The sequence below is a fragment of the Lucilia sericata genome, unplaced genomic scaffold (assembly GCF_015586225.1).
Source record: "Lucilia sericata isolate MDLA Ls3-8-SP2 unplaced genomic scaffold, ASM1558622v1 Contig000559F_arrow, whole genome shotgun sequence".
Taxonomy (NCBI): Eukaryota; Metazoa; Arthropoda; class Insecta; order Diptera; family Calliphoridae; genus Lucilia; species Lucilia sericata.
This window is the reverse complement of record NW_023994569.1, coordinates 153,952-226,040: the sequence shown is the minus strand read 5'-3', so window position 1 is coordinate 226,040 and position 72,089 is coordinate 153,952. Positions and strand designations below refer to the sequence as shown.

The following is a 72,089-nucleotide window of genomic DNA, read 5'->3' as shown; positions in this document are numbered from 1 at the left end:
ATGTTTGACTCTAACCCCATATAAAGCCCCATTCAGAATGTTACTTTAAATTATATAATTCTCTTAAAAATATAAGTGTCTCCATTAAAATCGGAATGAATAAGTTTTATATGGACCAAAATCGCCTATATATGTCCCTCGGCCATAAAAAATTCTGTATTGCGTATTGCAGTAATTTTTTTATATTGTTTTAAAATAATCGACAACCAATAAATGTGTTGACACTAAAAAAATTTACCAAAAAAAAAATCGGACAGACGGACATGACAAAATAATCTTAGAATATAAATTTTGGGCGACAATGACCAACATTTCGATGTATTACAAACGGAATGTCAAAATCAATATATCCCCAACTGATAGCGGTAATATAAATTGCCAATTACATAATATTTTCTAATACAAACCAGTTGCAACATTTTGCATTAAATGTATTATTTAAATAATATAATTTTTCCTACAATCACTTTCATTGACTCACTTAGCTAAAATCTTTAATTAAAAATAACTTATGACGTCAAAATATAAATTGTCTTTCCACAGGGATCATGTTTAAAATTATTTAATTTAATATTTCTTTTAACCGCTTTAGTACATCGTAATGAAATTTGAGATTTTTATCAGTCCCACTGTGCCAAGTTATATAAAAATGGTGAGTAGGGTTATTTCACGTGAAAGTGTTTAAGGATATACGATTTAGTTTGTGTATATGTTGGTGTGTGCTATGTACCTACATACATATGTACATATGTACAAGTGTAAATTTAAATTCACATTACAATAATGCGTGAGTGTGGTCAACATTTTTGAGGCATTACGGCTTATATCACTATCGTACTCGTAAAAATCCCACCAAACCAAAGCTACTACATAAGAGTATTAATTCAATTTAATTTTTGGTTTTCACTCGTACTATGTATTAATTCCAACTCTTGTGGGTAAATGCGTAGAATTATTTTTGGAGAATTTTTTGATAATGAACCAAATTTTTGTGGCTTTTTTCGAAAAGCACTATTATGTAAAAGCAGTGATGTTATAGATAGCTATATGTAAGTACTTATTGTAAAGTTTTAAAATTAATCTTTATTACATGTACTTTTAGCATGCAATTTTGAATAACTAGTGGAAATGAGTTGAATAATAAAAGTTAAATTAAATGCCTGATTAAAGAAATAAAAGATTTTACACGCTACACAATAGCAAATGGGTAGCTAGACAAAATGAGAACCTAAAATCTGTTGCAGCCACATTTCCATAGCCTTGCTTGACGTAGTGATGGCTTAACATTTTTTCATTCTACATGTCTGCATGGTGGTGGTGTAAACGAAGGTGTCAATTTTTATGTACAAGCACTTTGCTCGAATATTTGAGCTATATAATCTCTGATCATTGCTGCTCCATTATTTAACTTCCGATTTGCAAAAACATCACTTTCGTCTAGCCACTCAGATTTTGGGTATACAGCAGGCGACATGTGCACCCTGAAGGGGCGTCTCCAATAACCGGAAGAAGACAAAGTCTGAAACTCTGCCCTGTGGTCTACCGATTCCCCTGATACCGACTCCAGATCCAATCATTCCATGGAAGGTCTAGACATACTAGTAGCTCCTTTTTACCAATATTGAGAAAGATCATCAAGTTAAAATGCACCGGGGTGATCCCAAGTTTATACATCAGTCTTAACTAGTTTATAGTCTTAGCAGACTAGAGGTATTGGTAACACGCAGATGGTAATTTTTTACATTATTTTGCCGTCCACGTACAAGCACTTTGTTCAAGTACTCGAGGTATATAATTTCTTGCCATAGTAGCCCCGTTGAGGAATGACAGGTATCATGAGTCAAGCTCAATCAAACCCCGACAAGGAAACGGCAATTACTATTTTAGAGCCGATTGAAAGGGCAGATCCAACATTAGGTGAAAACATCCTATTTATGTAATGAGAAATACTCTGTCCCTACGACATTTTCATCATCTAGAGACTCACCCCAATGCATTGCTTGACCTCATAAGTCTCCCAACCGTACTACTGTGATGGCTCTGTTGTTTTGGTAACAGCAACTAGGAACAGCAAATTGGTAGTCCGAAGCACTGATCCATTTTTTAATCAAGAAGAACTATTTCAGTGGCCACAAGGACCTACTGTGATAAGTCAACCATTAAGAAAAATTTCTGATAAATTGAAGATTAAGGTATTAACAACTCCGCCAACATCTCACCCAGTTTCGCCGAACATCTCACTCCATCCGCCACTCCTCAGAATCCCTCTTACCCTTCAGATACAAGTACCCGATGGCACATCACACACTAACTCATACCCAATCTTCTCCAACATTTTATTAATTTTATTAACAAGATGTCGAAATGCTTTACGTGAACACCTGCTGTGTCGGCCTTACTTCACGGTGGTCTTCTTCATCCACAGTGTGAGCTTCTTTGACGACTCACCACCGCGCCTTTGTGTATCTTATACGGTCCATGTCCAAGCACTTTGCTCAAGTATTCGGTAGACCGAAATACGAATCAATGAAATAAGCCGTTACTCACAGTTACACATCTGGAATGAACAGAGTTTTCCCTGAATATACATGGACAAGGAAGGAAAATCCATCACCATTCAACCAGGCATACTTCTAATACATTCGACACATCCATAGAGAACAGCATCCAACAAACTCACTCTAGGAGTACGGTCGGGCAGGATCCGTATACTCCTTAGTTCATCCTGTATCATATACACTTAACACCAAATCATTCCAAGGAAAGGCCGACGATACATTTGATCATCACCAGTTTATAGACCCGGAAGGATAGAGCTATTGGTAGCACCAAGTTGGGGTCTTTCATCGAGAAAGGCAAAAGAAGACTTGAGTAGAATTATTTTTTATACAAGAGTAAACTTCGACATTTGATTTTAATATTTGGGTCACATCCCAATAAGCAAAAACCTTTGAAATGATGTAAATGTGTATTTGAAAACCTATTCAAATTTCATACATAGCCTTTGAGAACAAATTTGAAAATTTTTGTTTTCAAATGGAAAATTATGGCCTTCTCAAACAAAAAGGCAGTTAGAAATCAAACATATTTTTCAAATGTATTTAAAATTTAAAAAAAGGCTAGAGGTAAGCTTGAAACTAAAAAAATTTTCAAACGTATTTCCAGTATTCTTTATTATTATTTTCATACATATTTCAAACCCTAATATAATGCTAACTATTGCAAAATTCATATATTTTTTTACATCACCTGAAAATAAAACATTCATACATTTATTTTAGCATATTTTTCTTTTATATCTCCGATTATTTCTCCTATATTTAACGTTTTTTCGCTCCCTTGCTGTAGAAAAAATGTTCTGTTTTTATTTTTCTAAAATAATTTATTTTTTGAAAGAAACTTTTCTAAGTTCAATTAAAACAAAACTTTGAAAATTTTATAAATATCACACATTATATTTTTTTAAGCGTTTTTTAAAATTATCATGTTTATTTCAAAGGCTAAACTTTAAAATTTGAAAACAATTTGGAAAATACATTATTTAGTTAAGAAAATTTTCAAAAATATTCACAGGTTTGAATCGATGTTTATTGGGATGTTTTAAAATTTATTAGTATTGTTACAACAACAAGATAATTCTATAATGACAGGGAATCTAATACTTAAGTGTTTACTTGCCTTGACGACTTGACATCACAGTTGTCGTTTTCACATACAGGATGGACTTTATCGAATATATTTACACGGGTACATATCTTGTCTCTATACCCCTGAAGTGCCGCTACGTTAATAACAAAATATGCAATCATTGAAATTAACGGTACACAGTCCACCACCACTAGTCCGAAAATTTACTAAGCTATTCATTCATGAACTCTTTTAACACCAATGAGTTCCTTAACCGAATTCCAACAGCTACAATACTGACGCCGGTTTACAACGCAACATTGCAACAATTCGTTGTCGAAATCTAAATTTTATACAAATCCGTTGTCTAAAAGTTAACAAACGTGGTAAGCTCAATATTGACAACGGATGTATATAAAATTTAGATTGCGACAACGCATTGTTGCAACGTTGTCAACATTACATAGTGCTGTCGTACATATTTATATACTTGACAACGGATGTTATTGAAAAATTTGGTGTCAATTTTGTACCACGCGTGTATATTATTTCCCATCTGTGTAAGAAAGGGTGAAACAACCTGCTTAAAGTTCCCAGTCATTGCCGATGAAACTTCTAAGTAGTCCTTTCTTTAGACTTTCCTTCCTGATAGCTTACTATTAAGAAGAAAAAGAAATGAAAGATATATCTCAATGAAGATATGTCGGATCTTAAGCCTTTAATTTTAAAGTGGACACAATGAACATTGAAGTGGCATGCAACATTTTATAAATAAAGTTATCTTAAAGCTGTCATAACGTCTAATAAGAGTCCAAAATGGCGTTTTTTTCAAATTTCAGGACACTATATCTCAAATTCCAGATGTGATCGAAAAAATCTGATATTCCAGATTCGGAAACTCAATAATTCGGCATATAATTTGTCCGCCCGGGAAATATTTGCATTCAGATTCGGATTATAAAAGTATAACGAGTGCTCAGGATTTCGACTTTTTTTTAAATTTGTCAACCTGCGTTATCTGATGACATAGTAAACTTCGACAGAAAATTTAAGTTTGAATTAGGAATATCTTTTTCTAAAGTTCTTAAGACTTTTCCATATAATTTGCAATTTCTCTATGATTATTCTGCAAATTATAAAAATGATTTTTTCTTATTTGTTATTTGAATATAATGACTTTATAACATTTGATTGGAACGTTTTAACACCTAATCAATTTTACCTTGTTACAACAGCCACACCATCACTACCCCATATATTCGACTATTATTATATGTATTGGCTTTAATCACGTATGCATACATATCAGCCATTAACCCAGTTTCAGACAACATGCATTCTCTTCCAAATACACCCACATTGGCCACCAAATGTCTTTATTTATTCGCAGCGAGACTTTTAGTTCGTTCTACAACGGATGGTCATTTATTAAGATTTATTTTTACCAATTTGGGTCAATTTTTTTTAATGTTTATATTTGTATTTTCTTCTTTTATTATTGTTTTTTGATATTGTTGTGTATTGAATTTGTAGACAACAACACTTTTATGACAAATATTTCGCACCTTTTTTTTGGAGCGGATAAGAGGGTTTTTATAAAAATAAAATTTAAAGGACTCCCACACTTACGAATCCTTAATGGCGGTTGAGTAAATATTTTTACACATGTGAAATTCCGAAAAATACTTTGTTATTAAGGTGTTACCATAATAAAATTTTATAAAAAAAAAATAATATTTAGGCAACACCCAAACATGTAAATTTACTTTGAAAATTTTAAAATTTTTTCTGGGAAATTTTAGAGATAAAAAACTTTTGACTTTAATTTGTTATTGTGATTAATCAAGACAAATAGTCAAAAACAATTATAAAGTGTAATGGATGAAAAGGTAGATGACGATTTGCCTCAGGGCTTGTCCAGTGAGTTTTTAAATGAAATTAAGAAAATCCAAAGAAATGCTCCAAAACAGACATTAATAACTCGCAGCATGTATGACGGCATTTGGTTGGACTCACTGCAGTGTATGGATGGACATGGCATCTACACCTTTCCTGATGGCAGTGAATATCGTGGTTACTTTCTTAGAGGACATTTTCATGGTTATGGTACTTTACATCTGGTTGCTCCTTACGGGTTTACCTTTAAAGGCACCTTTATAAATGGCCAACTAGATGAAATAGATGACATGTGGTTTGATGATGGTCTATGTGTTACTGCTGCCGTAGATGATTGTTCTATGGATTTTAGTTCTTGGAAATATTGCACTAAAGATCGTCGTTATGCTGAAGAACAACGTGAAGGTCTACAGCCAGTAGGACCATTTTCTAGACTCACACCACAACAGCCAGCACGTAACTTAAGAAGAAATCATTACGATACCGAGGAAGGTATATTTAATCCCTTTAGTGGTTTATTAACCCAACGCCCAGCACCCTTTCCCAGCATGTATTTTGTAGCCTGTAAAAAAGAAATTGATTGGATTTTAAAAAATTGTCGCCACGGTCCCTTAGCGAATAGTAAAGTTGATGCCGAAGTCTGTCATAAAATCATACGCAATAATCTGAATAGTGAAATTGAAATTGCTGAACATGTACCCAATTGCAACTATGATCAAGATAAGAATCGTAAGCGTTATTTTGCCCACCTATGTCAAGAAGCAAATGTGGGACAGTTGTCAAAAGATGCTGAGGACTCGGAAGATTCAATTGGCAGTCGTTTGCGCAATAGCTCTACCACCTGCACCAGTTTTTCCACCACTTCTATGGATGTTGATGTACAAGAGGTCTTGTTTCTAGCTGATGAATATGATCGTTATAAGTTGGGTCGCAATCCTAGTCAAGAGGGTCCAGTAATGATAAAGGATCGAATTTTGACTAAGATTTCCGAAATATAGTTTATTATATAAAAATTCTTTATTAATATATTCATTTATCTAAATTTCATTGTGAATACCTTGAGATATAAAAACAAGACAAAATTGTATGTTCGGCTAAAACAAATCTTGTATACTTACCATAAACAACATGTCTTAAATTTTTTTATACCAACCATCAAAAGAGATGGGGGGTATATTGTTTTTGTCATTCCGTTTGTAACACATCGAAATATTGGTCATAGACCCACAAAAGTATATATATTCTGGGTCCTTATTAAATTCTAAGACGATCTAGCCATGTCCGTCCGTCTGTCTGTTGAAAACACTATAGAGTCCGAACGGCAACATTGAGAAATTTTCCACAAATCTATATATATAAAGGAGTAGCGTTACTGACAGACTGATTCAATAATGAAATTATGACAGTAGATGTGTTTTTGGTTATGTAGATCCACTAAGGAGGGATTTTTGGATTTTTAGGGATAAAAAGCGGGAAAAAGGGGTAAAACAGGTTTTCTTAATTATCTTACCTAATATTAGTGATACAAGAAAAAATTTAAATGTACCTATATCTACTCTTAAAATAAGCAGATGGGTGTGTGGTACTTTTTTTAAATTCGTACTCTTAAGGGGTGAAAATGTGTAACAAAGGTGATTTTGGTACCTTTTTTAGCACTTTATAACTTTTTAACTAATAAACAAAATATAGTTTTTGTAAATATTTTGAATATATCTCCCAAAATTAGGAGACACATGTTTCGTACTTTTTCAGTCCTTTTTGGGTGTAAAAGGGAGAAAACTGTATTTTTGGTACTTTTCTTTACATTAAGAAAACTTTTTCGATTTATTAAAGTATTCCTATTAAATTACGGGCTAACTCTGTTATATTTGTTGAAACAAAATTTTTGCTATTTCACTGGGGAAAAATTACCAAAAAAAGGGAAAAACGGGAAATTTAATTTTATTCAAACTCAATGAGCCAATCACACAAAATAAGCTATTGATATATTATTTTGGAATTCGAGTACTAAGGCCTATATAGAACCAAATTCGAGTAAATTGAATTTTGAAAGCACAATTTTTCTGGAACAAATTAAGGCAGATTTGAGTTATCTGTGAGATTTTTATACGGAACATTAAAAAAGTATATTTCTAAGCGAAAAGGGAAACATTTTACTATTTTTATTAGTACTATCCACTAAAGTTGAATTTATTCCACTTTTGGTACTTTTTCTTTCTTTAAATTATACTCTTTGTATGTTCTATAATATGAATTCAACACATGATTATGTTTAATACACAGTCCTCATTGAATAAGATTATTTAAGAGAGAATTTTTTGGTACTTTTTATCTCATAAATGGTACTTTTTGAATTTTCTTAAATATTCAACCTAGGAACATAAATTTTAACATACATAGTCTTGACTGAGTAATATTCTGTAAGTGTGAACTCTTTGGTATTATTCCATTCTTCAAATGGTACCTTTTGGATTCTCTATAATGGTTAACCGGAACACATGACAGACGGACTTTAATGAATGCGAATCTACTGGAAGGGACTTTTGGTACTTTTTCATTAATCAAATTATATTTTTAATTAAATGAGAATCTATAAGAGGTATTTTATAGTACTTTTTTTTCAAATAGTACTTTCAAAATTTCTATAATACTGAAGTTAAACGAATGAAACTAAAAATACAAGCTTTTTACTAAATGCAAATTTATTCACATGAACGTTATAAACTGAAACATTATTAATTTTCTATAAAAGTAAACAAAATTTTGTATGTATTTAATTTCGTTTAGGGTAGCGAGGCTAGCATACCCTGAGTATGATAGTATTCTCTATAGGTAAGGTTTGTTTGTCATAGCTGGTTTAAAACAAAAAAAAGCAGTATGTCAATTAAATTCCACATAAACAAGTTTTATATGAACCAAAATCTCCGTACCAAATTTTATGAGAATCGGTCCATAATTGACCCTACCGCCCATACAAGATCCCTCTCAGAAAACGACTATAACTCTTAACTTGCTTCAAAATGATAACAATGCCACGAAATTCGACATAAACAAGTTTTAAGGGAACCAAAGTCTCCCTGCCAAATATTAAGAGGATCGGTCCATAGTTGATTCTACCCCCCATATAAGGCCCCCCTCATAAAATGGCTTTAACGCTCATAATTGACATTATCCCCTATCATAGAATGTCATTCGTCATGAACTAGTTTTATGGGATCTAAAATCTTTTTGTCAAATTTATGACCATCGAGCCATAGTAGATTAAAGCATTCATATAAGGCTTACAAAGCATTGATATTCGACAAAACAAGTTTTATTGAATGCAAAATCTTTGTAGAATTTTAGGAGGATCCAAAATTTATCATAAGTAAATTTACTGGAAATCAAAACCTTAAAAATTTATTAAACTAACTATATTACTATTTATATATGATAAATCAGTTTAGAAAAAATCCAATAAATTATTAAATTGTAGTAGCAAAAACATCGGTAAGTCCACTTTCCGCACTCTTACTTGTTATATATAAAATTATATATAACATTTTGTGGAGCTTGGAGTAATTATGAACCGAATTCTACAGAATTTGAGAAAATGTTTTCTTAAGGTACATTCACACCTTTCAAATATTTGATCCCAAAACAATCGACATTTTGATTTCCTTTAGATATATATTTACTAGCTATACCCAGCATGCTTGGCTACCCGAATTTTGAAGTTGCTATCTCTAACAGTTTCCCATATACGAATTTTTGTATTTAATTCATATGGGAGGTGCCAAGACAATACTGAAAGTCCCCCAATTGATTTCCCAAATAAACAAAATCGATCGGAATAATAATACGGAAATGAAACCATTCCGATCGAAATGTGTGACAGACCTTTATATCATAATTCTAAAATGAACGAGGTGTTATGAAGGACTGAGTTAATTATGAATCGAATCATTTTCTGCAGTGGCTTATGTAGGGGTTTGGATCCTAAATGCACCAATTCTTATTAAATTTTCTATAGAGATTTAGGCTGATGTCAGAGTGGGCGCTACAAGCGATGCGAAGCTTTGCGCTACAAACCTTTCCTTGTGTTTTCCTATGTGTCATGTCAGAGTGAAAGAGAAGCTTGATGCGAGTAAACACAGGCAAAAGTTTGTAGCACAAAGCTTTGCATTGCTTCTAGCTCACACTCTGACATCAGCCTAAGGTTCCTATAAAACTTGTTTAGGTCATATTTGATTGCATTACTGGTATAAATAGTTATGAGCGTTAAATGCATTTTGTGAGAGGACCTTATATATATTATCGATCGATCCTTATAAAATTAATTTCATTGTTATACTTTTAAATTAGTTATGGACTTTAAAATGGGATCTTATATGTATGAGAGATATGATAAAATGTATATAAAACTGGTATGGTCCGAACTCCAGAATATGAGGTATTTAGATATACTTATGTCAAATTTTGTTGCTATACGAGTATGAGGGCTATGCGAAATCGTGAACCCAACTCTTTCCTTTAAACTATCATGCAGTGTCAATATAAGTTCAATAGTAAAGATACTTGTTCGTTATGCTCGCTATAATGACACGTCGGTTTAAAAGTCAATAATTGTTTAATTTTTTGAATTGAGCACAAATTCTACGCATTAGATCAAAATTGTCATAATTTGAAATGAAATATTGAAGCTTAAGAAGAATATAATTAAATTTCTTGTTGAACGATTAGGGTTAGTGAACTCTATTGCTTTTATTTGACGTCAACTGGTTCATATTTATTGGAATATTTCAAGTTTCGTATAGATGGATGTATTTAATACTGGACAGGGGATTCAAGAAACCTCTAAGTTTTGGTAGAGAATATTATTAATGCTTTAAATGTTTACTTCATTCCTCACCATGAAGTTTGTTCCAGTAATAGGATATAAGAAAAATCATTTCACCCATCATTGAAACCATTTTAAACATTTTCATCTAAATTATATCTGGTAAATTATATAGCCTATTTTTGTCCCTATTGGGATTTCAACGGAGCAATAGCTAGAATCTTACATAATGGGTCTACTATACCAATATGGATTATGAATTTTCAAATAAATTTCATATTTCTATCTGAGTCAAAAGTATACTTTCAACAAGTCTAATATTATTATAACATAAAATTTAATACTTCTTCAAGATATCATTATCATAACACACTCATACATAAAGATACTCTCAAATACAAACACACTTAACATGAATTTATTAACAATTTCATGCATACACAAACGAACGTGTATAAGAATCACTTGGGGAATATTTATTGTATGAAAAATATAGTAACTTTATATTGTATCTATAGAATAAGTTTACAGTATTGAGTAAAATAATAGAAATAATTTTTAACAAGATTTTTTTAAACACCATCACTTTCAATACATTTGTAAGACTATAAAATATTGGCTAAAATATAGTCTGTCCGTCAATCTCTTAAAAACACGTTATTGAAAGGGAGAAGGTAAAGTTAATTTTCCATAAATATTTTATATTGTCTGGTATTGGCATAGAATCCATACATTAGGGTCAATCAGAAAAACAGTTTAAACAATAAAATCTGGAATAAACAAGCAAGAGTGTTATATTCGGCTATGAAGAGTCTTATATGACCACCATCAAACCGTATGCCAGTAATGAGCATTTAAGTCATTTCCTGAAGGGAACCTTATATGAAGGGTAGGGTAAATTATTGACCGATCCTCATAAAAGACCGTACAGAGATTTTTGCTCGTATGAAACTTACTTAGGTCGAATTTAAGCGCTATACTCGTATTCTCTAGCCAGTAATGAGCGTTAAAGTCATTTTCTGAGGGGGACCTTATATGGGGAGTCGAGTTAATTGTGGATCTATCCTTATAAAATTTGGTAGAGATAGTTTGGTTATTATGAAACTTATTTATCAAAGTTCATTATTATAATCGAATTTTTAAAACAGTTATGACTGTTAATGCTCTTTTCGGGGGGCCACTTGTATGGGGGCTATGAGAAAACGTGGACAATTGTGGAAAATTTCAAATCTTTAGCTCTTCCCTTTCGGGCTCTATCGTGCTTTCAACCGACAGACATACAGACGGACGGACAGACATGGCCAATATTTCGATGTGTTACAAACGGAATGACAAAATAAATATACTCCCATCTTTTTTGATAATGGATACAAAAATATCAATACAGCTATTAAATTTTAACCTATCAAATTTTATGAAAATCGGTCTGCAATGCTATTATTCTACACATCACTGCTAATGTACATATGGGTGCTTATATTACAAGTTACCTACTCATTGTTGAAAAAGTTACAATATTTTCTATAGTACACATCTGTGTGTTTGAGTTTTGGCATGTGTATTTTAAAACTTTTTTTCCTATAACAAGTAATTCAGACAATAAGGAAATGATATGCAAAATTTTAAGTAGCAGTATTATATAAAATAATAAAAAATATGCAAAAAAAAAGTAAACGTATTCTAACAGCAACAAAGGAAAAATTTAAATAAACAGGGATTTCTGTTTATGAAAATCATATGATTTTCTTTGGTACTTATAACGTGTATAAGTAATGTTTCCTATATGATTTTACATTTTATTATAACACAACCATATGATTTTGTGTATTTTTATTTTTTGTTAAGAATTTCTTTTATTCATATTGTTACATGTAGATATTTTATTATAATTCGAATATGATAAAGCATTTCATCATTTTGTGGGATTCCTTAGTGTCTGTCATTTCTTTGAAATTACAAAAGTTGTCAGTAAGATATATTGTATTACATGTTTTGTTAAGGACTTAACGTTTGAGTTAAATTAATAAATATTATTTAGAACATACATATGTATTGAATCCCTATAACTCAAGGATTATTAATGACAAAGAAGGTATGTTTTATGTACACTGTTTAATATGTATTACAAAATTATTAAATTTTAAAATTGATGTACATAGGGTTAGTAGTATCCATGAAAAAGTGTAATCGATTATCCAGTAAAAACTTACATTTAAAAGTAATAAATGCTTTTGACTACTTATTTGTTAGCATTTTAACTCATTAATTTAAAACTGTGGTGCCTTTGGAGGCAAATACTAACCAAGCTCGTTTACAAATAACTAATTAAATAAGCACTTACAAATAGGGAGTTAAAAAGTAGTTTACCTTTTTTCTTAGTTAGTTCGCTGTTCTGCTCACAATGCCACTGCTTACTTACATACATATGTACACAGAGGGAAAAGGAAATATACACGCCTGGTAGCAAATTGACATCAAAGAGTTTATAACTTTTCAATAACATCCGTTGTCAAAGTATATACATACGTACGATAACACTATGTAATGTTGACATCGCAACGTTGTCAACATTGCAACAATTCGTTGTCGAAATCTCACTATTGGCAACGGATTGTTTGTCAATAGTGAGCTTACCACGTTTGTTAACATTTAGATAACGGGTGTGTATAAAATTTAGATTTCGACAACGAATTGTTTCAATGTTGTCAACATTACATAGTGTTGTCGTACGTATGTATATATTTTGACTACGGATGGTATTGAAAAATTATACACAGTTTGGTGTCAATTTGGTACCAGGCGTGTATATTTCTTTTTCCCTCTGTGTATCTGTTTATATGTAAATCATGATAAGAGTATCTAAAATAAATGCAGACGGTATGTAGCAGTAATTGAAAAGTAGGTAGTTGTAAAAGTACAAGTCTTTAGCGAGTTTTTGTTGGGAGGTTTTTAAATACAGAATTTTTACAATAATAGGGAAGTGAATATATGATTTCATATTGTATTGTACAAGTTTCTTGTCCATTTTCGATAGATCATTTTTAAGAATGTTGGGAAATATGTAAAACCTTTTGACCATTCGTTTAAAGTGCAAAGGATAAATTTCTACACTTTTTGAGTACGACCTCTCGTACTCGTGAACCGGTGGATAAAAAGAACCTCTTAGCTGAGTTATTAGCAAGTAATTCTTGTTTGCAAGTAATCCTTGTTTGCGGCAATCCATCAACCACTGTCGTAACTCGAAAGGATATCATTAATTATGAAAAATATATTATTGCGAATGAGTTCCGTTAAAAAAGTGGATCTCAAAAAAAAATAAAAAAAATAAGTCTACTGGATCAGATAGAATACCAACACTTGAAGCAGTTCTCTTCGACGCTTGCTTGTCCATTAAAATGCCGGCAAATTTCTAGCTTGTTGAAAGGTACCCTCAATTCCAGATCATGACAAGTATCATATTGGTGTATGACAGGTACCAACAATACTACCCCAACAGGCGGAGAAGTGCCGGTCGAATCAGAAAAGAGGGGTAACGAAACCACAACTGACGCACCCGATAAATCCATAATCTCGATGTATCACCGAGGTATAAGCGTTGTCATGAGCGACGTCTTAGCGTAAACATCCTTTCACGATCCGCTCAGGCAGATTTCTCGTCCCTCAGTCGCACAATTACATTACAAGGCTCAGCACCTAGAGAACTTTCCTGAAGTTCTCTAGACCATTAGGAACGATCTACGGAATGACAGGCAACTACTATGGCGCCTTACTTCGCCAACAGTACACTCAACGGGTTCAGGAATCCAACATAAGTTTCTCTGTCACATCACCTAGTGACATCTGCTGAGATAAAAACAGCACCGGAGAGAGAATACAGACTTATATCGTACTAGTTATATCCAGTGTGCTTTGCTACACTAAAAGCAATATGTATAAATAAAAAACCCACTTCACGATTTTGAAAATTCTAACTACAATAGTTTTCCAGATTTACAATATGTTACATATGAGAGAAATTATTGCAAGTTCGCCTGTTTTTATCCATCGCCAATTTCTATCTATCTATGAAAAATTTGAAGAATATAAGAGTTTCCAAGATACACGACATTTTGTAACTAATTCATATATGTGGTGCCAAGCCACCCATTGAAAGTCCGCCCGTTATTCTCTAATGCCCGTTATTCTCTAATGAATGTCAAAGTTCTTCATGTAAAATTTGAAGATTCTAGCTCTAATAGTTTCTCAGTGGGAGCTTCAAGCTTCCCAGATGAAAGCCCGCACTTTATCCCCAAAATGTTCAGATGAATATTAAAATAATTTGAGCAAAATTTTAAGAATCAATTTCCATTAGTTTCCCAGATAAACGAAATTTTATATTTAATTCATATGGGAGGTGCAAAGTTCCCCATTAAAAGTCCGCCCGTTATACTCTAAATGTTTAGATGAATGTCAAAATTCTTCAAGTAAAATTTGAAGATTCTAGCTCTAATATTTTCTCAGATATACGAATTTTTCTACTTAATTCATATGGGGGCTTCAAGCCCCCCTAGATGAAAGTCCGTTTTTTTTTCAACAAAATGTTCAGATGAATATTTAAGTTCTTCGTGCAAAATTTGAAGAATTTAGTTCCATTAGTTTCCCAGATAAACGAATTTTTGTATTAAATTAATGTGGGAGGTGCCGCTCCCCTCATGGGTAGTCCGCCAATGTATTACCCAAAATGTATAAATGGATGTTAATGTTATTCATGTAAAATTTTAAGATTCTAACTGTAATAGTTTCCAAGATAAACGAATTTTTGTATGTAATTTATATGGGAAGTGCCGCGCCCCCTAATGCTAGTCCGCCTACTTTTTGTCCTAAATAATCATGTAAAGTGGCTCCGACAAAATTTGTGGACTCTAACTGTTATATTATCTCAAATATACGGATTTAATATTTTCTTAATATGAGCGTGGCTCCCCGCCCACTTGGAATTTGAAAATAAAAAGTAGCCCATTACCTATTCCAGACATGCAGGAATACGCTGTAAAAATTTCAAGAAAATCGGTTCAGCCGTTTAGTAGTCTATAACGTTCAAACATATAAACGTACAAACAAACACACAAGTAATCAGCCAGCATAAAGTTCTGCGGGCAACTGTCCAGCCGTAGTACTAAATTATCTGGTGCTCTGGTTCGACCTCATGTCAAATCATTCTAAGGAGAGTCCGAGGATACATTTAATTATCAACAGTTTATAGTCCCGGCAGACTAGAGGTGTTGGTAGCACCTCTTTTCCCCGAGAATTGCAATAACACCAATATGGAGATTTCACCAAGGCAACATGCCCCCGGGGGGTAAACATTTTTGGGAAGGTAAGTGGTGGCTCTAGATATTTCCGAGGCGTTCGATAGATTGTTTCATTGTGCGATGTGCAAGTACCAGGACTCAACACAGTTTTCAACATTAAGCATTCGGGTGTCACGGGTTTTTAAAACGGTGTGAGACATACTTCACCACACAACACATTATAGGAAACATTCAGTCTTTAGCCGTACTATATGTGTGAACAGACTTCCAGCAGAAATATTTCCCGTCACTTTTGATGTCTCTCCCATAATATATTTTTTTATTTTCAACACAATGCACTGTGCGAATAAGAGTTATTCCGCTGATTATTGCTCCAAAAAAAGTATAGCCAACAAATCTTATTAACCGAGAATATTAATAAAAATGTTCAGTTCGTTATCTTAATACCGATCCTCCCCCTACTGTTTATACTGAGACCAGATTTTTAAGAATTTGAGTACTGGCGAATTTTATATCAAGATTTGGATCCTCGTACGGAATACATGATCGTAAAAAGGGTGGCTATAAGTCACGCTATTTGTTAAATATTTCATATTACTCATTTTGTTAACAATGTATTTGTTTAAGGACCAAACACATCTAACATCGTTAAAGCTATGATTAATTTCACAAATATAAAAATATGTTGCTTTTATGAGCCATGTGCTAAGCCATGGAAAACATGATACCAACGAAAGGCTAGCAAGGAAAAACTATATAATAAAAATTTTAACATTTTTCAACGTAAGGTCAAGTTGACAATCAGATTTAATGAACAAACTGATTTTTCATATAAAATAAATTTACGAAAATGTATATAAATGAACGAATGAACAAACGAATGTTTGAATAAATGTATAATTAAAATAATATTTTTCATAAAATAACATAAAAAAATAATGAAAAATGGCCAACACGTTTTGCCATAGCACGCATACAAATACATTGACTTTCGATTCACCAAGGATGTTAAAACATGAAGAGACACAGCGAAAGTCAAAACTTTTCATTTCACTTTCATTTCTTCTTTTTTCTTAAATACAATATACGAGGCAGGAGTGCCTCAATAGGATTGTATGTATTTATGTGTGTGTTTGTGTGCGGGTGTATGTATGTCCATCGGACTGTCTGTAAACGTATGGAAAAGGATAAACATTATTCGAAAAGAAAAAGAAACTAATGACTTTAAATGAAAATATGAATGAGTTTAAATAAGTATGAATGTGCGAGACTTTAATAAATGAATAAAAATATGTGAATTCTATTTATCATACAGTAAAGGGCATAAAAATAAGTTTAAATAGTGGAATTCCATAACGGATCGAATTTTGGTACAACATATACTTTTCGATCCCTTTTATTTGGTTCAAGAAGGGTTGATTTGATTAATCCACTTTAAGCGCAGACATATTCTTGCCTACTATAATATACATATCTTTAACTCTACAAACAGAGAGTTCAGAGATACTCTAATATTTCTGACCCTAAATAGAAGTCGAGGAATTACACTATTTAAATCAGATAACACGAGATCCAGGGTTTATCAAACTTATGAAAATATTTAAAGTTGTTCTTCTTTCCTCTCCTTCCGACGCACGCTAACAAGATGCATCACCATATTCATTATTGTTATTGGAAAATACGCCTCAAACACCAATACATTCTCCTCCTTACGAATAGGTGAATAAGATGCAAGATGTACGATATATAACCGATGAAGAATATAGGTTTCGATTTGACAGGTAGCTGGGTCCAATATTGATCCCTTTGTAAAAAACCTGTAAGAAGAGAAGAATAGGGATAGCAGAAAGAGAGACAATAGAGGAAGAAAGAGAGAAATTTGTGAAGAATGTCCTAAATATAGGGACGTAGTATCAATGTTTACGCCCAACCTAGTGGGAATTTGTAGTTTGCCCTCACTTAGACAAGTTCAAGAATGCCAGATTACCTGAGGTCTTTGGAGACCAAGAAGATAGACGGTTCTGGTCCATAAACAGCTCACTCAGCATGATTTCAGCGCTTGCCCATATACGTATATAAGGCTATTATTCAAATGTCTCGCCATCTCGTTTAGAGACATCCGGCATTCATAGACAAGTTGTGATGAAGAGAAAACTCCAGTCAGGAACTTAATAGTAGCTTGACTATCAATATAAATTCTGATATCCCTGTTAAATATCCGATAGTACCTCAGCCAATTTGATGCCTTCTTGATCGCTGATATTTCAGCTTGGAGGATACTACAATCGTCATTGAATCTAACTGAGATTTTAGTCCTAAATTTTTTAATAAAGCTGCCGGCATAATCTCCTTTCATTGTCTTGGGTTCAGCTACATCTGCATGGACGCAATTTGTAAACGGAAGGAGCAATTCTTGAGACTCCGAGATGTGATATTAGAACTCTCTCGAAAGAGACGGGATAAAGATGATTTTGAACCTTACCGCTTGAACCATAAACTGCACTCATTGTCTTGGATTCATCTGTATCCACATGGAAGCAATTTGTAAACGAAAGTAAAGATTCTTGAGACTCCAAATGATATTGGAACTCTCTCGAAAGCTCATTTTGAATCAGCAGGGTCTGCTCTGATGGCTTCAGACTGGCAGCGTTACCTTGCCGCTTGCAATTTTACCCACAGCCGAAGGCTTAGTGGGCAATACTGGTTTACAAATCGACAGCTTGGGAGGTTGTTGTCATTGCTTCAGAAGCTTGTGGAGTAGTCAAGCCTACCTTACTAGTCCGGACGGCAACATTGGATTCATCACAGTCCGCTGTGGGAATAGAGTCTCCTACTGCCAGGACAAATAAACTGTCGTCTTTCTGGTAGCAAAAAGGAAATCAAGCCTTGATGGGTTTCGGACTTGCACATTTAAGAGCCGGAATCTATAGGGGATTCTGCCGGACTGCTCTTTTGATTGATCTGTCTCAGTGTCAAGAGAAGCGATCGTCCTATGACCACTTTGATAAGGGTGACCCCCTTGCACTTAATAACTTACATCGCGTCAAGATGACTACCTTTCGTGAATGATTTAGAACAGTATGAGATGTCCTAATTGCGTCATTAGACTATGATTAATCTGAATGTTAAAGAATGCGGAAATGCGTATTTTCGCCAAATAAAAACGACAGTTCCAACCTTTACTAAACCCCAGTTCTTAGATTTAACTTGATAGAAAACTAAAATAGAGTAGGGCTCTATTTAGGAGAAAGTGGGAAAAAATAAATTTTTAAAAATAAAAAATAAATTTTAGATTCAATCGTTTGGCAGAAATCCATTATCCAGTTTTACTAGTCACTATAGATATTTTTTAAATTTGGTGTGTGTGTGTGATTTTTTATCAAATGAAACAAAGTTTGCATGTTTGATTTTAATTTCAAAAGAATAAAGACTTTGAAATACACATAGATACGTACACACATATACAAACCTTAAATATCTATACACCTGTTTTAAGCTGTCTAGAAAAATCGCGTTCTTTAACCCATAAATGTCAAATGAGAGAGAGTGAGAGTATAACAAGCTTTTAAGGTCGACGACTACAACAAATAAATGTTCGAACTTTAAAACAGAAAACAACAATAGGAAATTTCGAATCGGTTATTACTACAACAACAAAAACTATGAGTGATTTTTGTTTTTCTTACCAAAGACTTTAATCAACGTGTTCTAATCCTTGTTGGTTGTTTTTTTTTTCTTCTCCCAACAACAGGACATTGCTATGTATGAAAATTTGTATTTTGCATTAGTATTAGTTAGTAATTTTAATACACACATGAGTTATGTATGTATGGTTAAGTGTGTGTATATGTGTGTCTATAATGTATTTGGGCTTGTTTTAACAATATTTTATTCTTGTTTTCTATCTTCAGTTATTGTATCGTCCTGGTTTTCTTGGTGTGGTCTATGATGGTATTAGTAAATTTGTTAGTATCTTGGCTAGATTAACACACACCACTACTCACACATTAAAAGATATTTTACATACTACATGCTTGTTTGGCCACATTTATATACTCATTCATTATTAGAAAATATAATGAAAAAGAAATTTATATAAATGAAAACGAAAACAAATTAGAATAAATTCTAAAACGAAAAGAACAACAAATACAAAAAAAAAACATACAAAAAAATATATAACCATATAATTCGAATATTGTCCTTTGGCTAATACTAACCCTTAGACAAAGAATTTAGTCTTCGTAATCAGCTCTAGCGACGAGCATCTTTAAGAAAATTTCCTAAACTACTAAATAATAGGAACGGAAACGGTTATAAAGACTTGATTTTTTATACCTATAAAATAAATACATTAATAAAATAATAATTAAGAGTTTTAGCATTTTAGAAAAATAATATTAAATAATAAAATTAATTTAAGAAAAAAATTTAAAAAAATCAATTAATTAATTAAAAAAATAAAAATCAAAATATTTAAAAAACAAATTTACAATAAAAGTATTATTAGAAAGTGTTATGTTTTGGAAATAATAACTTAAACTAAAAATTAGTGATAAAATTTTGTAGCAAAAAAATGTGATTTATATAATAATATTTTATACTAAAAAACAAAAATTTAACTTAAACAGTAAAATATTTTCAAAAACTTAAAAAAAAAACAATAAAAACTTTAACATATTTAATTAAAATATTCATAAAGTAAAAAACCAAAAAAAATTGTTAAAACTTTTGTAGAGTTTGATTTTATAAGAGGCAAGTCATTTCAAAAACTACAACATTTCAGCTTTTATAAATCTATGCTAATAATTGCTAATTCCCAAGGACTTAAAAGGTCACTCACGGTCATAAATAAGCCTTATATACTTTTAAACTTAAGTATATAAAACTATACGTATGTACATGAATGTTTAGGGGGTTAAAAAAGGTTGTGGCAAATACATTAGAACGTGGATATATGAATTTATAATGAACCCTGTTAATTTTTACGTGAATATAAATTTATTCATAAATGCTGTGATACTTCCTTTAATTTAGCAAAAGGACATTAAAGGACATTTCTAACATAAATTAAGTTACATCTGGAAATAAAATGTTAAGTCTGAAATCCATTTAGTTAACCTTTTACAATAGTAAAAGTAATCCGTTATCAGGCCTGAAATAGAATTTCATTCCGAACGAAAGTGGAATAAAATTTTAAACTATTGTCAATTCCACATTTCATTTAGAAAAAGTGATCGTTTTCATTTTTTGAAGAAGAAAATTTGGAAAAATAATTCCGCTTTCGATCGGAATGGAATTCTGTGACAGGCCCTATCCGAAATCAAATTCTTTGATTAATAATATTTCAAATTATGTTGAGATTTAAATCTCTAAATGCATTTCGGAATTTAATAGAGTTTAACAAAGAACCGTTAAATAATAACTCACTTAGGTTAAATCCGAAGAAATACACCTAGGCAACTATCGGGCCTGTCGATAGCTCTTTCACATTGAAAATGTTGCTGGGAAAAATTTTATATAGGTACTATCGTCCGACGTTAATAAACTTATTTTCCTCGATCAAAATTCGACGAAAATGTTCCACAGTTTCACTGTCCCCTTCCATGGATATTTGTGGTTCTACTTTCAATTTCACTGTCCTTTTCACATGCTCTTTTCACAGTTTATTTACAGTTGTGTCCGTAATACTGTGTGTCCATCATACTAACCTCGAACTTACTATTCTATGGAAAGTTCTTGTACCCCATGGATCTTTGTGATTCCACTTTCAGTTTCATTATTTCAAGTGGCCTTATGGGATTCTCTAACCCATATTTTTAATTCAACCCTTGTTGCTTTGACTTACATACATCAGGTTAATTTCCTCAAGTTATTTTAGCTAGTTCATTTGGTCTTTCGTTTCCGATTATTCCCCAGTGGACTCGTGATATCGCCTTAATTGCTCTCTGGCTGAGAGTAAATATGTATGTTGGCACCATATTTATTCAAATCCAGTTTACACGTTCCATATAGCACGACTTGTGATGTGATTAGTTAGACGGTATTATATGTCTATTTCTAGTTTTTCAATGCAAAGCACCGGGTCTGTTTTATCCCCCAGGCATCTAGATTAACCTACTCTAATATTCCGCTTATCCATGATATTCTATCTGGGATCAGTGTTTCAAAGTTTTTAACCCAAGCAACATGTATGCTGAACTCCCTGTAGAGGTGTTATATTAAAGGTTTTGTTCAAAAAAAATCCAACAGATTATTGAACCATATTGAACAACTATATTAGAAGAGAGTCGGGCATACTGAAACAAATTCGTATAAATCATGGCATCATTCTACAAAAAATAAACATATCGCTTTCGAAGAAAGAGTAATCCGACAACTTAAACATACATCTACGTAGGCAATCTTTAATTTTTCAAGATTCTCAAATAAAAAGTAGTTAAGTCGAAATGTTTTTTCAATTGTATTCGCTTCATATCCTAGCCGAAACTCCCAGCGGATGTGCAATTAACGGATTGTCCTTAGACGGAACTTTTTCACAAAGGGAAAATTCCGCGATAGAAAACCAGGAATATAAAATATCCAACAATCCCTGTTTCCGACTTTTAAATAAAAGGATCTTGACTATCGTGGTACTATGATTTTGTAATTCAGTCTCCTGTATTAATCCATAGGATTTTTTATCAGCTTTAGTTTATGTTCATGGTTCTAAGAAATGCGTGGATGTTGTCTAGATCGGCTTCTGACAGACAGGAATTGTTTATGGACCTTCGATGACCAAACTCTTTTTGTTGTTTTATCTTCTTCTCTTTGTTGCAGCTTCTACAAAAATCGTTTTAGTTTTCCCCTTTTGGGGTGTTAACCAACGTTCCCGGTATAAAATCTACTACGTCCTTTTCATGCCCATGATAGGCTAAATATTTTTTATTGCAGGTCAAGTGGGTTATTTCTCCCATATTCTATTAGTTATCAAGGAATCTAGTTGCAGCTTTACTGTCAGTAAGTAAATAGGTATATGTAACTGCCCAATATCTTTCACTTTAGGGCAATGTTACATTCATGAACTTACCCCATCTTGGCTTGATTGCAATTCGGGGAAAAGAGGTGCCACCAGGATCTCCAGTCTACCTTGTGATGTAAAATGTATCCTCAGCCTTTCATTGGAATGACTTGACTTGGGGGTCGAACCAGAGAGCCATATAATGTAGTACCACAGGAAACCGGTAACATACTGGGCAGAGTTTCGGTCTTTGTCTTACCGGTTATTGGAGAGGTGCCTTCCTGCTTTCTCTTGAAAGTGTCGGATAAATGAAAAGTGTGCTGGATTGAATAATGATGGTTGTTCGGATGACACCATATTATTTCCATTTTTGGCCAGGTATGTTCAGTTCGGCTCTGTTCATACCTGATTTACAACAGTGTGTTCTCTAAGAACTTGTCTTTGGCTGTTTGATGGATTTGTATTTCATTCTACCGATTATGTCACTAGATACTGTTGTCTAATCAAAAGGCTCCATCCCAACAGCGTTGTTGTAAAAGGATGTGATGTTTTTGCATCTCGGAAATTACGCAACGAGGCAGCAATGGTCAAGAGATTAGAATGCTCGAATACTTGAGTAAAGTGATTGTACATGTACCGGCGGAACCTTGTATAAAAATTAATATCTGCATGTAAGAAACACAAAAGGACTGTGGTGAGTTGTCTAACAGCTCACCTAATGTTGGTAAGAGTTCCACTATGAAATAAAGCAGGTATTCCTGAATCGGCCTGGATTGATCTGGCAGCCTGATTGACAGATGATAGCCGACTCTGAAGGTAAATGGTGTTGTCATAATGTGCCTAACAGTATAACAACACTCCCAATGTGTTTGAATCCAATTTCGAAAACGTCCGTAGCAATGTAAGAAAAAGTGTTTCACTATTGTTTTGCTCTCGTCTAATTTGGTGAAGTTTTGCCCTTATTCAGGAAGGAAGACGTGACTACCGAAAAATATGTAGAATATAAACTTTTTTAATTCGCCTAGATATAGGATTAGCTCTACTGTTATAGAGGCCTCATATATATACATATTATATGCGTTTCAATCGAAGTATTATCCAGTAATGTTTCTAGAGTACTCATATATTGCAACTTATACCCATTATAAGTTTTATGTTACACTTTTAATCCAAGAAGTCCATTAGATTATGGAGACATGAGTAAGTAGTGATAAAAATACGCCTTTATAAAGGCAGTGTATCATAGTTCGTTTTCGGCACCGATTACGAAACTGAGCCACATTTCGGACCCTTTTTTTATTTATCACCAAACATCGATGTGCTGTTGGTTCTACCCCTATCTATCTAACCCTCATATTTGATTCCAAATGAAAGATTTTCTTTAAATCTTAAAAAGGAAACAATTTTACAAAATCTAAATAATTCATGCAAAATACGCCTAATCTACATATTTATTATTATTTGTTGAAATAGGCTAATTTTAACTTAATAATAATTATAATATCAACACACTTCAGTAGCAAAATTAGTAAACTTTGCCTCTAAAATTATATAAAATAAATTTTGTTAATTTAGCGGAAAAACATAAAATCATCCAAACGATTAACACAAACTTTAAATAATTTATGCCAAATTAAATTATTTGTCAATCTTTTGACAGTAATAATTTAGTTTCATTATAATTTATTTATTATGAATTTGCCACACAATATAATTAACAAGTCAATTTCCATAAAATTTGCAAATTTGTAACAATTAAGTTTTATCTTAAATCTCAAATGACGGTGTGTAATAATAATTGTGTTAGACAAAATAAAGGGAAAATTAAAATTTAAACTAAATTTTGTACATAATAATGATGTTGTTTAATGAGATTTTTTCTTATTCTTCTTTTCTTTTGTTTCATTAAAAAAATTTAACAATAGAATACATCAACGCCCACTGGGATAACACCTCCACCGCATCAATTATCGGTTACTTGGGCAACACCACCGTGTGGCACAAACGAGAGGGAATTAAAAATTAAACCAGCACAAACATCACCAGTTGGAATTGAATTGAATGAAAATACACCAAGAAAAAGGTAAAAAAGACGAAAGTAGTATTTGAAATAAATTCTGAAAAAATACAAAAGCAAATAAAAACTATCTATAATAAAAAAATGCTCTTAAAAAGTCGTAAAACCTCAAAAAATACCTTAATAATAAATACTGCAGTAATTTAAATATTTAATTAGTGGGATTTTTTGTTGTTGCTTGGAAATTTTACACATAGAGAAACTCTATGATTTTACATATTTTTTAGCTTACATTAGGTCGGCATACTTTTCTGATTTATAAAGTATTCAATTAGAACAAAATTTGTCAAATTGGTTGAGAATTTATACACTAATAGAAAAATTTTTTATTTTTACACTAAAAGTTGTTCTTTAAAAATATGTGTAATTTCATTAATATAATGCAAAATTTCATGCGTGGAATGATATCTATTTTTTTTTTCTTTCAAATTATTGTAAAAAATATGTCAAATTTCGAACGTAGTAGGGGCAACATGTCCAAGTTCGCCCTTTCCGTTCAAAAATCTGTAAACATAAAAAATACAAGAACGGTTGATCCACCCATATTTTGTCATTCCCTTTGTAACACATCGAAATATTGTTTTTAGAGACCTTATTAAATTCTAAGACGATCTAGCCATGTCCGCCTGTCTGTCAATTGAAATCTAGATTGAGACCACACAGGAAGATATAGACAGTTAAAATTTTGTAAAAATATTCTCCATTGATAAGGTTTGTTCGGTGTTAAAAATTAGCAATATTGGTCTATAATTTAACCCAGGCCCCATACAGGAGGATCGATCCATAATTGACTCTACCTGCCATATAAGGCCCTCTTCACAAAATCACTTTAACACAAAATTCGAAATAAAGAAAATTGGCATAAACAAGTTTTGTAGGTGACGGAATTCAACATAAACAAGTTATGCAGGAACTAAAATCTCTATACCAAATTTGATGAGGATCGGTCTATTATTGTTTTAACCAACCATACCCAAAATGTTCGGAACTTAATTGACCCCATATAACAATTTTTGCAGAAAATAAGTTCAGAAAAAAAAATCTTTGATATCGGATGGAAAACTAAAATATTAACCTTATTATCATTCAATGTTCAGAAAGGCAGTTTCCTGGACGTAATTCCTAATAATTTTCCAAACAGTGTTCGTCATGAATGTTATATCCGAAATAGTATCACTCCCAAGATATTTGGATCTAACTTCGACGAATGCCTTACAGTGGCAAAGAAAGTACTCCAGCGTTTAACTGTTACATTCGTTTGAATCCGCACGTTATCTCCCAAGATATTTGGATCTAACTTCGACGAATGCCTGACAGTGGCATTCTGTTGCTCTCATCAGGGTCACCCCATAGGATCTTTGATGTTCTATCAACCTTATCATTATTCCAAGAGGTCATATTTTTAATTCAGCTTTTGTTGCGTCGAATGGTTTTCCATTTGTCAGGTTAACTACCTCGAGTTCCCTTTCCTTTTAAAGCTAACACATTCGCCCTTTCGTTGTCGACTCCTCCCGAGTAGCCTGGTACCATATGAAGTAAACCTTACCTCTGGGAGAGTATTCAGTTAAAGCTTTCTTACAATGCAATACGTTTTTAGATTTAATTTTATCATATTGCTCCAATAGCCTTCTGGCTGTTGATAAATATGTTAAGCCCTATGGACGCCATATTTATTCGAGTCCAATTTACACATTTCGTTATTGCTCGTACATCTGCCTGGAAGCTTGGGTTGTGATATGGTAAACGGTGGTATATTTCTGTTTCTGGGTATTCAATATAGAACTCCAGCCCCACTATGTCCCCAAATTTAGAGCCATTTGTGAAGCAACGGCTTCCTATGAGTGTTTCAAAGTTTCCGACATATTCTTATCACTTAATGTATCCTATATACTAAAAAAATTTTAAATATTTAAAGTGGTTTAAATAGACGTAGCTTACAGGTGTAGCGTATTTAGGATTCGATATATAGTACTTTGATTTCTTTCCATTTTTAACATTTATTTAACCACAAATTGTAAACTTAAATAATTCTATTTATAAGTATATTAATACAAAAATCTATTAATTTTTTTCTTTAGATTTTTTCCATGATTTTTTTCTTTACTCATTTCCAATCAATTGATTGTGAGTTAATACAACACATATTTATAAATATAATCCGATTTAAGTTGAACTTTTTGAAAGTGTTTTTTTTTTTAGAAATTTAATACTCTTGTTAATTCTCTATATTGTGTTTCATTTATTTCACACAATCAATTGCACACATCCTTATGTTACTGTTCCGACTACAAAAACAACAATTTGGATATACCAACAACTAAAACAACATCAACAATAGGTCACAAGAGGAGAAACCACACGAGTATTCATTGAGTTATGCTGCCAACAATCTAACCAGTCCTGTGGTAGAAGCATTTATAGGTAAGTATCTTATATAACTGTTAATTTGCACTAATAAATACAAATAGTACCTGGTGGATCAGCTGTTATAAAAGTGGTTGCTGCTGTAAACTAGTTGCTAGTGTGTTAGACCATAAGTCGGAGAATTGTAGGTTCGATACCGGGAGATTTCTGTTCTTTAAATTATTTGTTATAATAACAAAATTTACAAAATTATTTTCTTAAATTCTCAAGGTTGAAAATTTTAAATCAAAATTTCACAATAACCTACTCCAGACATTGGCAGACATCGCAAAAGAAAAAAGAAATTTAAAAATTTTATCACATCAAAATCCTACAAAGTCACTTTTAGACAGTTAGATACACAAACACATGTTGCTTACACTTGAAATTAGAAATTAAATAAATGAAAATACGTGTTTAAATATTAAAGTAAAAAAGTGTTTTAAACACAAATTTTTGGCTTAAAGAGAAAATGAAATAAAGTAAGAAAGAAAAAAACATTTGATTTTTCAAAACATCACGTATTCAGGTCGCATTAAAATGTAACGCATGAAACGTACAATGTCCTTTTTTAACTCTCGTGTGTTTTTCTTATATCCTCCTTCAGAGCAAAATAGCATTATATAAAAAGGAAAAGGCATAGAGAGAATTTTCCCATTCAAACATGTTTTTCAAATTGTCTACTAATAAAATATTCTACAAAAAAAATATCGGAATTACATTTAATATACAACTTTTGCATATGTTTGTATGTATATGTTTTTATCTCATTTCCCTTAGATTTTCCTTTGCAACGTCATTTTGAAGATTATAATACTACTGGTTACAACACGACTCCTACAACCCATACGGATTATCGTAATGCTGATAACGATGAAGATGATGATGAAGAAGATTACTCAGTATCCGTTTCGGCTATAATGCAGAGACGTGCCAGTGTACGTGGTTATCGCAGAAAAAGTAGCAGTCGCAATTCAAGAAGAGCTTCCAGTCCAATGGATCACGTATTAGATAATGTAGAGCGTAGACGCTCTAGTGTCTACACAACCAGTTCAGGTGAGATGCAAATTTTAAATTGTAAGAAATTGCGCATTGTCGATTTTTTCATTCGTTTCCTTTTATTGACGTCATGATGCACCATTATATTTAAAAATATTTAAATAAGTACGAAGTAGTAGGGCATGACCGACCCTGTAATAATCTATATACATATACTATAAATTAATATATTTAAACCCAACCCAGCTACCATTTTTTGATCACATTCGAGTCATTTATGACTCTTATAATGATCATATATACCCTCATTTTCTGATCATTAATGATACTTTTGTCGGTAAAAAATCGTACCCTATCCGCTACACTTCTAAAAAATTATTTTATGACCCCCTCTTTATACAGCAATTGTGATAAAAACTTGCACATGTTAGTTTTAAGCAACTAGAAATTGTATTGTATGGTAGACATCGAACATATTTGACTCTACCCCCATATAAGGTCCACTTAATAACACCAAGTTTTTTAGGAACAAAAAATCCTTCATTCTCTAATTTTATGAGTCCATAATTGATCCGGGCCACTTTATCGCCCAATTTAGAGTCATCCGTGTAGCAAAAGATGCCTATGGGTATTTGCTCTAATGTTCCGCTTGACCAAGACATTCTAACTGGGATCAGTGTTTCAAAGCTTTTTATGCGGTCGGGCACGTCCGATGATTATGTATAGCCTTTCAATGTGTCCAATCATGGACATTCATTAAACTGTCTTCTAGCTCCTTGGATTTGACTCCCCCGAGTCTCCTGAAATGGGTATTGATGCAGTGGGTACCATTGGGCGGGACTGCGGCGTCCATATCAGTCCTAGGAATAGATGTATTTTCAATTGGTACTTTTCCAATTTAGAAAATCACCGCTGCCCTGACTTCTGGTGTGTGAGTGATTTCCTCCTCGTTTTTAGTGACTGTTCAACGTTAACAGTTCAGTGTTACCAGTACTGGCCAATGATACTGTGGACACCGACTTAGGTATTTTAGTGTCCTTGTCGGGGCTTGTTGTATCAGCCCTTCCAATCGACACCTTCTCAGCATTGAAGATGACAGCTTTAGGGGTGAAATAAGCCTTACCTTTGGTCTTGACAAAACTATTCATGGAGTTCTGGTAATTACCTATTCTTTCAGATTCTTATTTCCTATGAAAGACATCCCATTTTTCCACAGACAATTCAGCATTTTGGCTTCCAAGAATTTCCGATACACGACAGAGGTTTTTAATAGCACTAGAAGTTTCCTCTTCTTCACCAGTCCAAGCATAGGGCCGTCCCAAGAAAGGGGGATACATTCTAGCAAGTTTTTCAGGGTGCCAGCATATTGGTGACATGCCAACTTCATCAACATCACGCTAATGCTGAACTCGCAGCTGCCAATCTCTAATTGTTGTTTACCCTTGTTGAAGCGATTATTGAATTTTGCCTGTTGAACTACCGACATCGTATACAGCATAGCAGAGATCGTCCCGGAGTCTTCTCTTGGCAACTTTGGCGTATGATGGCAGCTCCTCTTTCCTTGTTTTTCGGAGTTTCTTTGCGATATCTTTCCTTCTAAGTGGAATTAAGGTAGATTTCTTAGGAATATTTGTGTTGGCGTTGTCACCCTTACTCGCAGGATTCTGACTTGAGGTTCCTTTGAGTGTACTATGTCTTGGCTTCGACTGTGTATTAGAAGACAGGGATCTCTCTTTCTTCTGAGTTATTTCCTCGGGAGACCTGAACCTCTTTGCTTCAGATATCCGATTTTTCTTTTGGAGTGTCGTGGTATTGACTTACTATGATTTTATGAAGGCAATTAGGGCGATATCAGGTGATAGTATTAAATTTAAGACCATATTGTATTCTAGGAAAGCTTTAACCGAATACTCTCCCAGAGGTAAGGTTTACATCATATGGGTACCAGGCCACTCGGGAGTAGTCAGCATTGAAAGGGTACATTCGCCCATAGCTTTAAAAGGAAGGGAGCTCGAGGTAGTTAACCTGACAAACGCAAAGCCATTCGTCACAACAAAAGCTGGATTAAAAATATGGATGAAAGAATCCCATAAGGCCTCTTGGAATAATGAAACCGCGGGTAGAATAACAAAGATCCTATGGGGTGACCCTGATGAGAACAAGACGAGAAATCTCTTCAAAATGAGCAACTCTGAAGTTGGTATGATGGTACGTATTCTGAGTGGACACACAGGATTACGAGCACGTTTGCACAAAATTGGACGTGCGGATTCAGACGAATGTATAGCATATGGAGAGGACAGTGAAACTCTGGATCACTTTTTTGCAACTGTCAGTATCTTGGAAGTGATGTTATTCCGGAAATAACATTCCTGACTAATACTGATTGGAAAATTCTCAGGAATTACGTCCAGGAAACTTTCTGAACATTGAAAATAATACATTCAGTGAACATTTATTTTTTTATGAAAAGGAGCGCACAACAGGCCCGATAGTGGCCTAGGTATAGTTCTTCGGATTTGATGTAAAATACATCTTCCTATCAACCTAACCTAAATTATGATTTGATGAACATCATCATCAACTTCCTCCTCTATGCTCCAAAAAGCCATTTAATTTAGCTATGCTATCACTAAGGAACAAATATGTTAAAATTTAAAGAAACATTTTTTGGTGAAGTATAAAAAACTTTGGCACACTTCCCCCATAAGAATAGGCTTAATTTAAACAGATTTTTTAAATCTCAATAATTTCGTTACACATCAAATTCACGTAAAACAGAGAAAACAACACAAGACTGCAAATTGTTTGCAAATAAATATTTACTTTTCATCATGTTCCCTTTTAGATGAGGGCACAAATCAAGAATCAACACAAGAACAAATATTTGAGAATATACGACTTCACAAGGAGGTAATACAATCAGTTAAACTGCAACCATGGCCCATACGAAAGAAACTGAAACTAGTGCGACAGGTAAGGCAATACAAATGTACATAAATAAAAGTGAAAATAAGAAAAGAGAGAAAGAATAAAGTACTCACAGCTGAACAAAAAGCTTTTACTGACATCAACAACTTTTAAGGATGTTGGTTTTTTTTAATGGTGAGACTTTGCTCCTTCTTCCTTTTAATGTTTGTTAAAAAGTGCAAAACTAAACACTTAAACGGCGTTTTTTCGTTCTTGATAATATTTTTCATTTATAATTTCACTTTTTAATTCTATTCCATTTTAGGCAAAAACATATGTGGCACGTCACGAGGGTGCTCTTCAGGAACGTTTTGCCATGTCACGCAGTACTCGAGATTTGTGGGCGCGTTTTAAAATTGTAATGGCAGCTGTAAGTGATTTTTTCGTTTATTTTCTTTATTTTTTTTTTTATTTGGATTTCCAATTTCGTTAAATATTTATCATGAACATCTAAACTGAAAAAAAAAATATATTCTAAATACAAGTGATAAAGTTTTCTTGTCTCACATGTTTTCAGTCGCATTTGTTTTTTTTAACACAATTTTGTCAGTTTCACTAAAAGGCCAAGACCAAGTAAAAGTTGTAATAAAAACGAACGTTCGTATAACTTTTTTCTTTAGCACTTAAAAGTCAATTTGAGTTTATAATGGCTTTAAATGGTTTTTAACAATCACTGACATAAACACTTTAGGTCTTTTGAATGGGTTTGGGGAGAATAGTATTTGTATATTGAGTTATAACTACTACTCTAAAATTAAAATACTTTGTTATTGGCTCATACACTGCTCTTAATACCCTTAGATGCCTTTAAGTTACTGTGTTGTCTTACATTTTTAATGTCCTCTATGTTTTGATTTTCAACATATACAGCATACATATGCACATACATACATACATTTCCCGTAAAGCCATTTATTTAGAATTTACAAGCATTAATGGTATAAAGGATGTTGGTTAATACATGTGTGTGGGATAAACATGCAATAGATTAAACATTCTGCTTCATATACATATATCCTTTAATTTAAAAGCTATTCTTGTTGAAACAAGATTAAACTTGCAAGGTTGAAAGGCATCGGTAAAAAGCCACAATGTTATGTACTATATGCCATTTAATTGAAAAATTTCGAAAATAAATTTGATACTTTTGGAAAATGCAATTTAAGGAATAATAATCTATGTAGTTTTGGTACCTTCATATGGGGATTTAATGTCAAGAGACCCAACCTTAGAAGCCAATGTCTTCCGATTGGTATAAAATGGCCAATTTGTATAACCTTTACCTTCGTGAAAAACTTATATATAAGTTTGTCATTCCGTTTGTAATATCTATAATATAATTTTCCAACCCTATATATGTATATATTCCAAGTCCTTATAGATATATATTCCGAGTCCTTATAGATTGCGAAGTCGATTAAGCTATGTTGATTTGTCTGTATGTTTATTGAAATTTTCTGAAGACCCTAGATATCTTCGGGATCCAAATCTCCAACAATTCTGTCGATAAATTTCCTATTTAAAATTAGCGAAATCTGTTTATAAATAAGGGAGATATGGTTAAGAATCCGAGACAACCTCTGAAAACTTCATCAAAAATTTAGATTTTTCATATAAAATGTGACTATTTTTTAATTTTCTGTAATATTGAACCTAGAAACGTGAAATTAAGCTTATATAGCCCGGATTAAGTGAGAACCTATAAAAGGGAACTTTTTGGTACTTTTTCGTTCTTCAAAAGGTATTTTTTGAATTTTCTGTATTATTGAAACTAGAAACGTGAAATTAAGCAGGTACAGTTTGGATTAAGTGAGAACCTATAAAAAGGACTTTTTGGTACTTTTTATACCCACCATAAAAAAGATGGGTGTATATTGTTTTTGTCATTCCGTTTGTAACACATCTAAATATTGGTCATAGACCCACAAAAGTATATATATATATATATATATATATATACATATATATATATATATAAATATATATATATATATATATATATATATATATATATATATATATTTATAGTGAGAAGCAGTGAGAACCTATAAAAAGGACTTTTTGGTACTTTTTATACCCACCATAAAAAAGATGGGTGTATATTGTTTTTGTCATTCCGTTTGTAACACATCTAAATATTGGTCATAGACCCACAAAAGTATATATATATATATATATATACATATATATATATATATATATAAATATATATATATATATATATATATATATATATATATATATATATATATATATATATATATATATATATATATATATATATATATATATATATATATATATATATATATATATATATATATATATATATATTTATATATATATATATATGTATATATATATATATATATATATATACTTTGTGGGTCTATGACCAATATTTAGATGTGTTACAAACGGAATGACAAAAACAATATACACCCATCTTTTTTATGGTGGGTATAAAAAGTATCAAAAAGTCCTTTTTATAGGTTCTCACTTAATCCAACTGTACCTGCTTAATTTCACGTTTCTAGTTTCAATAATACAGAAAATTCAAAAAATACCTTTTGAAGAATATATATATATATATATATATATATATATATAAAAAAGATGGGTGTATATTGTTTTTGTCATTCCGTTTGTAACACATCTAAATATTGGTCATAGACCCACAAAAGTATATATATATATATATATATATATATATATATATATATATATATATATATATATATATATATATATATATATATATATATATATATATATATATATATATATATATATATATATATATATATTCTGGGTTCTTATTAAATTCTAAGACGATCTAGTCATGTCCGTCCGTCTGTCTGTTGAAAGCGCGGTAGAGTCCGAACGAATATTGGTCCATGTTTTCGCATAGCCCTCATACAACTGGCCCCCCCAAAAACAGTCTAAACGGTCATAGATGGTTTAAAAACATCAGCATGTCAATGAAATTCCACATAAAGAAGTTCTATATGAACCAAAATCTCCCTACCAAATTTTATGAGAATCGGTACATAATTGACCCTACCCCCTCTCAGAAAACAACTATAACGCTCATGACTTTCCTCAAAATGATAGCAATGCAATGAAATTGGACGTAAGCAAGTTTTACGGGAAATATATCTGCCAAATTTTATGGAGATCGGCCCATAATTGACCCTACCCCCCATACAAGCTCTCCTTCAGAAAATTACTTTAACGCTTATAACTTACTTCAAAATTATAGCAATGCAATGAAATTTGACGTAAATTTTTTCTGCCAAATTGTATGGAGATCGGCCCATAATTGACCCTACCCCCATATAAGGATCCCCTTCAGAAAATTACTTTAAAGTTTATAATTTGCTTTAAAGTTACAGTATATCAACGAAATTGACATATAACCCCCCATATAAGGTCCCCTTCAGAAAATGGCTTTGACGCTCATAACTATAACTTGCTTCAACATTAAAAAATAGCAACGAAATTCGACATAAACAGGCTTCGTCCTTGGGTATGGTTCAAATTTCATCAAATTATATGGAAAAAAAGGTTTACATGAACAGCCAGTCAGCGGACATGTTTCACTCTACTCAGAAAGTGATTCTGAGTAGATTTGTATTCTTATAGGTGGGCGTAAGACCAATATTTTTGTGCGTTACAAATATCATCACAAACTCACAATACCCACTATAGTTATGTAGGGTATAAAAATAAGTAATAAGGTAATAAGTTTCTCAAAAATTCCATCCTTTGACCCACTGTAACTCAGCGACTTCTTGACCGATCTTATTGGAAAATTGTGTCTAAACTATTATCCAAATTTCATCGGTTTCAAAAGTATGATCACTTGACATGAAATCCCTCATATATGTATAAATGTTGTTAATAGAAGTCTATAGACGGTCAAACGGCTGGACCGATTTTTTCGAAAGGCTACTTTTTATTTCGAAATTTCAAGTAGGCGAACTTCCAAACTCATATACGTAATAAGTATTAAAAGACGTAAATCTCAGAAACTGCAACAGCTAGAGTCCTCAAATTTTGTGTGAAAAACTTCCGATATTCATATGAACCTACCCATACAAACAATACAATAATTATGTATGTCATATGTAAGCTATACAATGCATAAACTTTAGGAACATGTTGGTATGAAAGATCATGCACTAAAAGGACTCGTACATAATTACATATACTCTATTCCATTTACACAAAGATAAGTTAAGAGATAAACTAAAAAAAAGCGTATCCTGTTTACTAAAAATTACCTGCATAATTGTACAAATAGTTGTACAAGTATGTCCTTTCTATCTCTGATAATGTATGTACATTAGGGTCGACCTATTGCATAGAACGAAAAAACTTGGTCCATGTTTATATCCTACATCACTTTAATGGTGCATTGGGTTTTTGCTAATGTTTGTAACTCACAATAATATTCGTCCTATACCCATCCTACCCTATACCTTAAAGTATTTCAATCGGCTTAGCATCGTTTTCCGATTAAAAGCAGCACAACTAAGTTTTATACAACCTATAATCCCCTTGCAAATGTTATAAAAACCAGGCCTCATTTGATCCTACTCCTCATACAAAGTCCCAGAAAATGATTTCAATGTCCAAATGCCACCCTAAGTACGTGGTATTATTACTAGTACTATTACTAGTACATCTATGAGTGCCTAACAAAACATTTTACTGTATAGTTCCCTATAGAGAACTCCTACATACTAAATGAATATTTTATTTATTTAGTAATGACATTAACTCTTATTTTAATTTTACCACTTTATACTCATACATTTAAATAATGCGACAATCTAAAGTGTACATGTTAATTATGTTATTAAATGAAACTCAAATAGAAATATTTGTAAGGATTCCAACACAAGAAAGGATAATAAAATTCTTGGTAAAATTTATTTAAAGAAATATTAAAACATTTTTCTATTTCCATGTTAAACTATGCAGCGTTGGCGTCATTGGAAACGTGAAACAGCCAGTTTTCTTACAGTTCTTATACCCTGGGAATTACGCATTAAAGAGATCGAATCGCATTTCGGTTCAGGTGTTGCCTCGTATTTTACATTTTTACGTTGGCTGATGTGGGTGAATGTGATGATTGCTTTGCCAATTGTGATTTTTGTTATAGGACCCGAGGTGAGTATGTCACACAAAAAAGGTTTTATATTGACAAAAGGTTAAATAACCTACGCGTTAATATTTATTTATATAGTTTAAGGCATAACATATGATATTTATTTTATTTCGTTTGTCTTTTAAATTTATAGTATTTTGCCACCAAACATGATGAAACAGATCCTCGTAAAAAGATGTCCTCAAAAGAGTATGAAGTGGCTGGAAATCTTTTTACTATTTGGGAATTTGAGGGTTATCTCAAGTATTCGCCCATGTTTTATGGGTAAGTTTTATTTTTGTTTTTATTTTTATGTCAGATTTTATGACAGTGAGCGTAAAAATGATATGTATTTTTTTTTTTTTTTTTTTGATGAGTGTGTAAAATAGTTTGTTTTTCTTTATTTCCCATTTCAGTTACTATTCGAGTTATTCGGGTGCCAGTTCATTGGGTTATATGCTGCCATTGGCTTATTTTTTGACAGCTGTTGTCGTTTATATTTATAGTTTTGTAGCCACATTAAGAAAGTGAGTATTTTGTTAAGACATTTATAGTGTAAAAGGACTTTTGAAAAAAATTATTTATTTTTGTCGTAAAAATGGGATGAACGAATAAAATTGTATAGTCGGTCGTGCTCTAGCATAACATACTGTATACAGAGTTATGCCTAGTAGCGCTATTAGGTTTAATTTGATACTTTATATTGTTTGTTGTAATCCTTTAACAAAGCATATCGATGTTTAACGCTGTTAAGGAGACCCATAGGCTTGAAATGGAATCTCAGTCCAACTATAGCGCACTGGCTTTATAAAAGCGTAATTAGAGCAATTCTAACTTAATTTCTGCTTTAGGGGGTCATTGGCACTCCGTTAACCTAAGCCTTAGGAACAAAAGTCGAGTGCTTTACGAACACCTGCCAAACGGTCAATTCCACGGTGGTACTATTCAAATCACAGAGTGAGCTAGTGACGACTAACAGCCGCTCCTTTGTGATTGTAAAGTTCCGCCGGTCCATATACAAGCACATTCCTTGACTATTTATTTTTAACCATCGGTGCCCTGTTGCGCCGAGATGCAAAAACATAATTTCCGTTAATAACAACGCAGATGGAATGGTCTCTGTTGATTCGGCAATATCACCTAGAGAAGTAATCGATATTACGAAATAGTAATCTATCAAATAAGTCAAGTACAAGTTCAGGTATACGGGTATGTGAAGCCGGTACACCCCTTGATTAACCTCTTCTCTGACCGGAACATTTCAAAGTACAAAACTCTGCCCTGCGGGCTACCGGTTCCCGTGGTACCAGATAAGATAGGTGATTTGTTCAAATTATTCTAAGGGAAGGCCGAGGAGGTACTAGTAGCACCTTCTTATACCGGGATTGCAATTACACCAAGATGAAGAGAGTTCATCAAGATGACATTCCCCGGGCGAGCTGTAGGAACATTTGTGGATATTACTCTGATCGAAACACAAGATACAACATATAGATTAATTGCAAAAAAACAGTTACAAGTCACTCCATCAATGTATACTGGACATATTGGACTTCTCATTTATACGACACATTCGTTGAGAAAACATCCGACACATTTCAAGTACAAAACTCTGCCCTGCGGACTACCGGTTCCAGTGGTACCAGATGAGATAGCTGATCCGGTCAAATCATTCTAAGGAAAGGCCGAGTATACATCTGACACCACCTTTTTATAGTCCCGAAAGACTAGAAGTACTAGTAGCACCTCCTTATCCCGGGATTGCAATCACACCAAGATGAAGAGAGTTCATGAAGATATCATTCCCCAGGGGAGCTGTAGGAACATTGTTGGATATTACTTTGATCGAAACACAAGATATAAGATATAGATCAATTGACAAAAGGCAGGTACAAGTCACTCCATCAATGTATACTGGACATATTGGACTTGTCATTCATTGAGAAAACACCCGACATTTTTATTCAGGTAGACGAGGCCCATACATAACTTCATTCACCTCTCTTCCAACCGGAACTACACAAAGTCCGAAACTCTGTCCTGAGGGCTACTGGTTCCCGTGGTACCAGATAAGATAGATGCTCTGGTCAAATCGCCATAGATAGATGCTCCGGTGAAATCGCCCACAGATGTTAATATATTTGCCGATATCCAAGAGGCAATTGGATGGAAACGCTGCAGCACTTTCTCTGTCATTATTGACTTTCGTTGAAATTCCACTGTAACATACTAACATGTTTATTAATCCGAATTGAAACATTAGATTTCTATATTAAAGTTTTGTTTCTTTAGTTAATTATCGATTTTATTATTTCACAGAATTAAATGTTCGCAATGCATCAAAATATTTTATGGGTTGAATCACATTTAGTCGTCTACTTATTAAGTTTAACTGTATTAGTCAATACAACAGAATCGTAGACATATTGCAATCAAACACAAGAAATTGCTTTACTTACGTTTTGGTTGTTACTTCTCCTTTTCTTACCGGATTAAGCTCATTTCCTGTCTATAAATATGGTACTTGCTCCTAAACAACAACAACAACAAAAAACCTACAAGAATTATATAGTATTTTTCTGTACGTTTTTATGTTATTTTTTCCTTAAGGCCAGAGAACAGTAAAAAAAACACATACATTTAAAGAGCAACATACAAATGACCCTGGCACGAACTAAAAATAAGAATTCCAATATGAAGTTAAATATCTGATATATTACACCATATTTATGGTACATTTAGTGGGAAAGCAAAGTTATAAAATACAAATTGTAGGAATACTTATATAGAAGTTGGACCTTTACAGACTTTTTCTGTACGTATGAGGGGTATAACTAGTTAATAGACATACGACAAACATTTGAAATATAACGAAATTTGTGTTAATTTATAAGAAAATAAGTAGCAATAAACCATATTATATTAAACAGTTTTCTATGTAAAATAGGTAGAGTTAATCGGTCATTACCGATCATATGATACCTTACACCGGATAACATAAGTAGTATACTTAGAAGCAAAGAGTAGAGTCGAGGTCTTAAAATGCACTAATCTTTATAATTGTATTTATGAAATTTATTCTAGGTGCATTCGTTTTTGAATTCGTTCCGTTGACTTCTTCAATTTCCCAAGTACATCCGCTCATTCATTGCCGATTATTTCCAAGTTGTCTGTACTCATATGAAGCAAAGCTTACCCCTGGAATACAAATTTATTAAGACCCTCTTGCAGTCCATTACGGTCTTCTGGATGTCAGTACCTGCATAGTTATTTATAAACATCTTCTGCTGGAAACTATCATTGCTATTAGGTAGACAGAAGTTAGCATTGAGATTACTGTAGACTGTAGTATATTTCGATTTCTAGATTTTCCGTCCATTTTATATCCTAGTTGTTGGTTGTTTGCTCTAATGACCTTTAAATTTGGGATCTCGAAACATTCTGTCTTTGATTACGTCTTAAATAACCGCCTTTGGTCACCTAATGACAACAGCTGATGGGAAAATGCGGCCTTATATCTGATATATTTTTCAATTGGAAGAATACCTTGAATCGTAGGCGTAGGGCTCATGGCGACACTTATACTCAAGCAATATTATAAGACCTCAATCCTTCTAAAGAAGTAATTTCCTTTTTGTCTGCATAGCAGACATTCTTGCCATAGCAAAGGGGTTATCCAGAGAAAAGGGGTCCAGATACCACCCTATGGTGTACCGCGAAATATCCTTGTCTGATATTTGTGTATATTGTACATCTCTCGTCTTATTAATCTATTTTTTAACATTTACTTAGTTGATCCAGCCACATAATATCCGGCACTTTCGATGGCAGTTAAGATTGCTTCCTTGAAAGGCCAACTGTTGTAATAATTATCTCTGCTAGTCTTCCATTCTCGCTGTATCGGTTCTTTTGTTGTACCCGTACCCGTCAGACTCTCTGAGCCTAAGAGCTGATTTATTAGAAACTCCAGCATATTTGATAAATACAACAATACCTCCAAACTTCTTCCCGGGGTAAATAGGTGGTACCAGTACCTCAAATTTGTCTACCGGAACTATAAACTGGTTATGTCACTTCACTCCTCGGCTAGTCCATGGTTGTTACACTCAGGTGGCAATTTACGTGTATGGAAGTTCCGGTCCAGTATACGTGCACTTTGCTCAAGTTCATGAGCTATCTAATCTCTGACCATTGCTGCCCCGTGGCTTAACTTCCGAGATGCAAAAACATCACTTCCGTTTACTACCACGCAGATGGGATGGCCTCTGTTGAGTCGGCAACAGCACCTAGAGACGTAACCGGTAGACCGAATTACGAATCCATCAAATAAGCCGAGACTTTGTTCTTACTCACAGTGGCATACTGTGGTAATTCTGCTATGAAGAGAGTTTACTCCGAACATACCTGACAGGGAAGGAAAATTCAATGGTATCACTTGAATAATACACAAATATGTATTTATTTTTAGTTAGTTAGTTAGTTAGTTAGTTAGTTAGTTAGTTAGTTAGTTAGTTAGTTAGTTAGTTAGTTAGTTAGTTAGTTAGTTAGTTAGTTAGTTAGTTAGTTAGTTAGTTAGTTAGTTAGTTAGTAGTTAGTTAGTTAGTTAGTTAGTTAGTTAGTTAGTTAGTTAGTTAGTTAGTTAGTTAGTTAGTTAGTTAGTTAGTTAGTAGTTAGTTAGTTAGTTAGTAGTTAGTTAGTAGTTAGTTAGTTAGTTAGTTAGTTAGTTAGTTAGTTAGTTAGTTAGTTAGTTAGTTAGTTAGTTAGTTAGTTAGTTAGTTAGTTAGTTAGTTAGTTAGTTAGTTAGTTAGTTAGTTAGTTAGTTAGTTAGTTAGTTAGTTAGTTAGTTAGTTAGTTAGTAGTTAGTTAGTTAGTAGTTAGTTAGTTAGTTAGTTAGTTAGTTAGTTAGTTAGTTAGTTAGTTAGTTAGTTAGTTAGTTAGTTAGTTAGTTAGTTAGTTAGTTAGTTAGTTAGTTAGTTAGTTAGTTAGTTAGTTAGTTAGTTAGTTAGTTAGTTAGTTAGTTAGTTAGTTAGTTAGTTAGTTAGTTAGTTAGTTAGTTAGTTAGTTAGTTAGTTAGTTAGTTAGTTAGTTAGTTAGTTAGTTAGTTAGTTAGTTAGTTAGTTAGTTAGTTAGTTAGTAGTTAGTTAGTTAGTTAGTTAGGTTAGTTAGTTAGTAGTTAGTTAGTTAGTTAGTTAGTTAGTTAGTTAGTTAGTTAGTTAGTTAGTAGTTAGTTAGTAGTTAGTTAGTTAGTTAGTTAGTTAGTTAGTTAGTTAGTTAGTTAGTTAGTTAGTTAGTTAGTTAGTTAGTTAGTTTGAAAGGAGGATGTATATACATCAAATCCGAAGAAATACACCTAGGCCTCTATCGGGCCTGTTGTGCGCTCCTTAACCAGTACCTCAGGTGGGAATCGAACCCACCACCTCCGGTCTACCAGACTAAAACACCAACCACTAACCTACCGGAGGCCATTTATTTTTTAAGTAATTATAGTTAATCACTCTAAGTGTTCTCTTAGGAACCGACCATTATAGGAAGTGCTATATAAAGCGCCCTCCGGTGCAGGGTATCATATATTCGGACAGTCAAACTATACTTTCATACTTGTTTTCATATACATACATATGTATGTTCATTTGTGCATTACAAGGATACAACTCAACGACTTAACTTTTTATACAAATACACAAATATTTATATACTCACACACAGCTAAAGACTCAATCATACCAAAAAAAAACAAAAGAAGGCACGAAAACTAAATCGTATGAAAAAACATCCGCCAATAAATAAATTTTTCTCTCTAGAGGCTCTTTTTCAATGAATAACAATAAGCAGCGAACATTGAATACGACAAACGACTACAACGATTCAGTCAATTCAATTCATGACAGAAGTACGTACTCCATTCGATTCTCTAAAGGCAGACAAAAGTCGTCAATATGCAGAGCACGTAGCTCAATGAGATTCATTGGCAGTATTGAACTTGTTAGAAGAACATTCGTTAGCTTGCAACATGATATGCGTCCAACATAGTTGCTGGTGAGGGGTGGCATATTTGTACAATTGGCGAAATTATTTTTTGGAATGGAGCGGTTTTTATCTGTGTGTGTGTATATGAGAGAGCAAAGTGAAACTAAATTATTGTTTGGGGAGTGATTAGGCAGTGGTAGTGAGTGACTGGCGGTAGAGGTGTTGATGGTAGAGTTCGTTGATATTACAACGATTTATGGCTACAAATAATACTTAAGTGGCGGTATAAGTATAAGATTCCTTGGAAAGCATTATGTTCTTCTCATACATATCTGAGTGGTATGTGTGCGTTTAAGCAAAAAAAAAATGTCTTTTTGCCTGGTAATCGTTTTTATGGCACACACAAATCCGTAAATTACAAATGAACAAAAGTGAAGTAAAGTTAAATAAAATAAAATAAACTTTAATACCATTAATAGTATTTAACGAAATGTACAATTGTTTGTTTTTGTGTTCTTTTCTTATTGCTTTTCTCCTTATTTTACGTGCATTGTTTTCGTTTTCAGTTTTTTTTTTCAGGATTGAGATTTGTTGGGATTTTTTTTATATTTCACACAAAGAAATTGTGATTCTGATTTGCTGTTATCTTTGAGGGAAGTACTGCCAGGATCAAACATGAATAGTATAATGTTATTGAATTATACTAACAGTACTGCAAGTGATTTTGAGCCGATTGGTATACTTTAAGGTGGTGTAGGGTATAAAAACTACAAACGTTTTAAAGGCATGTGCGGACTCTGTATAAAGAAGGTGCAGTTCGAGCACTAGCATATGACCTAAAGCAGTATAAATACGATATTACTGGCATACAGGAAATGTTTTGGACGGGGAATGGTGTCTTTATATCAACTAAAGGAGACAAAAGTTTTCCACAAATGTCACGACGCAAAGCATGAATTTGGATGCGGATTTGTGTTGTATCTGGGTTTACCTCAATGGACGAATAGCTAGCTTCTATTCGTATAAGCGCTAAATTCTTCAATATCTCCCTTATATGTGCCCATACCCCTATAAATGACAAGTATACTTTTTACGAACGCCTTGATCGGACTTATCACCTTTGCCCTTCCCATGATATTAAGATAAACTTGGGAGACTTTAAAGCCGAAATAGGTAGTGAGCATGTCTTTGATTGACATCGCCGCGGCAAAGAACATAGTTATCAGTAGTACGAGATTCCAAAACATTGAGGATTCCACAGGGCAATGTGGACATTTCTAGATCAACTCACTAGGAATCAGATTGAACATGTTATCATTGATGTACGTTCAATTCGATGAGCCAATATCGATTCGGATCACAATCTTGTAGTGGCTAAGTTTCGCACTCGATTAAGCAAAGTGACAAACGTACTTCCCGAAACTGATATACGTAGAAGGCTAGATGTCACTTACATGGCATTACATCGATCAGTGATGACCCAAGCTGTGAGGGAGAAATACCAGGAGAAAAGGAGGGCAAAAAGGCACCTATTCCGGTGCAACAAGAGAGAGACGAAAGACGTGTGTGTGAGGAAATTGAAATGAAGTACGGAAATTCTACTAAAGAATCCAACATCAAACGTAAGGCTTCAGTTCAAGTAGAGATGGAAATGGAAACCAAAAGTAGGGATCGAAATGGGAACCTCCTAACGGATACATCCGTTACCATCTGATGATGGTGTGACATGATGATATTAAATTGGCGATAACTAGACTTAAAAACAATAAAGCTTCTGGATCAGATGGCTTGCAGGCGGAACTATTTAAGTCTGGAGGAGACGAGTTACTTGGTTACATGTAGAAACAATTGATGAAATTTGACGGAATACAAGTTTCCGACAAACCAGATGTGTGATAGATTAAAGACTAAGCTCTATGCCAATGTAACTTTAGACTAAATTTTTACATTACGTTAAATGGAAAGGACTAATGAAAAACATACTATATTTTTGTTGATTATAAGGTCGGTTTCCGCAGTCCGATACCCGGTTGCGCATAAGAAAAATTTATTGTATTGATGGTGTGAATTAAATCAGTGGTCGTTGCTTTAATATCCCATTGAAGATTATGGAACTTTGTACTTATATATAAATACACGCTATCCTTCTCCACCAAGCAGCAACAAAAAAAACTTAACAAGATAAAAATATACAACAACTGAAAATAGAAAGAAATGTAACTAACTAAATCTTAATATCGAATTACAAATAGAAACGAAAGTTAATCTTTTAAGTTTCGATAAGGAATGTTGATTTGATTTCATTTCTTTGGTGTTTTTTTTTTTTATTTGAGGGTCAAGCGAACGTGGTCGTAATTCAATTAGTTGACATTTTTTTAATTGACAATTTATATATTGTCCTTTTAATTAATTAACAATGTAGTAAATAATGTGCGTAAGACCAAAAAAGGCACTAAAATAATGTTAGAATTACACAACATTGGACATACTTACAAAAGAAGCAGGACAGGTACAATAGTATTCTTTCTTCCTACACGTAAGCACTAGTTTGCTTTAATAGGATCCAACTACTTGATTTGATTAATTTATTAGTTACAAAGAAAATCTCTACACACACACAATTCCAACTAGATTTTATCATATTATTTGAAAACTTTTAATTAGTAAAATTTTTCATTTCATTGTTTTGTCACTGTACCATTCATTCATCATGACTAACTTAAACATTTTATCATTAACCCCCTACTATTTCTTTCTTCACTTACAGAATGGCAGAAAATTCACGAAATTCTAAATTATCTTCAAAAGACGATGAATGTACATTTTCCTGGAAACTATTTACGGGCTGGGATTTTATGATTGGTGAGTAGTTTAAGTAGTTAAAGCAAAGTTTTCTTTAGAAAAATAAACATAAACTGAAAATATTTTTAACCATGTACTACTACTACTTCACTAACATTCATTCCACTTTCTACTCGTGCCAAAATAATAGGTCATGCGGAAACTGCACATAATAGGATTGCATCCGTAGTAGTTGGTTTCAAAGAAGCTTTACTAGAAGAAGCCGAAAAGAAAAAGGATAAACGCAAGTAATTTTTACTCTACTTTTTACATTGTTGCCGCATTAAATTTATGGGAAATTGAATTTTCTTCTTTTCTTTAATATCTACGCTCTCGTCTTTTACATGGGATGACAATAATGGTGCATTGTTGCTCGGTGACTTTAGTTGGCGCATTATTTTACAACGTATTTTAGTAAATATTTTAGTGATGACATTGTTAGCTGCTTCCGGTTATACTGTAGTGGCACTGGTTAATAAGTAAGTGAATGATGCCGGTAGAGAATTCTTTATTACATTAAGTTTTGTAGAGATTTTATTAGTTAAAGAAAATTTATGAAAGAGAAAGAAGTTGGTTCCAAAATAACTTTAATACACCAAAAATACTTTTATCCTTGATTTATAAGAAACTTTTGTGAAACTCTATTTCAATTACAATTTGCAGATCTGAAGAGCTGGCTCGTCAGGATAATTGGATCAGTAGAAATGCTGTTAATGTAACCATGACTTTGCTTTCTTTCTTTTTGCCCATGATATTTGAAGCTTTAGGTCTCTTTGAGAATTGGCATCCACGACAACAATTAAGACTTCAATTGGCTAGGTAAATTTTGCAAATTTTCAATAGCCCAAACATCAAGCCATCAAACTAATGCAATTATCTTCTTTAACAGAATCATGATTTTGAATTTATTAAATTTATATTCGCTGATGTTCTCGTTCATTTATAAAATCAATAGTAAGGAAAAGCCTTTAAGTGATTTGAAAATAAAAAATGATACCGCAGCCATGGAATTAGCTAAATTAACGGAATTTTGGCAGGCATTCACAGCAATGACCACAACGGCGCCAAATGAAATTTCATTTTCAACAGAGGATTTATCGACCACAACAACAATGACTACTGATGCAATTACCGATGCAGTGATAACAACCACAGCGGCGGTTATATCGAAAGTTAGATGTTATAACATCACTGTCAAATGCTCAAAACCCTGGAGAGTTACAACGAATTTTCCCTCAACCGCAGCAGCGGCAGCCACAACGACATTATTGTTATTAAATTTAACAACCACCATGATACCGACGACCACAACGACAACAACTACAACAATATCAACAACAGAACAAACGACACCTACAACATGGACTCCAATGTCGACAACAATCGAACTAACAACACCTCAAACCACAGAATTTACCACAACAACACCAGCCACCACCACCACTTTTTTACCCACTACCACAACAGATACAACCTATGATTATGACGATACAACTATGTCCACCACAGAGGAAGTTGACCTATTTAGTTCTTCACCCTCATCAGTACTCAGTTCGACTACTACCGAAAATCCTGGCAATGATTCTCAGTTTGAATATTATGACTACTTTGCGGGCTTTGAAATAAATGATCCCAGTTTGGTAGATTTTAATGATGTTGGGGAATTGGATACTAGAAATAAGAGAGATTTAGGTGAAATGGATTACCAGGAGTCATCTTTAGAGAATGATGTTTATAAAAGCACCAAGAAGAAAAAATCGAAAGATCAAGACTCTAATAGCAACAGTAAGAAAGTTAAACGTGAACCAATTGATGATAAAGGACCAGATCCACTTTCATTACAACTTCTACGAACATCAAAGTATGGCAGAAGAGATCGCTATACAACCCCCACTACAGTACAAGCAAGTCCCATAACCACTACCAAACTGCCTGCTATAACCACTACAACCACAACTAATGATGATACAACTGATCCAATCACAACAGCTAATGATTTTACATCAACCCTGCCTACTACAGAAGTAGAAACAGAAACAACAACAGCAGGCAAAGCATTATTGTGGGAACGCAATGAACTTTTACAAAAAGTTGCCGATTTTTTCACGACCTCAACACAGAAACCCATTGATGAAGATCCAACCACCATAACACCCACTCCACCAACAACAAGTAGCACCACAAAGCAACAGGAGGATGAAATAATTGACAGTAACACACCCACTACCCCTTTTTACATAGCAAATCAGGACATAGGCCAGACATCATTCTATGAATGGAGTGAAATTGATGATGGAAATTTTGAAACATGCATACGCACCGTTTGTGATGATGACTTTACAACAATCTCAATGTCGACTGATTTGGATGCTGCGACAACAATGGCAACGATAACAACCACTGAACTCACCATTTATCAGCAATATATTAAAAATTTAACCAACATTAAGAAGACCTTTAAAGAGATTGAACACAATTTAACAACAATGTGTTGGGAGACATCGTTGGGTCAGGAATTGTCGAAGGTCATTGTGTTCGATGGGGTGAGTAGATTTGAAATTTGAAGTCAAGGAATTTATTGTTTAAACAAGAAAAACAATCGGATAGAATTCTATATTATGAGATTTCATGAAATCATCTTTTGTTAGAAATACTATTGCAGTATTAGATTAGGTTTAGAACCTTAGTCTAACCAACTTAATTATTTAATTGGTTATACTAAGCTAATTCTTCAGTAACCGATATAAAACTACTGAACATTAGAGTGTTGCGAGGGACCGCCTTACAAGATATTCCTTAGGAACATCTATCAATAAATGCATATTAAAAAAATAAAAATTATTTTTTGAAAGGGACCTCAGTTCCTTTCCAGCCATTGAAAACTTTGATCTCAGTACAATACGCTAAAACAAATGTCTACAATCTTTTCAAAATCGGTCTCAAAACTTCCATAATTTTATTATACCCTACAACACTATAGTGGGAAGGATATTATGCGTTTGTGCTAATGTTTGTGACACCCAAAACTATTGGTTCTATACCCAACTTAAAGTATACCAATCGGCTAAGAATCACTTTCTGCGCTATATCCGTCCTTCTGACTGTCTGTGTATCCACAGGTCGTATTTTTCAAGATAATTTGATGATATTTGTCACATACTCTTCTTTTGGCCCAGGGACGAAACATATTGAAAATGATTGAAATACATACATATATCACGAACCCCATCATGGAAACCTGTTTCAAAATTAGAATCCACTTGTACAGGAGTTGCTTTTTTTTTCCACGGTAGCTAAGCTAACTTTCTAGAAATCCCACAGATATCCGTTAAAATTATTAGTCACTCATATTCTGGTGATAGGAATTCAAAGTAAACGGGATCAAGTAACTTTTTACGCAACTCTAATATAGTTTCCAAACTCTAAGAACTACTTAGATCGCTATATAATATCACAAACTAACAAAATTAAAAAACAAACTTGGAACCTAGACAAAGTATTAATTTTTAAGGTGTTGAGCTGCCTGAACACAAATCTGGTATCAGAATATATTTGAAGAAGGAAGGATTAAAGTCGACAGATTGGACTTTCTAATGACATAACAAAACTTTCAAGAAGACACCTTTACCCACGCTATTATACCCAAAAAGGGTATTTTTAATAAAAGTTAGCAAATAATATCTCAAAAATCTGATTCAATGGAGAAGTTCTGATGCGGAAGGAGATATTTTAAAATCGACTGATTGGACTTTCTGATGACATAACAAAACTTATAAGCATAAAATATATGAACAAAAACGATATTTTTCAAAATTTTATATACAATATCTTGAAAACCAAATGCAATGGAGAAAGTCTGATGCGGAGCTTAATTCTTTAGGAAAGCATATTTTGGTCTCTCGTTTAAAAATTGTATTACCTGTAAGTGAGTTGTTTGAAAATGGGCAATATTTCTTCACGATTTCGTCTAGCCCTCATACAAATGACCCTCGGAATACTGCCAAAATATATATAAAATTGTTAAACGTAATAAAATTTAACATAATTTCGTTTTATGACAGATATCGATGCAGTGTTGACCCTAGCCCCCGCATAAAGTACTCTTCAGAAAATTACTTTAATGCTCATAACTGTCATAAAAATACCAATGTAGCGATAAAATTCGATATTAACAAGAAATTTACATATTTACATCCTTAAGGGCGTTATGAAATAACTCCCCAAAAAAAATGCAATAACTCCTCAAATTTGGGAATTTATTTGATTATGAAATAACTCCACAATTTTAAAATGAAAGTAAGTACCTATTCAAAAATTCGACAATTCCGTTTTGGTGACATTTATATATATATATGGAACTTTTTGAGAGGATAAAATCTTTAGCATTTGTTTTCTGTCACGCCTACTTCCGATTGGGCGAAGCTTAATTTACCGGCAGGACGCAGGGATTTCCTACTCTAACAACGGCTTCACTTAGTATATATATTCCTAACAGTTTAAAATCATGGAACAGACAATAAAATAAGAAATTATAATCGTGTATGACAGACAAATATGACTGAATTAAGATTCTCCACACAGTTTTCTGACTTCTTCCGAATTTAGGAGCTTGATAGGGATTAATATTATCTGATTTTGAAATCAAATTAAGCACTTTAATAAACAGACACAGATAACAAAGGCCAACAAATATTTAACCCAGAGACCAGTATCCGAATCGAGCAGAATTTCTCCATCTCATATGGGACTTGAGATACCGTATCCTTAAGTTTAAAAAACGCAATTTAATGCCCTTTTTTACAACGCCAAGACAATGTTGTTTATAAAATGCTGTATGCCATTTGTCAGATTTAAAATATACATCTGACATGTCATCTTTATTCTTTCAAAATTTGTCGACCTGTGTAATTTTAAAAATTTATTTCCAATTGATGTTAATCAGATGGTGGCATGTCATAGAACTGAGTCATAGGGTCCAAAGGCTTAATTTAGCGAAGACTACTATCCAGGACCCTTTTGTAAAGGAATCCAAAACGCAACATACACCAAATTTAGGAGCAATTCTTTTCGGTAAAAGAGTGTTCTACATTCTGATTCTGGACTCTTTAAAATCCAAGGACTTTATGTCATTTTGCTAATAGACATTTTGGCACTTTTGAAATTGTCGTAACGTTTATGTACATTATGACATGCCACCTAACCAGATAGGTAATTCCCATTTTAAATTTATTAAAGATTTCTTTAAAAAGTTTATGTTCTTTTAAATACTTTAATAAATGTTACTCCCACAATTCATATTTCCATTTATTTGCTTTAAATGTAATTTATCAATTTTGCTATCAATAGCAAGTAGATCGTTTAGAATTCTAGAGTACCTCCTAACAAGTTTACAACTTGTTGGGTGGAAGATATAAATATCTATACAAATACAAATACGTCTATCTGTCTGTCCCTGCCCTTCTGTCTATTAGCATAACTGTTTCCATGTAGATGTTGATGTAAAACAAGCTGTCACAAAAATTGAACAAACAAACCGTTAAAATTTTCTCATCAATTTTTTTTTTTCTGTTATTCTTCTATTCATTTGGCAACAGTCAGTGAATGTTTTTTTTATCCTTTGGGTTATACTTATGGCTTATAAAGCTCGTTTTTTTATGCTTTAAATTTTTCTCCCTAAAAATATGCTTTGAAAAGGCGATAAGAAACAACGCCAACATTTATACAATACATATTTTTGGAAAATAATAAAGAGGGTTATTTTATCTCAATGAAAATGTTGTTTAACATTCGCAACAACACAACAATGACAAGAACAGCAGCAGTGAAAACAACAAAAATGCTAAAGAGTAAAAATGAAATTTGTTTTTCAATATCTGTAGAAATTTTTAGCATTGATATGTAGAAATTGCGAAAAGTTTGTTGCTTAGAGCCGGGTATGAGAATCATTTATATTTTACGCATAATTTGGCAATTTGTGGATTTATATAAAATGTTTTTTTTTGGAAAAAAATTTTGTATTGACTTTATCAACCAAATGAAAAGTTAAATGTGTAGACAGGATCGAAATGAAATGAAATTGATAAAAATAGAAAGCGGTTTTATGCTTTATTTAAAAAATCATTAAAGTAAATTTCTATTATATCAATTTTTTTGCAGATTTTAAATTTATTACTTTTTCCTAGAAAAGAATGAATTTTATGCTTCATGAAATTTTAAGTGAAAATTAACATAGTGATTTGATTGCTGATGCCGTGGGCTTGGCTTTAGTTAAACAGCAACTTTGTTTGACTTTTAAGAATTCTATCAAAATTTGTCTATGTCTATTGTGGTGTGACAAATTCTCCTTAAATGTATTTTAAAGGACATCTTAAATTATATTGTGGAGCAAACGATTTACGCTATTGACATACTTATTTATATTAATTATACTATGCCGCTAATACAGAAACCTATTGAGACCACTTCTAGAATATTTGTACATACTGTGCATAAATATTGTTGAATTAAATTATGCTACTAGTTTCTTAATTTGCTTTGTATGTATACTCATATCAAATTTTCCACTATATTTTCGAGCACACAGGATTTATTTTATATTCACAACACGTCATGATACCATACATACTACATACATACATAGATACTCACAGAAATTTTATACCACATTCTCCACATGAACCACAAAACATGTTTTCACACACTACAGGAGTAGAAACAAAGCCAATTTATTTATAATTGGACGAAGTCGGCTTGTTAGTACTTTACTATTTTCAATATTTTTACAATTGTCCAATTCACAATCGGGGTCGTAGCGTTGTATCGTTGTATATCGTAATTTTTATAGCCTACACCACTTTAGGCTATATTTGGTTTATGCTGATAAAAGTAACGCATAGGAAAATTGGTTCTACACCCGCAGTAAAGTATACTAATCGGCCGTCCATCACTGTAAACCTTGTAATAAAACAACAGCTGGCAATATTAAAGATAATTTTATGGAATACGTTTCTTCTGACCCCAGACGAAGCCTGCTGAAAATGGCTAAAATTGATCCATTATTTCTCTTAGCCCCACATAACCGGACCGGGAATGGGCCTTGGGAGCTAATTATTATGTTAAATGTCAGCGGGCTTCATTTGACACTATTCGGTTAAAGTCTGATACTTTTGAAGCTTTTGCTTCAATAATCTGGTGGACTTTTTTGGACAAAACGTGTAATATCAAACTTCTACACACTGCTTGGGTATACGTGATGCCAGAGCTGTGTAAACGTTTCTAGAAGCGGCACTTACTGTAGTTCATAACTTTAGGCGAACTGGCCAAAACCGGTCAACAATATATACTGGACACATTGGAAGGCTATAAACAATCATCGGACGTGTACGATCGCATGCCAGACACGGAATATGTCGGAAACTTTGAAACACTGATCCCAGATAGAAAGTCCCGATCATGCGGAACATTAGAGCAAATACCCGTAGGAACCTAATCACATTACAAGCTTCCAGACAGGAGTCCGAGCAATAACGAAATGCCTGGGGATCTATATCAAAGACCCAGAAACAGAAATATACCACCGTTTACCTAATCATAACACATGTTTCCAGATAGAAATCCGGGCAATAATGGAATGTGTAAATTGGATTCGAATAAATATGGCGCCCACAGGGCTAAACATATTAACCGTCAATCAGAAGGCAATTAGGGCGATATGAGGTGATAAAGTTAAATCTAAGACCATATTGGATTGTACATAATATGGGTATCAGGCCACTCGGGAGTAGTCGGCAACGAAAGGGCGAATGTATTAGCTTTAAAAGGAAGGGAGCTCGAGGTAATTAACCTGACAAACGCAAAAATGGGCGGGAGAATCTTTTAAGGCCTCTTGAAACAATGAAACGGTGAGTAGAACCACAAAGATCCTATAGAGTGACCCCAATGAGAGCAAGAGTAGAAATCTCTTCAAAATGAGCAAGTCTGAGATTAGTATGATTATACATGAATACACAGGATTACGGGCACAACTAAACAAAATTGGACGTGCGGATTCAGACGAATGTAGAATATGTGAAGAGGGCAGTGCATCTCTGGAGCACTTTCTTTGCCACTATCAGGCATTCGTCAAAGTTAGATCCAAATATCTTGGGGGTAATATTATTCCAGATATAACAATCCACACGAACACTGATTGGAAAATAATTAGGAATTATTAGGAAAGCGCTCAACAGGACCGATATTGGCCTATCAACCTAACCTAATATTATTCCATCATTATTATTCAAATTCGAGACTTATCGATATGTTACAAATACGAATTTAATACTTTTTGGAAATTCTAACGTTTAAACTTTAAAGGGGTATAAATCGCATCTACATATACATATATTTGGTACTTTTTCACTATTTATTAGCATTATTGAATAAATTTGAAAATTTTGTTAATTTTTTGGTACTTTTTAATTGTCGAATGATACTTTTTGAATTTCCTATAATATTGATCCAGGTTCCTGAATATATTTTGATTTTACTATAATATTGAACCTAATTACTTGAAATTAAACATACCTGATTCTTATTGAATGAGAATCTATAAGAAGGAACTTTCGTTCTTCAAAATCCTTTTGGATTTTCTATAATATTGAACCTAAAAACATAAAACGCATGGCCCTAAAACTGCTGATTGGTTATGGTTATAATATGTATTTAAAAAGGACAGCCCTCGGCCTCATGTTGCTAAAAACTATTTAGAAAATTGTGATTGAAAAGTTTTGCCTCACTTGCCTTGCGGTCAAGATCTTCCACTAATATTTGTTGCGATCGATGTCGAATGCTCTCGCGTCCAAATAGGATTGTATAGCGAAATGGAAAATAATGTTAAAATTTAAACGTCTTAATAAAACATAATAGTGTATATTAAGTGTTGGTTTCCCTTATTTTGTCTCCAATCGCATGTTAAACTTAAACTACTTGCTCTGCAACCTCGATTCGAAAGAATATGAAAATAAATACGTAAATATAAGCATGATTTTGCATGCCACATTTTACACGAAAATTCACATAGTTTTAACATCAAAAGGATCTACTTTAACTATGCATAATACGATGTATGAAATTTATAAAAAAAAAATGTATATGAGTGTGAATCATATGTATAAGTATGTTTATAAACTTACTACTTTTTATTTAAATCATACAAAAATCCCGAGGCAACAGACATGATTGCGGTTAGGAAATAATGCTCATACCCAAAAACCGCTTGACTTACATTTTGGTTCCATTGCGGAAAAAAATAACACGACAAAAGAAAAATGTAACGTTAATTTACGCATGAACACGAAACCAGTTTTTGTTATATATTGTTTTTCCAGAAATGGATTTCTATAGATGTTGGGGCTTGAATTCCCTATTTTTGTTTGAACAATTTTTTTTTTTTACAAAATAATTTTGTAACAAATAGAATTTTAATGTGTCTTGCATATAAAATAAGTTTCTAATTTTATTTACTACAAACATCTAAGAATAAAAGAGACAACATCACTAGACATTGTAATAGAAAATTTATCAGAAAGCCAGACAGCCGTGTGGACATAGTACTGGTACTATTTACAAAACGGTTTTGTCTTTATATAAAATTTTGAATATTTTAAAGACATTCATAATGAAAAGTTGGTTGTTAAATTTGTTTAACACTAACCAAAAAGAAATGTGCTTCCAAAATAGAAACATTTGTCCTATCCTACATAAATAATAGAGGTACGAGGGTTGTATAAATTAGCATAAAACAAGAAATATGTATAAGAGTAGAGACATAGGATATACATACAGTGGCGAGCAAAACTGGATACATGTTTAGCTAATAAGACTTAAAAATGCTATAAAACCCATAAAATAAAGGAAAAATAATAAAGTTTTCAATTTTAAATATTCAGTAAAGCAATATAAAAAGAAAACAAAATTAAATTCATGATAATTAAATATTAATCTAAAAATTAAAACATATTTATAAATAAAGTCGAAGTATCCAGTTTTGCACGTTTTAAAAAAATTTTGATTTTTAATATTTTGTGCAAAGTCCTTTTGCTTTTATGACACTTTTTATACGTTTAGGCGTACTTTTGACCAAGGTCTCAATGGTCCGGTGCGGAATACTAGACCACTCCGTTTGTACTCTACCAAGTGAAACAAGCCCACACAATCAGACTACCACCCGCTTGTTTCACTCTTTTGTTTTACTTGGTGCTTTTTTAAGCTTTCATAAGGGCGGTGCCAGTAATATTCCTTGCCATCAGTATAGTTTTCGTTTCATCGGACCATATAACCCTTTTCCAGTCATCAACACTCCAATTTTTGTGGTTCTTGCTAAATTTAAGACGATCCTTCACACTTTTTTCTGATAACGCTGGTGTTTTCTGCTTTACGGCTGATATAAGGCCAATTCTACGAAGAGCTCCCCGGACTGCCCATTCACTTAAGGACTTATTTATGGCGACTATAGCCTGTTTTTTGTATTTTTACCTGTTTGGATGTCAATAAACGCTCCATAGTTCTGGCATCTCTCTCCGAAAGCAAACACGATCGACATTTCTTAACTTCTGGTGTGCTCATATTTTTCTTTTTCGCACTTGTAGCACTCTTCGGTGGCAAATTCCTAACTTCTTGGCAATTTGACGAGCACAGTAATTATTTTTTGTCATTTCGACCATTTGGTTTCCCAATAAACTTGATATTTTTCTAATTAAAACTAGAAAATTAAAATATTTGCAAAAAAATTACAAATATGACTCAAAAATGGTAACTGTTTGTTTTGATGCTTTCTTCAAAGGTAAATTAAGTAGCAGTACTCAAATTCATTGTTATTTTTAAATTTACTTGTGTTGCTAGATTAATTAAATTTAAACGTGCAAAAGTGGATACATAGACTTTTTTAATAAAATTAGCTAAAACTTGAGATAAAGTTTCAATATTCGCGAATTTTCTATTGTTTTATTTTCTTATTCTTCCATTGCTTATTTTAAAACCAATATAAAATTATTGTTTAATATTTTCTGGATTTTATTGGGTTTTTAACATACCCTTGATTGATATGTATCCAGTTTTGCTCGCCACTGTATATAGGTTTGTCATTCCGTGTGTAACACCAAGAAATATTCATTCCAGACCCAACAATGTACATATATACATACATATATTATGGGTCCTTATAAAATTCTGAGCATATTTTGCTATGTCCGTCTATCTAAAACACGCTCTCGTGAAAACTAATTAAAAGAATCTGCCAAAGTCACCCCAAAAAATATTTATTATTGCCTTAAGTAGTTTGGTATTGAAAATTTGCAAAATCGGTCTACAACGTAAAAAGTTATGAGTAAAAATATCAGACTACCTTGGAAAAAAATAAGTTTTTTTCCTAATTATTGAAACTACCAAAGATATTTCGATGAATTTTCTCACACACTATTATTTTCGCCCAGGGATGAATTGTGTTCAAAATTATAGCAATCGATTCAAAATTTCCCATAGACCCCATACAAAGGTATGTACATATTGCCGGAAATGAATTTATCGTTAATAACATTCTCAAGAATATTGGTATCACAACAAAGTTTTGCAAACATTTATATAAGATATTATATAGATCGGTTCTCAATTCGTCATAGCTCTCTTATAAGGTCCAATTCCGAAAATCACTTACATTCACTTAACTAATTAAGAAATAAATATATCGGATTAATATTCGACATAAAACTGTTTTCGATCCATAATTAATCATAGCTCCCACATATTTCATTACTAAATGAAAATATCGGTATAATATTCGTCGTGAATATGTTTAGTGTACACATAAAACACCTTGGTCCGTTCCGTATCGGTCCATAACTGATCATATCTTTCGTATAAGATCCTCTTCTGAGAATTACTTAAACGCACAAATTTCATTGATAAAAAATTGTACCGGTATAAAATTCGGTAATAGAGCTGATCAATTAGTCGATCCTTCTCTTTATATTAACAATATAAAATTAAAACTAATCGGCAAGGAGATTTAATGCCGTGGGTATACAAAATAGATCAAATATTATCTGTTGAATATAAAAATTTGTGTACGTCAGCAAAAAAACAACACATATGAATATTTTAAAAAATTTTACAACTGACACTCGTTTTTTTTATTTTTTGTTTTTCTAGGAACAGTAACAAAATTGTTAGTCCTTGTACTATTCTAACGTGGTTTTTTGTTTGCAGTTAGACACAAGATAAAGTTGAATTCATTTTTTTTTTTTTTGTATTTTTGTCCTCAAAGTGTAAACTTGTATTATATTTCTCACTTGAATCAAAAAGTTTGTTGTTACCAGAAAAAAACATGACATCCTTTTTTATATGTAGTACTCATACATACATACATTTGGTTTGATAAGTTTTGTTAACACGTAAAGATTAACTTTCGATTTGTCTGGACAACTACCAGTCCTCCTCCTTCTTTTTTTTGAATATAGTATAAAAGACTACGGGCAAAGAAAGGAAAACACAAAAAATAAAAGTTTCCTTTTTAACCCGCTTCCATAGAAATAACGTGTACAGTTTTTAGGTTAAAAGAAAAAGTTAAATGGAAAAACTTTAAAGTGGATATACTCGTGTTTGTTAAGCGTGTTGGTTTAACTTGAAAAAAACACACACAAACAGAGGAAAACTTCAACTAGAAAAACCAATTCGTTTTTATTAAAATGCGAAAGAATTGTATTTTTTAGCATAGTGTAAATTAGTTAGTTTCTGTTAAAGCTGTGAAAGCAATTTAAAAAAATTAGTTAAAATGTAAAAAATTCAAAAAGAATTTTAAGATTTAAAGACTAATTAAAGGATGTGTCCATTAAAAATCAAATATTTGAGTTTACGTTCTTCAAACCCGGCGCAGTTAAACATAAGGTATTCTACCGATTCTCCTTCGATTAACTATTTGTTTATTGATTCAAGTATACAGTGAATAATGGGAAAAACAAGAGCTACACATGTAATCCGATTGTTAGTCGACTGTTATCCGAAACATTCATCTCGCCTGATTTTATACCTTAATTAGATTTAGCCAGGTCCATATTAGCCGAAGAGTGTGTGTGTTTAGTCGCCCGTAAGTCGAAGCACTTAACGGATTGTATTTAAGTCAACAAGTCGTAGTAAGACGCCGATTACTAAATAAATATGTATCGTCACCCCATAGATTGCGAAGATACAAACAAAAAGCTTAAGTTTATTTTTTAAGTGATGAAAAATTACCATTATCTTCAGCCTCGTTTACAAAGAATACATCAGTGATGAAAGACGAATTAGAGCCAAGCAGATGGTTAGACATTAGTGGATATCAGTGTCATTTTCGGATGCATTGACTCTTTGTCGAACTGCTGGGCAGAGATACAAACCGCGACGCCACCGACGCAAAAACTTATGTTTTTCCTAAAAAATTTGAACTGAGTTCCTACTTTTTTCAGACAAATTGAAAAGAGTTGCCACATCATTTTGTCTTCACGTATAAAAAACTGTAAGAGACAATTTTTCATAAAAATAACTGTAATAATGACAATTTTCTATAGAAAATACTCATATAGATATACTTTTCTATCCAACAAACCAAAATAAACACATTTTTCTATATAACAAACTTATATATAGAAAATTTCCTGAAAAGAACTAATTCTCAGCATAGGTCCGCCGCCGTTATATTTTATAACAAGCTACCAACCAAAAATGGTCGAGTCGCCGCCGCCGATCATTTCGTATCGGCTTGTATCTCTGCTGCTGGGTTGTTTCATTCATCCATGTATAAATAAAATTCTAACTTTTCTGACTCTGACTGATTGATTTATCAGTCGTAAACTAAACTGCCATGTTTCTACTTTTTGGAATAAAATGTTTAATACTTCAATAGCGAGAGAAAAAAGTACTTAATGACAGTAAAAACGTAACGTAAATGAGAAAACATAAAAGGGGACTTTTTAGTACTTTTAAACTGGTTCTCTCTAATATTGAATGTTCTGAGTACGTTAGAATTTTTGGTACATTTTTTTTTTTGTACCTGGTACTTTTTGGGGTTTTTATAATATTGAAGATGGAACTGTGAAATTTAATATACAGAGTCTTGAGCAAATGAGAATCTTCGAATGGCTGTTGGTTATCGTTGTAGTTCACTAGGACTCCATTTTGATAGGACCACTCCACTCGTCAGATGTAGTATTGTGTAATAATAGATTTAGCCTATAGTCGTGAGAAGTCTTAAGAGGTCATTAAGTTTAGACCCAAATATCTCACCAAGATTGGAAATGAAGTGACTGTGAAGAAAATGGTTTCTCTTAACGCCTAGGGCAGGGCATTCGCAGAGAAGATGAAATACTGTTTCTTTCTTTCCCCTGTCTTTGTAACCCGCATATTTCAATTTAAAAGGTGTCTTGTGCATTTCTCATTGAAGGAAGGCCACAATAACTTGGCCCCTTTGCATGTGCCTAAGTTATTCCATCTAATTTCAGCCTTTTGAAAAAAAAAAATCTAAGGTTACACCTTTTGATAAAAACCTAACGGAGTTGCTGCTGAAACGGCGTTAGAGATATCAAGAGCAGATCCCGCTTTAGCAAGCTCATCTGCCTGTTAATTTCTATAATATTCTCTATGCGCAGGGTCCCAAAGAAGGGTACTGGCAGACAGGGTACCCAGCTTTGACATATCCTTCTTGCATTATCTGACTAATAGGGAAGTGATAGTATAAGCGTTTAGTGAAAGAAGTGCCGCTTGGCTATCGACAAAAATTCCTAAGTAGCCACAAATATTGAGATCATGTAGTGCCCTGCAGACTGATATTATCGCTAATATTTCAGCCTGAAAGACACTACAGTTGTTGGAAAGATACTTATCCCAGCTTCTTCATAAAGACGCCAACACCAACTCTGTAGTTCATTTTAGAGGCCTCAGTAAAGATTCTGGTGGTATATTTACTCGGTAGGTTACTCCTACACCACTCGCTCCTAGAAGGAGCTCTATCAAAGTTCGAGTGTGGTGTAATATAATCGGATGACTGAATTAAGATGGTCTTGATCTTCAATTTCCGGAAGAGTTAAGCCTCGCTGCGCTGCAGGCAGATATGGTCATTATATGCAGATCTATAGGTAGAATGTGCAATAAAGTATTCAGAGCTTCTGAAGAACTAGTTCTTTGCGCACCTGTCATTCCAATGCTAGCTGATCTTTGAACTATGTATATTTGATCTACAAAAAACTTAGTTGAAGTCCGCCATACAAGAGATCCGTATATAAGAATAGGACGCTTTACTCATCCATTTGACTATGTTGAAACTAAGTCCCCATTTCACCCCCGAACATCTTACGACAAGCTTATTAAGTGACCATTGCTTTTTTGACTCTGTGTTGGACGTTAATTTTCCAGGATAATTTTGAGTCTAGGATAATTCCTAGACATTGTTTAACTGTGGCAGCTTAAAACTTGGAATTTTGTTCTTTGTTGTGAATAGTACCAGTTTTGTCTTGCTTGGATTTACTCCTACATAGTCCAGTTAAAAAAAAAAATCGAAAAAAAAAACGATGACCCAAAGCAGAGGAGAGATTACGCCACCCTGTGGTGTCCCTCGTTCCACCTGTTTGGACCTAACGCTGTTACCAAAACTCGCCGTAACTATTCTAGATTTCAACAAAGTTTCTAACCAGTTATTGGTATACTCTTCAACATTGAAGGCACCTTTTATGTCTAAGAAGGCTCCCATAGTTAATTGTTTAAATTCGAAGGGTCTTTCTATAACTCGGATAACCTAGTGCAGAGCTTTAGCTCTGTAGATATGAATCAATGTGTCTTTCCAGCGATTTGAACTAAAAAGATAAACGAATGATGGGTATTCTCATGACTTCTTTCTCCGGCTTTGGGAATAAAGATGGCCTTGACCTTTCTACAATTGACCGGAACATGGTCTAGAGAGAGGCAGAGCGTGAATATTCTATGGAGTCTAGGGATGATATATTCCTTTGCACTTTGTAGCAACTTTGACAAAATACCATCCGGTCCAGGGTTGGCAAATAGAATTTTCAAATTATACAAATCTGCATTAAAAATTGTACTTTTTTCATTCCAATTGTACCAAATACAATTCAAAATTAACAGTTAATTTGTGTTAGCCCATAGATTAGTCTAGTCTAATAGTCCATTTGGTCCCCAGATTGGACAATGGACTAGACAGTATATTGCCTTTATATAGACTAACCAATAGAGTACTCTGTAAACTAGACAATAGACTAATCTATAGACTAGACAATATAGTATTCTTAAACTAGACAATAGACTACTCTATAGACTATAGAATAGAATGTATATTAATTAGTCCAATGATATATTCATAGAGTAGGCTATAAACTAGATAATAGTATAGTCTATAGACTAGACTCTAAAGACTAGATAGTAGATAGGATAGTCGGTAATTAATCCAAAGACTAGTCCCTAGACCAATTAATAGTAATTATACTATATGCATTCGCTTTCGCATTTGCATTCGAAAAATAAAATGAATTATTTGCTTTCGAATTTTCATTCTCTAAACTGACATTCGCAACATCCCTAACTTATAGACTACATCATAGAAAAGTCATTAGATTAGTCCAAAGTCTAGTAAAAAGTACTTTAAACGTATATTCAAAGGGCTTTTTTTTAAATGTCTGCTTTCGCATAAAAAAGGAATCCTTGAGAAGTACTGCTCGCCTGGCTGTAATCTCTTCCGTGTTTCTTAACAATTTGAGAGAATACAAATAATTATTGTATATCTGCTCTTCTGAAGTTTAGTAAGTAATTTTACCGAAGTAGGTAGCCTTTGAACTTTGTGTCAAAAGTACCATTTCAGATTATTATTTCAATAGGGAATTCAAATTGTACAAAATGGGCCATTGGTGTACCATTGTACTTTTGAGGATAGAATAGTACAAAAAAAGGACAATTGTACCAATTTTGCCAACCCTGATCCGGTCATCTATATATATAAAATTCTAACGTTACTGACTGACTGATTCACTGACTGATTCATCATCGCACAGCGTAAACGGTTGAAGCTAAAGAGCTGAAATTTGGACAGGAGGTCGGTCTCCCGCCAAATAGATCCACTAAGACGGGATTTTTGGAAATTCGAATGTTTAGGGGGTAAAAAAGGGTAAAAACGGGTAAATTCGGTAACCTTATATCTCCTAAACTAGAAAAGATACAAAAACAGTTTAAAGCTTATTGCCGTTCATTTAAAAAATAAACGGACAGGTGTCTGGTACTTTTTTAAAATTCGGCCCCTTTAGGGAATAAACGGGTAAAAACTGTATTTTGGTCCTTTTTTCGCACCCCATGTATCTTTTAAACCAGTGCACATTCAAAAAATATTTTTGACTCCTTCATAACTTAACGAAAAAATAAAAATATGAATTTAGTACTTTTTGGATATTCGGACGTTTAAGGGGTTAAAATTGTACCTATTTTTGGTACTTTTTTCATAAAACATTGTTTTTGGTTTATTAACTTATACATAAGAATACATAATAACGGGCTCCCACTACGATGTTGCAACTTTTTGGAATAGAATTTTTATTTCGTTAATGGGGAGGAAAAAAGTACCAAAAGGGGTAAAAACGGGAAATTTGATTTTATTCAACCACAATGTTCCAATTTAGATACAATTTTAAATTTAGAAACACTAAATATCCTAATGGGGTGTTATTCGGTATCAAGTGATATTTTTTGGTACTTTTCATTCTCCAACTGGGCCTTTTTGAGTTTTCTATGATATTGAAATAGAAACATGAAATTAATAATAAAGGGATTTTCGCTACTTTTTCGGTACTTTTTTGAGTTTTCTATAAAATTTAACATAGAAACATGAAATTAAGCATGTAGAGCCCTTAGTAAATGAGAATCTATAAAAGGGGACTTTTTGGTACTTTTTCGTCCTTCGACTGGTACTTTTTGAGTTTTCTATAAAATTTAACCTAGAAACATGAAATTAAGCATGTAGAGCCCTTAGTAAATGAGAATCTATAAAAGGGGACTTTTTGGTACTTTTTCGTCTTTCGACTGATACTTTTTGAGTTTTCTATAAAATTTAACCTAGAAACATGAAATTAAGCATGTAGAGCCCGGAGTAAATGAGAATCTATAAAAGGGGACTTTTTGGTACTTTTTCGTCCTTCGACTGGTACTTTTTGAGTTTTCTATAAAATTTAACCTAGAAACATGAAATTAAGCATGCGGAGGCCTTAGTTAATGAGAATCTATAAAAGGGGACTTTTTGGTACTTTTTCGTCCTACGACTGGTACTTTTTGAGTTTTCTATAAAATTTAACCTAGAAACATGAAATTAAGCATGTAGAGCCCAGAGTAAATGAGAATCTATAATAGGGGACTTTTTGGAACTTTTTCGTCCTTCGACTGGTACTTTTTGAGTTTTCTATAAAATTTAACCTAGAAACATGAAATTAAGCATGTAGAGCCCTTAGTAAATGAGAATCTATAAATGGGGACTTTTTGGTACTTTTTCGTCCTTCGACTGGTACTTTTTGAGTTTTCTATAAAATTTAACCTAGAAACATGAAATTAAGCATGTAGAGCCCTTAGTAAATGAGAATCTATAAAAGGGGACTTTTTGGTACTTTTTCGTCTTTCGACTGGTACTTTTTGAGTTTTCTATAAAATTTAACCTAGAAACATGAAATTAAGCATGTAGAGCCCGGAGTAAATGAGAATCTATAAAAGGGGACTTTTTGGTACATTTTCGTCCTTCGACTGGTACTTTTTGAGTTTTCTATAAAATTTAACATAGAAACATAAAATTAAGCATGTAGAGCCCTTATTAAATGAGAATCTATAAAAGGGGACTATTTGGTACTTTTTCGTCTTTCGACTGGTACTTTTTGAGTTTTCTATAAAATTTAACCTAGAAACATGAAATTAAGCATGTAGAGCCCTTAGTGAATGAGAATCTATAAAAGGGTACTTTTTCGTCTTTCGACTGGTACTTTTTGAATTTTCTATAATATTGATCCTAGAAGCATGAAATTAAGCATGTAGAGCCTGGAGTAAATGAGAATCTATAAAAGGGGACTTTTTGGTACTTTTTCGCCCTTCGACTGGTACTTTTTGAAACATGAAAGTATGCATGTAGAGCCTGGATTAAGTGAGAAACTATAAAAGGGGACTTTTTGGTACTTTTTTGTTCTTCAAAAGGTACTTTTTGAATTTTCTATAATATTGAACCTAGAAACATAATATTAAACATGTAGAGCCCGAATTAAGTGAGGACCTATAAAAGGGGACTTTTTGGTACTTTTTCGTTCTTCAAAAAGTACTTTTTGAATTTTCTATAATATTGATCCTAGAAGCATGAAATTAAGCATGTAGAGCCTGGAGTAAATGAGGATCTATAAAAGGGGACTTTTTGGTACTTTTTCGTCCTTCGACTGGTACTTTTTGAGTTTTCTATTAAATTGAACCTAGAAACATGAAATTAAGCATGTAGAGCCCTTAGTAAATGAGAATCTATAAAAGGGGACTTTTTGGTACTTTTTCGTCTTTCGACTGGTACTTTTTGAATTTTCTATAATATTGATCCTAGAAGCATGAAATTAAGCATTTAGAGCCCGTAGTAAATGAGAATCTATAAAAGGGGACATTTTGGTACTTTTTCGTTGTTCAAAAGGTACTTTATGAATTTTCTATAATATTGAAAATAGAAACATGAAAGTATGCATGTAGAGCCTGGATTAAGTGAGAAACTATAAAAGGGGACTTTTTGGTACTTTTTTGTTCTTCAAAAGGTACTTTTTGAATTTTCTATAATATTGAACCTAGAAACATGAAATTAAACATGTAGAGCCCGAATTAAGTGAGGACCTATAAAAGGGGACTTTTTGGTACTTTTTCGTTCTTCAAAAAGTACTTTTTGAATTTTCTATAATATTGATCCTAGAAGCATGATATTAAGCATGTAGAGCCTGGAGTAAATGAGAATCTATAAGAGGGGACTTTTTGGTACCTTTTCGTTCTTCAAAAGGTACTTTTTGAATTTTCTATAATATTGAACCTAGAAACATGAAATTAAGCAAGTACAGCCAAGATTAAGTGATAACCTATAAAAGGGGACTTTTCGGAACTTTTTCGTTCTTCAAAAGGTACTTTTTGAATTTTCTATAATATTGAACCTAGAAACATGAAATTAAGTACGTAGAGCCCGGAGTAAGTGAGAACATATAAAAGAGGACTTTTTGGTAATTTTTCGTTCTTCAAAAGGTACTTTTTGTGTTTTTTATAACATGAAATTAACCATGTGGAGCCCGGAGTTAATGAGAATCTATAAAAGGGGACCCTTTGGTAATTTTTCGTTCTTCAACTGGTACTTTTTTAATTATCTATAATATTAGGAACATGAAATTAAATAAAAGAGGTCTTTTGTTGCTTTTTCGTACTTCATTGGTACTTTTTGTGTTTTCTAAAATATTGAATATATAAACATAAATTTAAATAATGGACTTTTTGATATTGCAGATATATATACATTTACAATAATATTTATTTTATTCCATTACGATGAGGGTAGCGAAGCACACTGGGTATAGCTAGTAAATTATATTTAACTAGGAGTGTACATAAGTCAATCCTCCTAGTGCTTTAAAAAATCGAAGAGAGACTAATTGTTCATAATCCTTTTTCAAAATTGAAGTATAGATTTCTAAATTCTAAAAAAAACAATTTAATTAACATTCAAATGAATTCATCTCTAATAACTACTCTCTTTATCTGTTTACATTAATTTTCATCATAGATTATGTCAATAGTAGCACCACTATGTATAGACTTCTTGCGTGCTCTATTTGTTCGATATGTAAATCAAAACTGGTGCTGGGATATGGAGAAAACATTTCCACAGGTAAATCAAATAACTAACAAGCTATAATTTCTAATCTAACTGCCAACAAATGCTACACAAAGAACAAAACAATAACAAGTATTTTTCTTGTAACATGAAAATGTAAACATTTCCTATTATTTTCTTTCTCCTTCAACAAAAAACCACATTTCACTTCTTCAACCGTCCTTATGCAATTACAACAGTATGGAGATTTCAAAATTGCTGAGAACATTTTGACTTTGATTAATAACCAGGGACAAGTGTGGATGGGTATATTCTTTTCACCTGGTTTGGTGCTTATCAATCTGGTGAAGCTTGTGATTATGATGTACTTTAGATCCTGGATTGTTTTAACATGCAATGTGCCACATGAAGTCGTATTTAAGTAAGTATTCAATCATATTCATTTTCTCACAGACTATTTCTGTGCACCTTTTGTTCCTGCTTATGCCACATGCCAGTAGATGAAGAATGAAATTTTAACAAAAATGTTGGTTTCTTATATTTCCTTTACATGCAAAACTTACTTTTGGTTCCTGTTCATAAAGAGCTTCGAAATCAAATAATTTCTACCTTTCCTTGCTGCTGACGATGCTGTTCCTTTGTGTGTTGCCTGTGGGCTATGCAATAGTATGGTTGCGTCCATCATGGCACTGTGGTCCTTTCTCCGACTATACACGGATTTCCGAATTTATTACAAATACCACAAGGGATGCTCTGCCTCAGTATGTATTTGAAATTGTATGTTGCAAAATGTAAATTTAAATCTGTCTGTTTTATATTCCACCAGGCAATTACATGATCCTCTTAACTACTTGACTTCATCCAGTACAGTGATACCATTGCTCTTGCTTTTGATACTGATTATTTATTATTTAGTATCTTTGACGGGGGCTCTTAGAGAAGCGAATCAGGATCTGAGAACCCAATTACAAAAGGAAAGAGAAGAAGAACGTAAGAAATTTTTTAAAGTACCAGAAACAAAACCAGCAGAGAATACCTCAGCCACTTTGACGAATAGATGGCGTAAAGTTTTGGAAGCTTCATCACCAGTCACACCCACCCAGGCGCCTGACTTTGAGAGTGAAGAGTACAAAAATCAAGCTAGAAAAGGTATTCTTAAACTTTTACTTTCATCTTTTATAATGTCCCTCACTTTTATTTAACTTTTCTTAGAACTTATTTCGAGAATTATGAAAAAAGCCCTACGCAAAGGATCAGCAACATCAGACGAAGATTCATTTGTGCGGCAAGGCCGAGACGATGACGATACCGACACTGAACATCATGATTCATTGCCACACGATGAGGAAGGTAAAGAGAAAAAAGTGGGTCTCTCAAAATTACAACAAATACGTAGAACTCGTAAGCCCTCTCTGGTGGATATTGTACAAATCGCTAAAAGTGAACGGGAAAAGGAAAGAGGTTTGCAACAGCATTCCAGCAATGGCAATAGAGAGGGCCATCCAAAAGGAAGATTTAAATTGGAAAAGTTAGACAAAAAGGACGAAAAGGAAAAAGAAAGGGAGAAGGAAAAAGATAAGGAAAAAGAGAAGGAATCAGCAGACTCTGGTAATGATCCTGAAATCAAGACCAGAGTTATAAACGAAAGAAGAGAAAGTTTGTTGCGCAAAAGTCATGAAGGCGAAAACAAAGAAAAGGAAAAAGAAAAAGAGAAGGAAAGTGAAATGGAGAAAGAACATGAGAAAGAAGATAAAAAGGATAAAATCAAAGAGAAGGACAAAGATAAGGAAAAAGACAAACAAAACTCTCCAAGCGATTATAGACGAAGAATCTACGAAAGTTTAAAACGAAAAAAACGAGATGATAAAGATAAATCCAATTTGGAAAAGCAAGGATCTCAAGAAAAATCCAAAGAAAATGATATACCAGAATCTCCATCAAAAACCGAAGTTTCCACTTTAGAAAAACCCAAAAATTCTGAGAAACGAAAATCCTTCCGAAGAAGAGACAAGTCTCCTGTTGTTAAGGAAAAACCCAAAGATGATGAAACTAATACGAAAAGTTCTTTTAAAGTTGTAGATGAGAAAAACTCCTCATCCTCGCCGGACGAGAAAACTTCTCCTCCTGCCATGGAACATTTTCACAACTTAAGTGGTAAATTCAAATTTAAACGTCATAAAAACAAAATGTCCGCAGAGCCCGAAGTTTTCAAATTTGAGTCTGATAAAGTTAAAGCCAATAGAAATTCCGATATTGCCACCACTCCCACCTGGGAGCATTTGGAAACGGAATTACATTCACCAAAACTAAATGAAGAGGTTACTACTCCAACCTCTGCCCATCATATTAATTTGGGTGCTGACAAATTGGCCAGTTTGTCGCGGCAGGGTAGAAAGAAAATTGGCTCGCTTTTGGCGTTAGTTAAAGAAGCTGTCAACACCAAGAAATTAGATCAAGATCAGCAAAGCGATGAAAGTCCCACACAACTACCTGAAACGGCCATCGATATACCAGCTACTCCGGAAAGTGAACTACCCACCACTCCTACCAATAACACTTTTATACTTCCCTCTGCAACTCCAGTTTCAACAATTACCAGTATTCAACCTTATATTATGCCCAGAGCTCCCTTAGAAGATCCTGAAGATTTAGAACTTCCCAGTTATAACAACTATATGACTACCGAAGACACCCATACTTTACCCTTAAAAGATCCCGAAGAACTAGATAAACCGGGTCCCATAATATTTCCTCAACGTAGCATTTCACAACGTCGGCGACCTACCGAACGTCCAATTACCACAAGGCAAGATTCTACAACATCTACCTGGTCCGATATAATACCAACAATTACTATAAGTACTACTGGAGATGGAGAAGATCAAACTCAGACATCACCTAAAAATGGCAGCGTGTCCAGTTCTGTTCCTGGACCTTCAGTCAATATCATTAAAATCAATATAGAAAATGATAAATAAACGAGACTACAATAGAAATTGCAATCGATTTAGTGCCTTTCTCCAGCGTGGAACAAAGCATTTATTTATATAACTAATTGTTGGCATTTTAAATTAGGATCAACATCCGAATTATAGTATTTCTTCCTTTATTGTATACCTTTGTCATAATAAAATAAAATTGTTAAAAGATGTTTTCAATAAATTTGAATGAGGATGGAAGAAAATGTATATTTATGGCCAGTGTCATCAGATTTGGGGATTTGTCCACAAATTGGGGATTTCAAGTTTTATTTGGGGACAGATTTTCATGGAAAGGATTTGGGGATTTTCCTAAAATTTGCGGATTTTTTGTATATAAGGGTCGTTTTAAAACATTTCAAACAGGGTTCGCATCTTACCCTCTCCGACTTGCAGAAATAATCTTTGAATTAATACCAAATTCAAAGTTCTAAAGAATTTTCAAAATCGTTAATTTTTAGATTATAGCGAATTTCTAAATAAATTGTTCGATTTTAATAATATTGGTCTCAAATTAATGGTTATATGTTATTGACAATGTGACTTGACAATTTTGGAGAAAAAATTGTATTGTTTTTAAATAAGGATAATAAATTCAAAAACATATTTGTGTCAAGTATATCTCTAAAAAAGGTATCTTCGATTTTTCTAATACTAACACTAAAACTAGAATATAGTCTCTCTAGCAAGTACTGGTAATTTTGAGAAGTCAAATCCTAAAAGCGAGGAGGAAATCACTCACTCCCCAGAAGAACAGCAGTGCTGTCCAAAAATGGGAAAGTGTCGATTAAAAAGACTGTTCTTCCTATGCCTGATAAGGACACCGCAGTGCCATCAATGCGTACAATCAGTTGACCTTGCCTTTCGGAACCCATATTGCCGGTTTGATAAACCTTCTTTCGCCTCGACTATTGGTAGCAATCGGTTGTATATTATCTTTTCGAAAATCTTGCCGTTCGTATCGAGCAGACATATTGGTCTATACGCTGAAGGATCCCTTAGTTGCTTATTTGGCTTCGGGATTAGTACTAGCATTTGTTTCTTCCAGGAGTCTGGGAAAATACCTTCTTTAAGGCACTGGTTATATAAGTTTACAAAGATTTTTGTATATTTCGTAATAGCCAGTTTAAGCGCAGCATTTGGTATGCCATCGGGTCCAGGGGCTTTACCGTCTCCGATTTTATCCGCTATTTTGATGACTTCCTCATCTGTTGTCATACATATATTCTCATTAGGGTTTATTCTTCTATTGGTTGCGCTGTTTGTATGTTCTGGAAACAATGTTTTAACAATTTTCTCCAATAAAACTGGACAGGTAGGCTGTGGTGATTTTTTGCCTTTAAGGCGGGATGTGACTACCCGGTAGGCTTTTCCCCATGGATCTGCGTTCGCTTCTAGGCATATTTGTTTAAAACATAATTTCTTACTCCTTAAAATTGCATGCTGAAATTCTCGTCTTGCACACTGGCATTCTTCTTCGAACTCTGGTCGACCCTTAGACGTTGAGTTCGTCTTCTAGCCCTCAGGCACACTGATCGGAGGCTACTAATTTCTGAGTTCCACCAGTAGTTTGGGCGACGGCTATTTGTCATTCTTCTTTTTGGCATTGCAGTATCACATGCTAATTTAAATCTTGTTGAGACTTGTCTGACCATATCCAAGGCTGTACCATTCGGTGTTAAATCGGTTAAAAATTCTTGAATAAATAAATCTCTATCTAATTTCTTAGATGCCCAACCAGTGTATCTTGCGCGATTTTTCTCTGTAGTGGCGTTTATTTTTTGCGGATTGCCTATTGAGAATACGATAGCATGGTGATCGCTATGAGTATATTGGTCGCTTACTGACCACTTTAACTCTTTAGTCAAGGAGCTACTCATAAAGGTAAGATCTACGACTGAGTTTCTTCCTCTTGCTGTAAATGTTGGTGTATTACCGTTATTAGCCAGTACTAAGTTATGGCTAGAAATTGCTTCGAGCAGAATTCATTTTGTATGTGTTTGGGGATTTCCTCTATGCTTTCTTTCCACATGCCCAAACCGCAGCTTTGCCACTTTGGTCTTTAACCCATACAGTGTTATCCATGTTTTTATACTGCTCGCTAATAATGGCAACATCAACACAAGTTTCGACATCAACACAAGTTTCTATAGTCTAGTCTATAGTCTAGTCTATAGTCTAGTCTATAGTCTAGTCTAGTCTAGTCTATAGTCTAGTCTATAGTCTAGTCTATAGTCTAGTCTATAGTCTAGTCTATAGTCTAGTCTATAGTCTAGTCTATAGTCTAGTCTATAGTCTAGTCTATAGTCTAGTCTATAGTCTAGTCTATAGTCTAGTCTATAGTCTAGTCTATAGTCTAGTCTATAGTCTAGTCTATAGTCTAGTCTATAGTCTAGTATATAGTCTAGTCTATAGTCTAGTCTATAGTCTAGTCTATAGTCTAGTCTATAGTCTAGTCTATAGTCTAGTCTATAGTCTAGTCTATAGTCTAGTCTATAGTCTAGTCTATAGTCTAGTCTATAGTCTAGTCTATAGTCTAGTCTATAGTCTAGTCTATAGTCTAGTCCATAGTCTAGTCTATAGTCTAGTCTATAGTCTAGTCTACAGTCTAGTCTATAGTCTAGTCTATAGTCTAGTCTATAGTCTAGTCTATAGTCTAGTATATAGTCTAGTCTATAGTCTAGTCTATAGTCTAGTCTATAGTCTAGTCTATAGTCTAGTCTATAGTCCAGTCTATTGTCTAGTAAATAGTGTAGTCTATAGTGTAGTCTATAGTGTAGTCTATAGTCTAGTCTATAGTCTAGTCTATAGTGTAGTCTACAGTCTAGTCTATAGTCTAGTCTATTGTCTAGTCTATAGTCTAGTCTATAGTCTAGTCTAAAGTCTAGTCTATAGTCTAGTCAATATTTATTAAATTCTAAAGTATTAAACTTAAGAAATAGTTCTTAAAATTACTGCCTGATTCTCTAAATGCGAAAGAAATTTTGTTATGTTCCATATAAATCTTCAATTAGCTTTTAATAATAAAACGTGTTAGTAATCTCGAACATATACAATATTATTGAATAAAAAAATTATTCAATATTTTTTATGGTATATCAAGAATAATATTTTTTATTTACTTAAAAAAAATAAATACTCTCGAAAAGACAGAAGAGAGCAGGAGAGAGAGAGCATCCTGCTGTGCG

The 72,089-nt window shown here is 33.2% G+C and overlaps 2 protein-coding genes across 2 annotated transcripts; both read left to right on the top strand.

Annotated features, from left to right (window-relative positions):
* Positions 1–5,382: 5,382 nt before the first annotated feature.
* On the top strand, positions 5,383–6,610 carry LOC119606201. The gene has a single exon (XM_037959620.1). The coding sequence runs from the start codon at positions 5,505–5,507 to the stop codon at positions 6,519–6,521; it is 1,017 nt and encodes a 338-aa protein (XP_037815548.1). The 5' UTR covers positions 5,383–5,504; the 3' UTR covers positions 6,522–6,610.
* An 18,084-nt stretch (positions 6,611–24,694) lies between these two features.
* LOC119606200 (transmembrane channel-like protein 1) lies at positions 24,695–69,032 on the top strand. Its single transcript, XM_037959619.1, has 18 exons — positions 24,695–24,716; positions 27,049–27,131; positions 27,894–28,169; positions 30,961–31,088; positions 31,348–31,452; positions 36,072–36,260; positions 36,392–36,522; positions 36,654–36,764; positions 44,972–45,066; positions 45,197–45,293; positions 45,432–45,524; positions 45,709–45,864; positions 45,935–47,588; positions 65,873–65,977; positions 66,163–66,344; positions 66,508–66,684; positions 66,750–67,072; positions 67,136–69,032. Exons 3-18 carry the CDS (start codon positions 28,034–28,036, stop codon positions 68,899–68,901), a joined length of 5,448 nt encoding a protein of 1,815 aa, XP_037815547.1. The 5' UTR covers positions 24,695–24,716; positions 27,049–27,131; positions 27,894–28,033; the 3' UTR covers positions 68,902–69,032.
* Positions 69,033–72,089: the final 3,057 nt, after the last annotated feature.

Bases quoted from the DNA above. Each gene is read 5' to 3' on its own strand.
- LOC119606201 (XM_037959620.1), top strand. From the start codon at position 5,505: ATGGATGAAAAGGTAGATGACGATTTGCCTCAGGGCTTGTCCAGTGAG.
- LOC119606200 (XM_037959619.1), top strand. From the start codon at position 28,034: ATGCAGAGACGTGCCAGTGTACGTGGTTATCGCAGAAAAAGTAGCAGT. The intron at 45,067-45,196 runs GTGAGTAGTTTA...CCAAAATAATAG, and splicing joins GGGCTGGGATTTTATGATTG to GTCATGCGGAAACTGCACAT. The intron at 47,589-65,872 runs GTGAGTAGATTT...TTTTCATCATAG, and splicing joins AGGTCATTGTGTTCGATGGG to ATTATGTCAATAGTAGCACC.